At 43.1% G+C, this 71,868-nt stretch overlaps 1 protein-coding gene, 1 long non-coding RNA gene and 1 other non-coding gene across 3 annotated transcripts; 1 reads left to right on the forward strand and 2 right to left on the reverse strand.

Moving 5' to 3' along the window:
* Positions 1-5,086: 5,086 nt before the first annotated feature.
* Positions 5,087-8,892, reverse strand: LOC102119753 (uncharacterized). The gene is made up of 2 exons (XR_283412.5): positions 8,766-8,892; positions 5,087-6,621 (listed from the first exon to the last, which is right to left on the reverse strand). It is a non-coding gene; the product is annotated as an uncharacterized lncRNA (long non-coding RNA).
* A 19,363-nt stretch (positions 8,893-28,255) lies between these two features.
* Positions 28,256-28,395, reverse strand: LOC141408395 (U4 spliceosomal RNA). The gene has a single exon (XR_012422753.1). It is a non-coding gene; the product is annotated as a U4 spliceosomal RNA (small nuclear RNA).
* Positions 28,396-34,196: 5,801 nt separating this feature from the next.
* Positions 34,197-49,203, forward strand: LOC102126150 (small ribosomal subunit protein eS12-like). The gene is made up of 2 exons (XM_045368646.3): positions 34,197-34,283; positions 48,723-49,203. The coding sequence occupies exons 1-2, from the start codon at positions 34,197-34,199 to the stop codon at positions 49,110-49,112; spliced, it is 477 nt and encodes a 158-aa protein (XP_045224581.2). The 3' UTR covers positions 49,113-49,203.
* Positions 49,204-71,868: the final 22,665 nt, after the last annotated feature.

Here is a 71,868-nt window from a genome sequence, read left to right on the forward strand (position 1 = left end):
TGGATCGTTAAGTTTCCCTACCAGCCTCACAGCTTTTTTGTTTGAATTCTTTTGATACTGACACATTTCATTTGCATGTCAAACTTGGAAGAATGTTTTTAACTTCTCCGAAAATAAAAAGCTATTTTCCATTTTTTTTTTTTCCAAACATGCGAACACATAGCTCTCTTTGATGGTTTTTTGTGTCTGTCCTTTTGACTGAGTTATGGATATATATATATGAATGTCCATATAAAAGTTACTTTCTTCCCAACTCTGTTATAAGAAAATCATAGTCTAGGACTATAATGAGTGACTACTGACCCTCGGCCTCAGTGATAGGAAGAGAATGGGGAGTAGTAAGGGGTATGGTGGTACGGAAAACTATTCAGCTGCAGAGGACTCATTCCTTGCTGGAATGTGATTTCATTATAGACCTTCTGAATTCTTAAACCTAAAGAAGGTGTAATGTACAAATAGAGAAGTGGACCTATTTTAAGTATGTGGCTTGATAAATTTTTCATGAATAGATCATAGATCAAGGAACAGAACAGCATCAGGACCCATAAGGCCCCTCACACTTCTTTCCAATTGAGACCTTTCAGCTTTTTGAAGAAAAAAGTATTTGGATTCATATGGGAACTCTCAATTTCTAAGTTTTGTCAAGTAATTCAAAACATTAAAAAAATCCCTTGGGCCAAACAAAACACATCTTTGGCTAGAGTCAGCTCAGAAGACTACAGCCTGAAACCTCTGGTTTCCATGCTTTTCTTACTGTCTGGCAGCTCACACTTCTCTGCTCCTCCATCTAGAAGGGTGGGCAACCATGTTTGTATGTTGTGATACCAACCATGGTTGACTGGGGTCTTTCTCTGGGATTCTGGAAATGGGACACTGGAATTCTCTTTATCCTGGTGATGTTGCCGAAAGTGGCTCTAGGCCTAGAGAAGGCCCTATTCCACCATTCATGAGGAGCAGAGAAAGCCGATGCCCACAGCGAGAAGGAAGCAGAAGTACAGAGAGAGAGAGTGGGAGAAACTGCTTGGTTCCCCAGTGGTTTTCCAGTTTTCTAGTTCTTGGTTCTAGCCCGTCCTGAGGCCGGTATAGATAAGGGCTGAGGAGCTAATTAGGCTGGTAGGCTTCTTCAAGAATTCAAGAGGAACAGTCAGGTGGGTGAATCACAGTAAGTGATGCTGGTGACAGCCAAGGACTGGCAGCCAAGTGGTCAGGGGTCTCCATGTGAGAGGCCTCTTCACTCAGAGTCACATCCTAGGCCAGTGGGCTGGGATCAGGGGTAGAAGGCCCAGCAGGCAAGTAAAAGATGTATATTCCCTCAGGTGAGCTTGTAACTGAGTTCTAGGTTAAGAAATGTAGGAGACGGAATGATTATTCCAATTCTCTGCTCCTTCCCTGCAACAGAATTATATACCCATGCCCTTTGCCATATGGCTTTGCATACACCCTACTAAAGGAGGTAGAGCCTATATTCCCATCCTGTGAGCTTGGCCAGTTACCTTGCTTTGGCTAATGGGAATATGGATGGACGTGACGAGCCAGTTCTGAATTGAGGCCTTAAGAATCATGGAAAGCTTCCACTAGCCCCTTTTTGTGCTGCTTCCATATGTAATGAGAAGAGCCTATCCCAGGTAGCTGCTGGTTCCAGGAGAGAGAGATGGAACTGATCTGTACCCAGCTCACCACCTGAGTCACAGCCCTTCTATCTAACCCACAGATTGTGAGTGAGGAAGATGTTTGTTTTTATAACCACTAAGATTATGGGATGATTTGTTACATAGTATTATCACAGCAATGGCTGACTTATATAGAGAAGAATTGGGTCCTAGGCAAAATTAGGGACAGAAGAGCCTGATTGTATCAGAATGGGCCCAGGGGAGGGGAGAGGTGAGCTGAGGCTCAGAGGCAACTTGGTGCGGGAATGTGGGTTCTTAGAGGTCATTCCAGAGGGCACCAGATCCGTGTATGATTGGAAAAGGGAAATGAGAGTGGTCTGGGGGAAATACCTGTCACCTCATTGATCATCTGGCTGGAAGGAAAATCAGGAGGAACACAGGAGCCAAGTAGTTGTAACTGAGCTGGTGACATTATTCTAAGCCGTTGTGTCTGCTCAAACTTTACATACTCCCCAGCTCGGTTAGCATTGACTCAGGAGCTGTGAGCATTGGTGGATCTAGTTGTGAGGATCCTGGGAAGGTAGCAGCAGGAAACATAAAAGAGAGCAGCAGCACCGCAGCTCTCAAATGCTCACAAGTGTGAGTGCGTGTGTGTGGCTATCTAATGGTTCTTCTTTTATAAATCTGATGGTTGCTTTCCACCCACCTGCTTGCTGTTTTCATTGACATCTCAACCTGGAGTGGGTTTGAGGCTGGGAGGCTGAAACATATTCTGACCACATTCACCCACTTTCTGAGAACTTGTAGGCTCAGATGAAGCCTGTGAAACTACAGACTGATAAGACAACTAGACGATCAGGGCACAATGGGGTGGCCAGTGATACTTGTTGCCACAGCAGAGGATCCTGGGCAGTAGTAGCACAGACAGGGTGTTTCTGATTTTCCTTCTTGAAATTCCTCTTCCCAGGGGCTTCCAAGCTCAGGAAGCTCTTGTCATCTCCTAATCGAGGCAGACGAAGATGAGAGTTCTGTAGGGAGGCGTTTCCACTTAATCAAGGCCAGTCATACCCAAGCTCTAGGATTAGACAGAGATCTGCAGATCTGTGCAGTTGCTTGGGCAGCCTGTTTTCTGTCTCTGCTACCTTGTTATCTGGCCCTTCTCTGAATTCCTGTAGCTTTTCCAGGACTTAAACAATGAGATTAACAGCTATCATTTTTTGAATGCCTACCATATGCTAGGCTCTCTAGTGGATCTTTTACAAGTATTATTGATAATAACAGCAAAGATAACTAATATTTACTAAGCATTTGCTAGGTGCCAGGCACTATGCCAAGCCCTATACTTGTATTAACTCACTGCAAATCCTCACAACGCGGCAACATGGGTGTCATTATTTTTATACACAAATAATAAACGGTGGAGCTCACTCCACCATTTGGATCTAGATCGGTCTGACTCCAGAGCTTTTGTTTTTTCATTGGCGATGCTCTCTTGCTTGATATTGCTCTCCAGCTATGCCGGGACACTGTGCAGTTGTGCACCATAGACTGGGACAGATGCAGAAGGCTGGGATATGGAGTTAGACCAGGAGGATGAACACAGGATGGTAGAAGTCCAGTGAGTCATTCATGAAGGGGACAGGGATAAGGTTCAATAAGAAGTATGGTGAGGCCCTAAAAGGCAAGAGGAGCAGGGGTACAGACAACCCAGAAGCCATCAGATGTCCTGGCAGGCAGTCCAGGGGCAGGACAGCAGATCCTGGAGGAGACAGCTGGCCACAGCATAACTTGTAGTTGTGGCTCTGCCCTTTACTAACTTTTGGGCAAATTACTTACCTGCCCTGAACTTTAGTTTCTTCATTTGTAAAATGGGCATAAAGAAACCTTCTTCATAGGGTTGAAATAACTGAATGAGATAGCAAATATAAAGCACCAGTGGCAGTGCCTAGTATTAAGGATGTGCTCCATACCTAGACTGCTACATTTCTAAGATAGGGGCTCAGGCACAGAGGCAGGGAGAACCTAGGCTATCATAACTCAGAGTCAAATAAAGTGCCCCAGGAGCAGCATTCTAACTAACCTGCTGACTGGGATTAGTATTTGTTTGAGAGACTGGAATGGGGTTAACTGACCTCGTTTCCATACAGAGGAGGGTGGCTGAACTGAGTGAACAAGCAGGTACTGCTTTTTTTTTTTTTTTCCATAGATGGGTGTTGAAATCCCAGCCCCATACAGCAGACAGGCTCTTGTTCAGGACTTTGGACTTCCAGTCTGATGTCCTTTCAATGATACTGTGCTGCTGGTAAATAGACACTTGACATAAAATATGTTCAAGCATGTCAATGGCACATGCATTGTAATGGTTTTGAAACATGTCTGCAAATTCCTTGATGTTCCTCCCACTAAGGGGTAGCGTTGAATTCCTCTCCCCTTGAACATGGACCAGCCTCAGTGACTTGCTTCTAAGGAAGAGAATGTGGCGAAAGTAATGCTGTGTGTCTGCTAAGGCTGTTTAGTGAAGGGAGATACAGCTTCCTCCTGGCTCTGTCTCCCGGGATGCTTGCCTTTGAAACCAGTTACTATGTTAGGAGGAAGCTCAGGCTACATAGAGAGTCCACATGAAATTTTGGACCAGCAGCCCCACCTAAGGTCTCAGCTAACAGTCAGCATCGATTGTCAGACAAATGAGTGCTTGAGAGTTCAGATCATCCTTGAAGTTGTCCCAGCTGATACCAAGTGGAGCAGGGATGAGCTGTTCTCAACAAGCCCTGCCCAAATTGCTGATTCATGAGCAAAATAAATGTTGTTGTTTGCAGCCAATAAATTGTGGATGGTTTGTTTTGTAGCAATAAGTAAATGGATCATGCACATGCATAGTAGAGCACAGAGGAGAAGCAGCAGGATCCAGTTCTGAGACCTTGTGCTCCAGAGTTGCGCAGTTGATTACACATTTTCAGCTCTGCTGTGTGCTTGCTGGGAAGGTTATATACCCTCTCGAGACTGTTTTGTCCTCTGTAAAATGGTAAGATGGTAAGATTGATTGTATGGGTGTTGTATTAGCTTGCTAAGGCTGCCATAACAAGATACTATGGACTGGATGACTTAAACAACAGAAATTAATTTTCTCATGGTTCTGGAGGCAGGAAGTCCAGTTTCTTCGGAGGCCTCTCTCCTCGGCTTGCAGATGGCTGCTTTCTCGCTGTGTCCTTGCTTCCCAGCATGTGCCTAACAATGTTCACATTTCCTCTTCTATAAGGACACCAATCCTATTGGATTAGGGCCCACGCTAATTAGGATTCACTTTAACTTAATTACCTATTTTAAGGGTGTGTCTCCAAACATAGTCATTCAGAGGTACTGGGGATTAGGACTTCAACATATGAGTCTTGTTGAGTGGTGGGGAGTGGGTAGATACAGTTCAGCTCATGACGATTGTTACCAGGATTAAATGAGGTAAAACAAACATAAAGAATAGGTTACGGGTGGACACATCAGGAGCGTTTAATAAATAATGGCCATTATTATTATATATGTGACGTCAACCTGATTAATTATACCTGATACATGCAGAAAGGGGAACACCACTATGTATGTCCCAGGGGAAGCTGTATATTCCTCTCACTTGGATGATAAGAGAAGACAAGCTCTCTACTAAGCGCACTATGTCCCTCCAGCTCCTAACCTGGGCCCCCTGCTTAGTGATGGTGGCAAGAGAGGGGCTAAGGAGTCCCCTCTGGAGGGAGGAAGCAGCATTATTTCTTGACCCTCAGAGACAGCTGCTTCCTTTGGGGACCCTTGGAAGGGGCTCTTTGTTTAAGCCTGGAAGATCCCAGGGTGGTAGCAGGTAAGGAAAGACCTGGGACAGTGTACAAACCAGAAGTGACTCTGTCTGCAATTGCCTGGGTGCTCCAGAACTGACCCTTGGAGTCATCCCCACTGGAGACAATTTGGAAAAGGTATTTTCGAGAGAAAGTCTCCATGCAGAAATCCTTTCTGCCAAGTCCTTTGTTTTCCTAATGTTGCCGCAGTGTCTGGAGCTGACTTTTTAAAATGGCATTTTCCTGGAAAGGATTTTTTGGTCTTTTTTGGAAATGTCTCATGTAAAACAAGATCACCAGTGGGCCGTTGAGTCTAGTCTCCCCGGGCGAGCTTGGGAAATGGCAAGTGGGCGGGGGGGATGTCTGGGTGGGAAAAATAACAAAAAACAAAGTTGGAGGGAAAGCGGGACGTGACAAAGGGGTCAGCATTCTGTGTTAGGAATAGGCTCAGAGCTCAGGATTCATTCCAGTGGGTAAGGCATCGTGGCAGGGAGGGAGGGAGGGGAAGGGGCCCTTGACAGCAGGACTGTGGGAACGTCCCCTGAGAGCCTCCATTCACCTCAGAAATAGACCTATCCCAGGGCCTGCCACCTCCTTCACTCCTTTGTGTGACATAGGTGAGAAGGCAAGAATGATACAATAGGGGCCATGTCTCTTCCGTCAGACTGGATTTCCTTCCTGAAGAGAGGAGCTGTAGGCGGCATTCATTCCACGGCTCTAAGAGGGTTGACTTGTATCTTCCCATCAGACTGGGGGGTCCCCAAGTACAGGGACCCTGTCCCTCCTTGACCTAAGGAATCCCTAGAGCCGGGAACCTCCTTCCCTTCCTTCTCTCTGTCTCTGTGAACTCACTGTGTGGGAGGAGCTTGGTTTGTGACCTGCCTGACCCAGTGAGCTACTCACAGTTGCATCTCCACCCTTAGAAGCACAGGCAAGATATGTTGACTGAAAGTCATTGCCGTGAGCAGCTTGTCACTACCTCTCTCCAGGCCTAGGGCCAGGGCCATTTCAGTGGCCAAGTGGAATTTCTGTGGCAGGAAGACTCTTGGAAGCTCTTTGCAGAGCTGGCTTTCATCCTCTAGGCTTCTCTTCTGTCCATTCCTTGCTCTTCTGTCCACTCCTCAGCCTGCTTGTGCCTCTCAGTCCCGGCCGGCCTCAGGTCTCCTGGGTTTTTGGTGACCGTGGGCCTCAGACTGGAATGAGGACAAAGAGCAGAGGAATGGGTAGATAAGAATTACTGAATCTCTGAATTAAAAGCTACTCTAGGGGTGGTTTTCTCCATTTTTTTTTTTTTTTGTCTGGAAAGTAAATTCATACAGTGGACACTTAAGAATAGCTGTTCTGTGCCAGGCTCTGCTTCAGACACCAGGTACATAGTGGTAGACAAAGCAGTCATGGTTCCTGCCCTCAGGGGGCTAAGTGTCTGATATTTGAATATTTGGACAATAGTTTCATTGAGTAGCCATACAGATTGTGCTTAGAAAACCATGTTTTTGGAGTTCTCCCTCCCTCCTAAGGCAACCCATTTCAATTTTGGACAGCTCTGAAAGTTATAGGTGTCCCTCCACAGATTGAGTCAAAGTCCTTCCCCTTCATAACTTCCACTCCCTTGTCTCTGCCTACTTTCACATCTACCCAGGGCAATAAGCCTGTTCCCTCCCCTCTGAAAATCCCTCACCATGGTGGTAAACCTGTTAGTTTTTCTTTTGTTTTATTTTTGGCTATCTTATTACGTATATTCATGTTTAGGGTTGTTTTAGTTTTCTGGAGAATTCTTCTTTTTATCATTTTGTAATTGTTTTCTTTACTTTTTCTGACTTTAATATTGCTTCACCACTTGACTTCAAAGTTGTGGGTTCCTACCACCCTCCCATTTCAATAATTGGCTGGAAAGGTTCGATAATTGGCTGGAAAGGTTCACAGACCTTTGGAAGATGCTTTACTTACTATCACTTTTTTTGGATAATGATCACTTGGTATATTTTTTCTGATCTCATTTCAATAATTCTGTGTTACTACATTTTAAGTGTGTTTACTAGAAAAACCAAAAGGCTGAATTTCTTATTTGATCTTAGTGTTTCTTTTAAGAAGTAATTTTAATTCTTTACATTTGCTACATTGATTGTTAGAACACAGTTATGACTGGTATATATTGCTATCTTAATGTTTTTGTTTTAAACTCTTAGCTTCTTTCGATTCTTTTTTCTTTCTGTTAGTATATTAACAATTTTCTATTTTTCTCTCTTATTGTTTTAACAGTTACATTTGAATTCTCTCCTTTGAGTGGTTATCCTTAAATTTTTAACATTCTGTGAATGCTACCAATTTTAAACTGTTTTTACTTACAACACTTCTGACACCCAATGGGTGGTTTTTTTTTTCCCCCTGCTCACAACTGTTTCCAACTTTCTGGGCACCAGCTGGGTGTCCTACAATTCAGTTCAATTCTGACACTTACTGACTGAAGTTAGTGTCAGACTCGACAGGTTTACGGGCTCAGTCTCACAAGCCTCCCTTCACTTCAGGTGCCTATTACAAATTGGGTGCCCAAGATACTACCGCTTCTGTCTGACTTGGCTACAAAGTTGTGGGTTCCCACCACCTTCCCATTTCAGGTTCAATAATCATCTGGAAGGGCTCACAGAACTCTGGAAGATACTTTGCTGACTGTTAGTTTTTTTTTTTTTTTTTTTTTTGTAAAGGAGCAGATGAATGGCCAGATGAAGAGGCACACAGGACAATGGCCAGCAGAGTCCCAAACACAAGACTTCTGTTCATATGAAGTCAGGGTCTGCCATCTTCCCAGCACATGGATGTGTTTGCCAACTCTGAAACTCGCTGAACCCCTTCGTGTAGTTTTTAATGAGAGTTTCATGATGTAGACAGGATTAATGAAATCATTGGCCATTGGTGGTTGAACTCAACCTTCAGCCCCTCTCCCTTCCCTGGAGGCTGTGGGTGGAATAGGGCTGAAAGTTTCAAACCTCTAATCCTGCCTAGGTCTTTCAGTTGACCAAGACTCCTGAATCCGTCCACATACTGTCAACTACCAGTCCTCTTATTAACATACAAAAGATACTCACCACTCCATAGATGCTAAGGGTTTTAGGAGGTGTGTGCCAGGAACCAGGGACAAAGATCAAATACTGATTTTTATTATATCACACTGCAATTTAGGTTTATACTTGGCTGTACATCATAGAAAACAGTGGATTAAACATCTAGGGGTTTATTTTTAAACGAGAAGACTGGAGTAAAAAGTTCAGAGCTAATACACATCTTTAAGGATATCATTAAGCACCCAGGGTTTTTAAATTTAATTATCCTTTTCTCTTACCCTTAGTATGTGACTTTGTCTTGTCTTCATGGTCGCAGGGTGTCTGTTGTTCCTCCAAGCATTTCGTCCTTATTTTAGGTAGGAAGAAGAGAAACGGGTGACGGGTAAAGGGCAAAGCATTCTTTCTGGAAATCAACCAGCAGGCTTCTGTTTATATTTCATTGGCCAGAACTGCAATACATTGCTACCTCAGCCTCAAGGGAATCTGGGAAGGTGTGTATTTTTAGCTGGGCACAGTGCTGCCCTGTGAAAAATCAAGATTCTATTAAAGAGAGACTATATACTGTGTGAGTTGCTATAAGTATACATAATTCATGCATATGACTAACAATTTTACAATTAATTAGACTCTGTATATCCTTAGGATGCTCTTATTCTAATTACTCCATCCTAAATTTTATGTTACTAGTATTTAGCATTTTAGGTCCACTTTTGTCTTGTTTGTTTTGTTTTATGAGATTGGGTCTTGTTCTGTTGCCCAGGCTGGAGTTCAGTGGCACGATCATAGTTCACTGTAGCCTCGAATTCCTACAGGCACACACCACCACACCTGGCTAATTTTGTTATTTTATTTTATTTTTTTATTTTTGTAGTGACAGCGTATTTTATGTTGCCAGGGCTGTTCTCCAGCTTCTGGCCTCAAGCAATCCTCTTCCTTTGGCCTCCCGAAGTGCTGGGATTACAGGCATGAGCCACCGTGCCCAGCCCCACTTTGTCTTTAAATGTCATAAAAATCAGACAATAGTATTGTTACCGCTATTTTACAGTCAATTCTTGTTTAGATTTACCCACATGTTCATCCATTTCTTCACTTACCATTGATTCTTCCACTCTACTCCTTCTTCTCAGCTCAATTTTCTTCTAGAAGTGATAAATTATCTTGTATTTTTCTGAAGATGTGATTAAAAAAAAAATCCCCACTCTTGAATGATAGTTGATCTTGGCTGGGCATTCTACAATGATAGCTTTTTTTTTTTTTTTTCCTCTAGCACAGAAAAATCATTCTATTGGGTCTCTGTTTGCTGATGCCAAGTCTGCTATTTTTTTCTTATGAATGATCTCTCTTTAATTCCTGATGCTGTCTTGGCTCACTGCAAGCTTTGCCTCTTAGGTTCACGCCATTCTCTTGCCTCAGCCTCCTGAGTAGCTGGGACTACAGGCACCCACCACCATGCCTGGCTAATTTTTTGTATTTTTAGTAGAAACAGAGTTTCACCGTGTTAGCCAGGATGCTCTTGATCTCCTTACCTCGTGATCCACCTGCCTCAGCCTCCCAGAGTGCTGGGATTACAGACGTGAGCCACTGCGCCTGGCCTCCTGATGCTTTTATAATTTTTCTCTCTCAGTCATGTTCTCAAGTTTCACTAAAATGAGCCTCGGTGTAATTTTCTACTTAGGTATCTTGCTCAGAATTCCAAGAGCTTCTTCAGTTGAAGCTCTACGCCTTTTGTCAATGTAAGGATTCTAGCCATTACCTCTGAATATTTCTTCTCCTTTCTTCTCTCCAATTTCTCCCTCTAGCACTCATATTAGATGTAAGTTGGACCTTCACATTCTATCCCTTATGTCCTGTACTTGCTCTGCATATTTTTCCTCTTTTAATTGTTTAATGTTACATTCTGGAAAATTTTCCTCTCCTTTAGTTTTGTCTAATCTGCTATTTAATGAATCATTTGACTGTATGTTTTATTTACAGAAGCTCTAGAAGTTACTTTTTCAGGTTTATCTTTTTTAAGAAACAATATTCTATTTGTACTTTATGGTTTCTGTTCTTTATTTCAGATTATTTTATTTTAAATTCTTGAGGTGATAATCTTCCTATTCATCTTCTAGTCTTTTTTATGGTGGTTCATTTCCTCAGGTGGGTTGTAATTTTTTGTTGTGAATTCATCTTTAGCTGCTTTTCCCCTTGGGATAGAGAGGATCTTCTGTAGAAAAGTTTTCTATTCTTCTAGAATTTCTCCATGTGCCCCAGGGAGACTGTTGAGGACAAATTCTTACATTAAGAATATAAGAAGAATTTTTTGATTTGGGATTCAAATACTAGGTTGTGACGGCTAATTTTATGCATCAACTTGGCTAACCCATGGTACCCAGTTTTTGGTGAAACACCTAGCTTGGTGGTGCTGTGAAGATAATTTTTAAAAGATGTGATTAACATTTAAATCAGTGGGCATTGAGTAGAGCAGATTACCACCCATAATGTGGATGAGCCTCATCCAGTCACTTGAAGGCCTGAAAAGGAAAAGAAGGAATTCTGTTTCTAGGCTGCCTTTGACTTGAGCTATGACATTGTCTCTTCCCTGGGTCTGTAATTTGATGGCTTCTCCTGAAGATTGTGGATATGCCAGCCCTGATAATTGCATGAGCTAATTCCTTAAAATCAATCTCTTTCCCCATCTCTCTATCCCCCATCCCTCCCTCCCCTCATCTCTTTGTCCTATTGGTTCTATTTCTCTGGAGAACCCTGACCAATATGCCAGGTAAGCAGTGTAAATTTGTAGAGCACACTTGTGTTTGGTATGGATTTGAAGTTTTGTGGGCTATCAAAACTCTAGCCTCTAGACATTAGGACCTATATTTGGATAAATATAATCTTGGACCATCAAGACATCAGCTGAGGTTTTCTACTCTGACTAGGAGTTTTCTTTTTAATTTCTGGCACCTAGAAATTTTACTTTATTTATTTATTTGTTTGTTTATTTATTTATTTATTTAGAGACAGAGTCTTGCTCTGTTGCTCAGGCTGGAGTGCAGTGGCATGATCTTGGTTCACTGCAACCTCCACCTCCTGGGTTCAAGTGATTCTTGTGCCTTAGCCTCCTGAGTAGCTGGGATTACAGATGCACTCCACCATGCCTGGCTAATTTTTTTTGTGTTTTTAGTAGAGATGGAGTTTCACCATGTTGGCCAGGCTGGTCTTGAACTCCTGGCCTCAAGTGATCCACCTGCCTTGGCCTCCCAGAGTGCTGGAATTACAGGTGTGAGCCACCACACCTAGCCAATTTTACTTTATTTTTATGAGCTTAGCTATGTTTACAAAATTGTTTTTTTTTTTTCTTTCTTTCTTTTTTCTTTTGCTATGTATTACCAATATTTTAATGGGTTAGTAGAGGGAGTGGAAGTCCATGTTAGCTCAGTGTGTAATGCTTCTGGAAACTGAAAATCTGACTGGGTTTTAGATTGTTGAAAACAGCTTTCATGTTCCTCCCTAAGACTTCTCTAACCAGTTGCCCTTCACATGATGAGGTGCGTTATCTCCATTGGACTTTTCTTCTGCTGTCCAGTTTGTTCATGTGCTTCCTGAAGAGTGGGACCCCAGCCAAAGCTGCGTTCCTCACTTATGGTTAGACTAAGAGGTCAGAACCCACTGTCACTCTACATTCTGGATTCCACACTCTTCCCCACGAGGTCTTAGGTTCCAAGAAGTCTTTGGGCTAAAACATCACAGTGTTGGCAAAGAATCAGCTTCCAAAACCCGTAGTGGGTGGAAAAAGAGTAAGAACTGTCAAAAGAAGCTGGGAAGTGTGAAAGGGTAACTAGCATTTAGAGAAGTTAAGGTAAATGAGATGTGGCCCAGCCTGTGGAGCCCTGCAGGGACATTCCTAGCCCTTTCTCAGGACAAATCATTTCATGGCAGAAAGCTGCAAGAGACAGTCTCAGTGATTTTTTAAAAAAATTATTATTTAGGTTATTATTTGCATTTGGTCTACTTTTTTTCAGGCTTAGATTTTTTTTTTTTTTCAGGATTTTGTGCAAGCACCTTAAATCTCTGTTTAGAAACCTTGCTGTGTTCTGTTTGGTGTGTTTTGTTCTGATAAGCCTGGATTTTATAACTGCCAGGTCTTTTGTAGAATGGCTGGAAGCAGGGACCTGTAGCCTGATGAAGATAGTTGCTAAGGAATAATTCATTTAGTGTAGATTAAGAATCACACCAGTTATCATCTCAAAAGGGAAGGACAGAGGGAGATGGAGAGGTGGGGAAGGAGAGAGAGAGAGAGAGAGAGTTATCAGGTAGAGAAAACCTGCCATGTGACCTTTCCAAATCCCTTAACCTCTCTGAGTCTCAATTTCTCTGTCTGTAAATAGAAAGCATTTGACATTGACTCCCCTGCCTCAAATGATCTGAGCTCTGATTTCTCTGGTAGCAAAAAAAAAAAAAGACAGTGATGTAGGGTTGTGCTGCTGGGAAGAAAATATGCTGCCTGCCTGTCCGCCTGCCTGCCCGCCATCCGTCCCTCCCTCCCTCCCTAGTTCCTTCCTTCCTTCCTTTCTCTCTTTCTCTTTCTTCCCTCCCTCCCTCTCCCTTTCCTTCCTCCTTACCTCCCTTTTTCCCTCTTTCTTTCCTCCTTCCCTTCCCTTCCTTTCTCTTCCCATCCTTTCTCTTTTTCTTTCTCTCCTTCTCACTCTCTTTCTCTCTTTCTTTCTTTCTTTCAACAGATTCTTGCTCTGTCACCCAGGCTGGAGTGCAGTGGCATGATCTTGGCTCACTGCAACCTCCACCTTCCGGGTTCAAGCAATTCTCCTGCCTCAGCCTCCTGAGTAGCTGGGATTACAGGTACCTGCTGCCACATCCAGCTAATTTTTGTATTTTGAGTAGAGCCAGAGTTTTACCATGTTAGCCAGACTGTTCTCGAACACCTGACCTCAGGTGATCGACCTGCCTCGGCCTCCCAAAGTGCTGAGATTATAGGTGTGAGCCACCGTCCCCAGCCGCATATGTTGCTCATGTTGTAGCTCCATGTCTTAGAATGGCAGTTTTAAATTCTCGAACTAATAGTAATAGCAGAATTTTCTCTAGCGCTCACAGTGGGCCCGACACTGTCCTAAGCACTATATCAGCCTGTCTCATTTAATCCTCACAATATCCGCATGAGCTAGGTACTGCTATTATCTTCATGCTGGAGGTAAGAAAACAAAGACACAGAAAAGTTAAGTCACTTGTCCAAGGTCCCACAACTAGAATGTGACGGAACTGGATTCAAACACGAATCATGGGACTCTAGAGTTCGTGCTGTTAGCCCATAGATGTAAGAGCTGAGAGGCAGGCAGCTTGGGGGAATTCAGAAAAGCCATGAAGATACTTTTTTGTTTGTTTGTTTCTCAGATGGAGTCTTACTCTGTCACATGCCACCACAACTGGCTAATTTTTTGTATCTTAGCAGAGACTGGACTCCACCATGTTGCCCAGGCTGGTCTTAAACTCTTGACTCAGGTAATCTGCTCGTGTGGGCCTCCCAAAGTGCTAGGATTACAGGTGTGAGCCACCACACCTAGGCCCATGAAGATACTTTAAAAGCCCTGGAAAAAGAAAGAATAAAGGGGAGATAGCACAGAATGGGGGATTTGACTTAGTCTCGATGGGAAGGCATCTCAAGAAAGTATGTATTGAGGTGAGCTCTGGGGGAGAAGAAGGTGTTAACTAGGCATGGCAAGGAAGAGCCTGGCAGGCAGAGGGGTTGGATATGCTGAGGGTACACAGTGAAGTCAGGAACTGGAAGGTGTCTATGCACTTGGGGTTCAGAGAATGGGGGAGTGGGGCAAAATAAGACTGGGCAGGTGGGCAGGGGCCTGCCCATTCAGGGCTTTCTGTGCCTCTGTGTGTCTCAGGGTTTCTCAACCTTACCACAATTGGCATTTGGGGCTGAGTTAGTCTTTGCTGTGGGGACCACCCTGTGCAGTGTAGGATGTTTAGCAACATCCCTGGCCTCTACCCAGTAGGCACAATAGTATTCTGGCTCTGAGTTGTGACAACCAACAATGTCTCCAGTTATTGCCAAGTGTCCCCCAAGGGGAAAAATTGTCCCTGGTAGTATATCACTGAGCAAGATATTTCACTCTCTTGGTATCCTTTCTCACGAGATGTCTACACAAGGGACCCTGAGTCACAGGGTGACTTTCTAGACATAGGTATTGACTTGGGTCTCCTTTGGCCAGGTTGCACCCCAGCCCGTCCAGGTAGGTACAACCTCTTGAATTCCCTCCTTGGAACCTGCCACGCTCAAGCAGAGGTATTATCGTTGTCAGGGTGGACAATGCTGAAATTAGTGCACTGAACTAGGAAATGAAGACCAGAAAAATACATCAGGTTCAGAGCAAAAACAAAGGGTTTCTTTACAACCAGGCCATCTAATGTTTCGGCACAATACGATACTTTCCCAACTTGCCCAGTCCTCTTTCTCCTGAAACCAACGTCAATGTGTAGTGCTTAACAAAGCAGGCCTTTTACAGAGAAAATGACCTTAAATCACAAAGAATAGAAACAAGATACTTGGCATAAATGGTAATAATAACCAGATTCCTGTGAAGGGCTAAAATATTGCTACTTTAGTCAGTGATTGTTGTGGGAATTTGTACTTTTCAAACTCAATATCGAGTCCTTCTGGAACTTTTTGTCAAGTGCTTTCTGCTGCTGCCAAGTAACCCAGGGAAAAGGAGAAAGTTGTTTTGTCTACTGTGTTTCTTCTATCACCGGAAAAATCAAGTTCTAGGTGGGTTGTTTTTTTTCTTTGTCTTTTTTTTTTTTTTTAATGGCATGAGTTGATGCAAATGCTATAGTCTGCCCAACCCGAGATGTCCTTAAAGGATGATGTTTATCTAGGAGCTATCCTGGGCCTTCTGTTTTTTTTTTTGTTGTTGTAGAAATTCTGACTTCCCTTGCCTTCAACGTGTAGGACTTCCAAGCAGGGCACAATTTGACTAAAACATCGTAAAGCCAAAAAGATTGTCCACAAAGAAAACTGTGCACTAGCCTTATTCACATTTCCTGGCCTGTTCCCCTGATTACTCGCACCTCTGACCTGAGATCATGACCTCTTCCAGACGAGCTGGGTCCTGCCTGGAGGCCACCCCCGCAGAGGAAACCCTGCTCAGAAAAGCCACTTTGTCTCTTAGCCTGGAGATCATTTGGGGCAGACTGTGGCTCTGGGCAGGGAGCCAGAGCACTCTGTCCAGGTCATAACTAACTTCTAGTTATCTGTCTCTCCTGTTAAATGATTATCCCTTTTTCACAGTTGAAAAAGGAGGCAACTCAAAATTAGAGTTGAACTTAACGCAAAAAGTCTGTGGTGTCAACAACAACCATCATGATACTAGTGAATATTAAGTAGTTATTGTCAGCCCTGTTAGGTGGTCTGTATACATTGCCTCATTTAATTATTACATTACCTCTATGAGGTAAGTACTACCATAATGCTCATTTTACAGATGAGAAAACTGGGGCTTAGGGAAGTTAAATAATTTGCTCAAGGTCACACAATTTTAAAGTGGTGGAGCCAGGGCATTCAAAGCTGAAGTATTCCTTGTGCCCTCTACTCTTTGTTGCCTCTCTTGACCCTTTTAGAGACTTTACAAAAATATTTGGAGGAGGCTCATGGTGTTTCTATAGAATTCCACCTTTGGACATATGGAAGTCTTGATAACAAATCTTAAGTATTTCTGAAAAAGTTGATCTCATGTATGGCTTTTGGGCTGTGCTGGGTTGGGCATATTCTCTGCCCCTTATTTAAATTATGTTGATATTCATCCAGACGCCGTGGCTCACACCTGTAATCCCAGCACTTTGGGAGGCTGAGGTGGGTGGATCACCTGAGTTAAGGAGTTTGAGACCAGCCTGGCCAACATGGTGAGACCCTGTCTCTACTAAAAAATAAAAATAAAAACATCAGCTGGGCATGGTGGTGTGTGCCTGTAATTCTAGATACTTGGGAGGCTGAGGCATGAGAATCACTTGAAACTGGAAGGTGGAGGTTTCAGCGAGCTGAGATCGCACCACTGCACTCCAGCATGGGCAACAGAGCAAGACTCCTTCTCAAAAAAACAAACAAAAAAACAAAAAAAACCCCAAAAAATCCAAAGAAAGCTTTATAGTTATAAATATCAGTTTCATTGATCAAGTTTATCATCGTCTTTGTGGGTACTATTTATAAAGATAATATGGATTTTTACCTCTTGGCATCATGGAAAACCGAGGTGATATCACTGGGCTTTGGTTTCTTTTTTTGTAAATGAAGGATTTGGGCAGCTTGATCTCTACGGTCTCTTGCCTTTACACTCCAGTGTGCACGCGGACATATGTACCTGTGAAGCCCACTTAAAGACCTGGCATCCCCTTCGTGAGGCATCAGTCATGGCCCACTGGCTCCCAAAATGTAGAATTCAGGTTCCAGGTGGCCAGTCAGCATGTCTGAGGATTTGTAAGCCCAGTCATCTAAGCAGCTGGACTCTTTGCCCAGGAGGCTGCTGTCCACGTACAGCCTCCAGCCCTCATTATAGCTCAGGATCTATAGATCCTGTTTATAAACAGTGACAGGTATAAACTAAACTAGTTTGCCTTCAAGGAGCTCCTGCCCTTCTTAGGGAGGGCACTTGAACCAGTCTTTTCACTCTGTAGGTTAAAGAAGAAACTGAACCCAGTCCCCATCTTCCATGGGCCACAGAAAGATCAGGTCGTAGAGCTACCACTCCAGGCATGAATTTCCTGGGGACAAACTTGCCATGGAAAAGGCCCAAGAGAGGAAGCACGTGAAGCCCAGAGTAAAGGAAAGAGGGAAGGATGATGGTTAATCCTGTTTAATGGTTAATTCTGGGTATCCTGGTTAATCCTGGGAGCCTCAGAAGATGACCCATCCCAGAAGGTTGCCTCCCCACAAGGTCTGTTGGTACTGATCTCATGTGCGGGTAAAGAAGGACCCAGGGGAGGAAGAATGGGCTTAGCTGAGCACATTCACACGTATGAGAGAAAACTTTGCCACAGTGTAGGAAGGACCGAGTGGGTGTGGGAAGCCAAGTTGGTCATTGTCCCAAAAATCCTGATGCATAAGAAGTAAAGAGGAGAGAAAAAAGTAAGTCATCTAAAATTGATGGAGGTCAAAATTATGGCATCCCAATTGGAGGCAAATTGTGATAGACTTAAAAAGGTTGGAAAGTATTTGTTGTGTGGTGTAAAGCAGGGGTTAGCTTGCAAAGTATAGCCCGTGGGCCAGATATGGCCCGCTGGCCTGTTTCTATAAATGCAGTTTATTGGAACATCCATCTATTCATTTATGTATTACCTATGGCCGCTTTTGTGTTGCAATGGCAGAGTTGAGGAGTTGCAACAGAAACCATCTGGCATACAAAGCCTGAAATATTTACTATCTGGCCCTTTACAGAAAAGAGGAAAGGACACATTGTTCCAAGTCCTGGATGCACAACTTTGGATGCATACTAGTTTTTGTAACCCACCTTTCAACATCTGAATTTCTCATCTGTAAAATGGGGCACTATGTTACGTGTGCCTGCTAACCACTTAACTCACTGAGGAGTTAAGACACTGAATGAAACGAGTGTGAAAACGTACATTAAGATCTAACAAGTTATGCAAATGCAAAGTGTTATTAGGGCTGTTTTGTAAGTATTTGGCAAAAGAGAGAAGACAGAGAAAGTTGGTTTTTTTCCTCCAACGGGGCTAAAGAGAAAATAAACAAGAAAGGTTGCCAAAGGGCATGTGTACCCTTTTATTTGTGTCAGTGAATGTATAGTTTCCAGTCAATGGAAGCTTGGTTATTAAAATTAAAGAGGAAGAAATAAAATTCACAGTCACTTTGAAAGGACTGAAGAGATTCGTTAACAGTGAGGTACAGTCACAGTGGGTACAGGTACAGGTCTGAGGTGTGCTGACCCACCTGGGAGCAACAAAGTGGGACTGAGGGAAGGGAAGAATGAGAAGACAAATCAGGAAATATCGCCTGGGATATGCTTATATGAGCAATTATTCACTGTTTGGAATTCAATTTAGCTGGACATCCTGTATTTTTATTTGCTAAATGTTGCAACCTTCCCACACCGTGAGTGGTTTTGGTAGGGCAGCCAATCACAGGACTCTGCTCCCTGATCACGGGGCTTGTTGATGTTCAGTCCTGAAATTCTGAATCTTAAGGAGAGAGAAATGAGGAGAGAAGGCAGTTGGAGCTGATCATTTGATGACAATGTTCCAGAAGATCTTCAGAGCTGTCCAGTTCTGTCTTTTCCAGGACTGTAGTTCAGGCTTGCTTTTAATTCTCCAAACTATGCCATTCGTTTCCAATCTATCCCTTTCTGTTCCTTAAACTAGTCAGGGTTAGTTTCTGTTGCTTGCCGTCAAAGAACCCTAACCCAATATCTCGAGACACCCAAAACAGTATCCAATAAACTGTGGGGATGGGTAAAGGGGTGGACAGAGAGGGGAGGAGATTAACTAGGGAAGGCTTTTTTTGAGTGTAGATCTGGACATAGGCAGAAGAGGGGTTGGGGGAGTGGTGAGAGTATTTTCAGAATCTGGCGAGTTATTTATATCTGCTATAACAAGAAGAAATAGGGAGCCACTAAAGGCTCTTGAGTAGGGGAAGGACTTGATAAAAATGACATTCAATTTAAAAAAATATTTCCAAAGTTGGCCTTTAAGTGTCTCGGAGGGGAAAATGGTGGCAGGGAAGCTGGCTGGGGGGCTGGCTCCATGGTCCAAATGATAGTCCAGGAGTCTAGTGTGTAGGAGTGAGGCACTAAGGATGAAGAGGAAGAGAAAAATGGCAAGAATCAGCTCAGAAGGAGACTGTGGGATTTTAATGACTTTCTGGTCATGGGGAATATCCAAGAGCAGGGAGGGAAGAGCTCCAATTGGGTCATGAGCTGCAGTAACTCAGCCGTAGGGGCTCCATGACCATAGGCTTCCCAGGACCTGTGGCTGCAGGGTGGGCCCATGGTGGGGGCAGTCTGAAAGGAGCAGCTCTTGGAGGCCCTTGGGCCCATGATCCTCGTTGGCTGCGTCTCCACTCTGGGGGAGGGCTGTGGTGAGTACAGGCTGCAGCCGAAAGTGACAGGGATGATTAAAGGGATGGAAAATCAGGCCCATGAAGAGAGGTTAAAGGACTGTAGCTATTTAGCCTGGGGAAGAGAGGCAGTCATGTAACAGCTCCCTTCAAGTCCATGCGGGGTGACTGGTAGACGCGTGCTAGGCAGCTGCCCAGCGCAGCTGCCCGGCACAGCTGCATACAGGGGGAGAGAGCACCCCTGGAGCAAGCACCTCTGCAGCGAGGGAAAGGCATGCTCTCAGGGGAGGAGGGAGGCAGAGGCATAATTCTAAAGGCTCTTTTGTGGTTTCTGAAGGCCCCTCTCCCCTCCCCTTTGTTTTTTGCATCTGTCATTATGCTGTGCAAACCACAGCCAGGCCTCTTGACAGCACCAATATCTGCTTTCCTGAACACTCGGAAGGTAATGTGGCTATAAAATTGACAAGTTAGATAAATACCAGTACAAAGGGGAGACTGTGTGTAGCTTTGTGCAGCCTTCTGACTGGTCTCCCAACCCGACCCGGATAAATCCTCTGTCTGCCTCCCTCCGGTCACCCCCAGCCTTGTCCATTCCATCTGGGCTCCTTCTGACGGACTCCCCAGGAGCTCACATTTGCTCGGCCTCTTTGTCTAACTTGTCACTTTGACAACGTGAAAGGTCTTTTATTTCTTCCCAGGTCAAATATGTTTCATTTCATTAAAAAAAAAAAATTTTTTTTTTTAAGCTTTTTTTTTTTTTTGGCCGGGCCACACTCTTGCTGTCCTGGCTGTGCTGCCACAATTTTCCCGGAGGAGGCCCCAAAGCCCACACTCCTCAGATCGCTGCTAGGGCAACTGAGGGCCTACTCCTGTGGTGACTGTGTTGCCCCGATCCTCAGTGGAGGCCATGTGGGCAGCATGGTCATGGAAGGAAGGCAGCTTATGAACTCTACATTCGGACACTTCAGAAATGGAGCTGGGCGGGGTGGGTTGGGGGATGGGAGGAGGAGGGATGGGGCAGGAACATTAGTCAGGATTCACCACCAAAGTGTTGGAATCTGGCTGTCCAAAAGCCCAGAGCTAAAACTTACTTGGTTTTAGTCCTGTTGTTAATGAATGGAGGGTGTCAGCAAACCTCACTCAGTGTTAGCCCAGTCTCCTGAGGGGGTGAGGAGAACCTGGAAGCCAAATCCCCACCAAGAAGTTCTGTCAGGAAGCAGGGAACTTAGACCTCACCAGATGCCTGTGGAGTGACAAGAGATCACATTCACCACCGACAGCCTCCAGCTTATATCCTAGCAGCGATCGAGGAGGTGTGGGCAAGAGATCTTTGGGGCCTCCTCTGGGAGAGACTGTGGCTTGCTGGACCCATTTTTATGTGCTGTGGCCAAAGCAGCCGACATGGATGGGGAAGGGGTATGGCAGAGGAGCAGGCACAGAGTCCGCTCATCCAGGGATTCCCAGATGAGCTGAGCCTCTCCCTAAACAGGAGTAAATGCTCTGTCCCCTTCTGCCAGGGATGTGGGGATACCCTAGGGGTAGGCCTGGCTCGTACTTCCCCTGTGAGTCCACAGCATGCAGCACGGGGCTGAGCACCCAGCGAGCAGATGGCTCTGAGGCTGGCAGTTCAAGCAGTGGGGCCTCAGAAACAGGCAGAACTGCCCGCCATTCTCCAGCTGCTACTGCCCTCCTCCGCATCTGCCAAGTGGGCATGACTGGCACCCACCTCTAGAGCTGTTGTGAACATTGAGGAGCACCACACATGACCTGGGTTTGGCATGCTTGGCATGGAGTGAGACCCGATAATGTGAGCTACCATTGTATTAATAATTTATTTTCAGTATGACTTCTTGAATGGAATGGATGAAGCAAAGGACAAGACTCAGCAGGAAGGGCTGGGCTTCTGAAACCTGATCATTTCTCATTTTAATGCTGCTCCCTCACTGTGGTCAGCCTGAGTGGGATCGGCTGGCCCAGCCTTTGTTTTACTTTTGTTGCCATCTCTCTTTGTGGTGGTTCTTTCTCTTCCTCCTCTACCTCCTCCTCTGCCTCGTAAGCAAAGGGTAAGGCACGGTTCTGAATCTTTGGTTCTGTAAAGAGGCTTGCCCATCTCTGTGCTCGATTCCACTGGAAAAATAAGAACAATTCCTATTATTTTCGGTTCCCAGACCTTGAATGTGTCAGGCTTCAGGTTCACTTCCTACATCTCTCCACGTCGCCTGGATCTGCAAGTAATTTAACCTTGTTTTCATAGAGCGCAAAGACGTTCCGCTTGTTTACACTGGAGACAAATTTTCCTCAATTGACGCAATCCTATTGATTAAATAATGACCTTCTTCCTCATTTAAAGGTAATTTCGGTTGGTATCATGACGTGGAGGAAGAAAATGAATGCCTTTTCTGTCTTGCTGTCTGAAAGGCAGGCAGTGAGGGCCGACTCCCAGAGCTCTGGACAGGACCCTCTCATTTTTCTCACCTGTTCTGGAGCTTCATCAGGCGTTGGAGTGGGGCTGGTGCTGGGACCCCTTGAGGAGGTTGGCTAAATAGGAACAGCCTTGATTAGGGAAATTAAAGAGCCAGCATTTACTTTGTAATAGATGTCAAGGCTGCGACAGAGTAGGTGCTACTTTGTTTTAAAACTTGATTTGCTTTCAAGACTTGTACGTAAATTATTTTTCAAGGTCACATCACACGATATAGTCCGGGCATGTCATCTGAGCCAAGAATTTAAAATCAAAGGGAAAGGCAATGTGCCTATCAGGAAGAATTTCAGGGAACAGCCCACACAGGAAAGACACAAAGATGGGAGCCTGGGGGTGGCCAGAGAGTTGTTGGGTACTCATGGGTAAGTCCTTTAACTTCATCTGGGTCTAGATTCCTCACTGGTAAACAGGGGTGACTGGATCAGATAACTTCTTTTTTTTTTTTTTTGAGACGGAGTTTTGCTCTTTTTGCCCAGGCTGGAGTGCAATGGCACGATCTCAGCTCACCGCAACCTCCGCCGCCCGGATTCAAGCCATTCTCCTGCCTCAGCCTCTCAAGTAGCTGGGATTACAGGCATGCGACACCACGCCTGGCTAATTTTTGTATTTTTAGTAGAGACGGGGTTTCTCCATGTTGGTCAGGCTGGTCTTGAACTCCCGACCTCAGGTGATCCACCCGCCTTGGCCTCCCAAAGTGCTGGGATTACAGGTGTGGGCCACCGCGCCCGGCCTGGATCAGATAACTTCTGAGGTACCTTCTTGGTTCCATGTTCTGTGATATGATGGAATCTGGAGACCTGGTTGTTATTTGCTTCCATTCCAGATCCGTGTGTCTATTTCAATAAGGATTTCAATAAGGATAAAACCAGTGGATGACATTTGGAAGGATGGGACCTCTGTTCCATCGCCTTTCTGTGAGGTCAGGTCAGTGCATTCTGCGTTAGCAATGCCATTTAGGCACTAGGTATTCCCCTGTGTTCTGTAGGAGGATGCATATTTTGTAATGATCTAAAAAATTATCCTGATGCAAATACAGAGCGGCATAAATATCATGGCTGGACAGGAGCTAGATATTAATAAAAGAAAATGAGAGCTGACATTTTAAAGGTTTTTGCTCTATTAAAGGCACATCTAGGCATTCCTTCATTTTCTCTTTACCAGAGGTTGGCAAACATTTTCTATAAAGAGCCAGACAGTAAATATTTTAGGCTTTGTGGGCTATAACATCTTGGTTACAACAATTCAACTTTGCTGTAGTAGTAGAAAAGCAGTCACAGGTAACATGTAAACAAATGTGTGTGGCTATATTCCAATTAAACTTTATGGCCCTGACATTTGAATGTTATATCCTTTTCTGTGTCACAAAATATTTTCTTGATTTTTTTCAATCATTTAAAATGTAAAAACCATTCTTAGCTCATAGGTCTTCACAAAAATAGATGGTGAACCAGATTTGGCCCCATAACCACAGATTGCTGACCTCTTTTCTTTATTGCAGTCCTTTATGGGAGGAACTATTTTACCGTTGAGAAAAATCAAGGCTTAAAGGGGTTAAATAACTTGCCTAGGTTTACCAGTTAGAAGCAATAGAGCTGGGAGGTAATCTAAAAGGCCAGGTTCAGGCTGGGCATGTGGCTCATGCCTGTAATACCAGCACTTTGGGAGTCCAAGGCGGGAGGATTACTTGAGGCCAGGAGTTCGAGACCAGCCTGGGCAACATAGTGAGACTCTGTTTTTATATATTTAAAAAAAAAAAAAAAGCAAGCATGGTGGTGCATATCTGTAATCCCATCTACTTGGGAGGCTGAGGTGGGAGGATCACTTGAGCCTAGGATTTTGGGGCTGCAGTGAGCCGTGATCATGCCCTTGCCCCCTCCAGCTTGGGTGACAGAGCAAGAACCTGTCTCAAAAATAAAAGAAAAGCCAGATTCAAGAGCTTAAACACCTACCCTTTAGGGATATCCAGCTAGAGTAGTAGAATGTGAAGGATTTTGCTCCCTCTGACACTGATGAATAGTTACAAAATCTCCTTTTTCATCATTCTTACTTTTTCATGATGGTTCACATTCCAAACATTAGAGCAAGACTGGTGTCTCACAAGGCTGGGATACCTAACTGGCTGAGAAATTACATGGGGCAATAGCTCGAAAGGTGACTGAGCAGGAGAGAGAAGTGAGATGAAGGAAACGAAGAGTTAGTTCCGTGAGTACCGGGATCCAGGGAGAGGCTTGGCCACCCTTGTTTGGCCTGGGGGCTGGCCCAGCTTCTGCATCCCAAGGAGGAGACGCCACGCCTCCACTGCCTCCCATTCATGTTCTTGAAGATGATGCATCTTGGAAAGTTCTCTAATGCTTGCTTTTTTTTTTTTTTAATTTTTATTTTTTAAGACGAAGTCTCACTCTGTAGCCCAGGCTGGAATGCAGTAGCACAATCTCAGCTCACTGCAACCTCCACCTTCTGGGTTCAAATGATTCTCCTACCTCAGCCTTCTGAGTAGCTGGGACTTCAGGCATCCACCATCATACCTGGCTAATTTTTGTATTTTCAGTAGAGACAGGGTGTCACCATGTTGGTCAGGCTGGTCTCGAACTCCTGACCTCAGGTGATTTGTCCGCCTTGGCCTCCCAAAGTGCTGGGATTACAGGTGTGAGCCACCATGCTCGGCCCCCTTAATGCTTTTTAATGTTTCAAGAATGGCCAGACTGTCTCCAGAGCTACACTGTCACCTTCCAGGGGTGGCCTGTGTCTTCTCCTGTCCTCTGCACACTTGGTACACGAGGCCAGGTGAGTGAGGCCTTTCAATTCTAAAACAGGGTGCTTCAGGAAGTCGTGAGCTGCCTAATTCTGGAAGTGTGTGGTGATGCTGCTGTCAGCAGATGCTGGTGTAGAGGACCACTGCGGGTGGGAGGTGAGAGTGGAGGAAGGTTTGAAGATCCTCTCCATCCATGTAATAAACATTTGCTGGGCACCTAATGCATGTTGGATCCAAAGTCAGAAGCCCCCACATATATGATTTCTTTTGATTTTCACAAGTAGCGTCTGAGAGAGGCATGTGATCCCAGTGGCTAGATGGAGAAACTGAGGCTCAGAAGAGCTTGTCTTTTTTTTTTTTTTTTTTTTTTTTTAAGAGATGCAAGCAGCAGGGGCCAGAGTCAGTGTAGTCTGCTTTCTGCCTTCCACCACAGGCCACTCTAACGGGCTGTGCGGAGAAATGGGCTCCAGTTCTTGCTGTGACCTTTGCTAGGTGTGCGGCTTAAACAACTTATCTGACCTCTCTGAGTATGTTTCTTCATCTGTTTAAGGGTTGACTTTTGGAGATTTGTCATGAAACAAAAAGAGATATTATATAAAGGTGTCTGCAACAGTGGCAGGCACGGCACAGGTTATAGTTGCTTTCTTCCTATAGTTGCTATAGTTTGCTTGAAGCAGAAGCTTCAAGATGATTTGGTTTTGTGAAGTTGACTGAGTCATCAATCTTACTCAGTTTGGGATCTTTAGGGCCTAGCAGAGAGCCGGGCGTGGAGCAGACACTTAATAAATATTTGTTCAATGAATGGATACACAAGGCTTATATCTACTGATGCCAACCATCTGGATACTCAAATGCTTCAACATGATGGGTTCTTGACTTTTCATCTAAATATTGGATGTCATCTTAAAATATAAGCAGCTAAAATGATCTGAAACATAAATATGAACACAGGTCTCGCTGGTGCAGATTTCTTGGGGGGGAATGTATAAATCAGTGAAAGTCTGTATAGGGCTGTAGGGCTGTATTTAACGAAAGTGATCTGTTATTTTCAAATAACTCCAGCTATGTCACCAGGTTTATTTACCATCTATCCACCCATTGGTGTAATCAGTCACCAGTGGCCTAGAGGGGCTCTTTGGGCCTCCTTTAATAAATAAGGAAGAAAGATTATCTGGAGCATGTTGGTTATTTGTAGATAAATAGAAGCAGCTCAGCTGCTTATGGGAGCTTGGAAACAGTTCGTGCTCAAGTGTTTTGGACATTCCTCCAATATTCTGCATACACTGTTTCTGTGCCTTGTCTCTGAAGAATCTTTATGCTAATTTACAGTCTCATTCTTTTCTGCTAAGGGAATGGGAATGCAGAGAGCTTCTGTCTATTGCCTCTGAATGTCTGCAGTGCATGTGAAGAGGAAGAGCCAACACAGGCTAGATTCCCTAGGGAGAATCTCATTCTTGATATTGAAAACAACTTACTGGACTTATAGGAGTAAAAATCCTATGAACTGGATGAGGCTGTGCCATTATTCTTGGGATGAAAGATGGATGGAAGGACTCCTTTTATAGAAATTATGTTTGATGACTCAGGAACATTGTGATACCTTCAGGTCTACTGAAATGTACATGGCTATTTATCTCTATACTAAAATGACTCCAGATTTCCATGCTTCTGGGATTCCTATTTGTGCTTTTGTTGCTGTCCTGTGTCTCTCAGCTAACCATCCCTTTTTTGATTCCCAGTATGCCTATCACTAGCAGTTCAGTATCTTTTTTTCTAATTTGTTGCCTGCTTCCAATATTCCAGGGACTAAAAAAAAAGTAGTGATAATAACAACAACAAAAATTCAGAAGGGTAAGTCTGTTAGAGCTGTTGGTGAAGCAAGGATGAAAAGAATCCAAATGAGTCTGAAAGGCCTTTCTGTGACTGCTTGGCATGAACTTTGGAACCCGGACGTTGTGAGGTCTACAGTGGCTGTGTGGGGGTCTTTTTCACTTCGCTGTCCTTGACCATCAGCTGGAGAGGTGATTTCAGGATTGGTGAGACACGACCGCACATATGTCTTACCATGGCAACCTCAAGGCGTTGCTCTGAGGCCAGGAAGTGGTTTCATTTCTCAGGGGAGCAGACTGGGGGGGGAAACAGAAAAGTATGAGGATGGCTCTCCATGAGGCATGGCCCTTAGGATCATGCTAAATGAAATGACATGTTGGTGTGTTTATCTGCAAACAGCCACATTGACTATTCACCTATTACAATTTTGAAGCTTATTAAAACAAAAAATACGGAGTCTCGCTCTGTTGCCCAGGCTGGAGTGTAGTGGCATGATCTCAGCTCACTACGACCTCTGCCTCCTGGGTTCAAGCGATTCTCGGAACTCTGGATGTGGTGGCGCATGCTGGGACTACAGGCATGTGCCACCATGCCCAGCTAGATTTTGTATTTCTAATAGAGACAGAGTTTCACCATGTTGGCCAGGCTGGTCTTGAACTGCTGAGCTCAAGTGATCTGCCCACCTCAGCCTTCCAGAGTGCTGGGATTAAAGGCATGAGCCACTGAGCCTGGCCTGAAGCTGATTTTTTAATAGTTGGATCAGAGCTACTTATTTCTTGATCTCTTTCAGAGACCTTCTGGAAAATTCTGGTGTCAGAGAAGGAGCACTCAGGAATCAGGAGTCAAGAGTTGCAAACTAGGCTCGGTGCCGTGGCTCAAGTCTATATTTCCAGTACCTCAGGAGGCCAAGACGAGAAGATCCCTTGGGGCCAGGGCCAGGAGTTCAATACCAGCCTGGGCAACATAGTGAGACTATGTCTCTTAAAAAAAAAAAAAAAGCTAGGCATGTGCCTATAGTCCTAGCTACTTGGGAGGCTGAGGTGGGAGGATCACTTGAGCACAGGAGTTACAGGTTACAGTGAGCTATGATTGCATTACTGCATTCTGGCCTGAGTGACAGAGTAAGACCCGTTCCCAAAAACCAAGAAGAAAAGAGTTGCAGACTAGATCTTGTTCTGTGAGGTTGCTTAACCTCTCTGAATTTCAGTTATAAAATGTGAGGGCATTGGTTAAACCTGCCCTTTGCTAGGATCTGTCTAATAACACCCTATATATCTTTGCTTTTCTGTGAGCTCTGCAGAGCTGACCATCTCCAAGACTGGGGGAAAGTGGTTGTATAAGGGTGGTGACTTCTTGTAGGGAATGGCTGGGGAGCAGGGCTGTCCCCAGAGAGGTGATAGGCATTTGTACAGTTTTTTCAGCATCACAGACACAGGATTGACTTACACTAACGACCACCTACACCCTCCCTTGGCATGAGCCTGGGATTTTGGAGGACCTGGATGGGTGGCAGGGGGCACCAGCTCTTCACATCCATCCTTGGTTTCCCTTGGATCTCTCTCCATCAGTGTCTTTATCCATCTCAGCCTCCCCAAGTTGGAGCCACGGGCAGGCCTGTCCCGTTCTGGAGCCAGTTCTGACCAAGGCAGGAAATGGATGTGGAGCCTCCGCCTGCCACTGGAGGGAGGGGGGGCTGGAATTAGGTCTCATGTTTTCAATCAGCAACAATCGTGCCTCGGTTAAACCTCAGAGGCGACAGTGGTAGCACCACTCAAAGCCGACATTAAGTCGTTTCCTCAGATGTGGGATCCAGAGGCTTAGGCACGACTCACAGGCTCCTGGGTGCCTTTCTCCTGCGCTCAAGTCTCCTTTCCTCAAATCCGAATGAGGATTGGGTGTGTCAGAGGCAGCCTGGCTGCCTGGGCAGCTCCTGAGTCCCAGAATTTCCTATTCCTCCTTACCTCCAGTGGCATCCACAGCAATTCCTAAGTCCATAATCTGACCATGGTATTGTCTGGCATCCCAGACCCTTCCTTGAGGCTCAGTTGGAGGCTGGGTGCCCGTGGGACACTGTAGCCTTCCTTCTGACTGCTGGGGATAAATAGCTCAGGGTCCTACCCCAAGCCTGGACTATGCTGACATCTCTTCTTATCTCAGGGGTCATCTGTCAGTTAAGAACTACCCCGGGGAGTGGCCTCCAAAGACGGAACCATTAGCTCAGAGTTGCAACATACTTGGTTCCATAAGCCTGCCTCTTTTATGGCCCTAGGAAAGCAAGAGCAGATCAATACACACTTTTTGAAAGAATCTCAGAGTTTGTGGCAGAACCATCCTGAGATGTGATTAGGACTTGGGACACACAGGTCTTCCCAAACTCTTCTTGGAGGACATTGTTTGACCTGAACTGTAACTAACACTTGCTAAGCCAGAATCTTGGAAAAGGTAATATGAGGAAGGTTGTAGTGATAGGAGCTTTTGGTGTTTGAAGAGCAGAACTGAAAACGGAGAAGCCAGGGAGGGTAGAGAATTGGTCAGGGTGTCTGCCTAGAGGCAAGTAGACGCTGATCCTAGACAACAGGTGCTAGGCCTCAGACAGCGGGGGAACAGTGTGTGCTGGGACTGGCCCTAAGAGCATGCAGCACCCAGGCTCAGGTTTGGTGTCCCCAAGCACAGCCCTGAACCACTGCTGGCGGCAGGGCGTTCCTTCACCTCCAGGCTTCACCGTGGCTCTGCTCTGAGTTTGCTATTTGACGAGGAGAGCCAGGAAGAGGAGTTCCCTCCCTTCCTCTGCCTGTGCCAACCCCATCAGCAGCCTGTGGTCAGAGGGGCCCTCCTACCCCCATTTCCATGGGTGCCCATGGGAGCAGCACTGGAGGGCAAATCCGGGAGGCATCTCCCTCCCCAACCGGCGCCTCCATCATCCCCAGAGCTGCCTGGCCAGGCTTTCTTGCTCACTTTCAGGAAAAGGATCACAGGGAAAGGAACCTCCAGAACCCAAGAAGAGAGACCTCAATGCCATAAGAAAGAATCTGGCACGGGGGTGGGGTGGGGTAGGGGAGGGAATGAAGCCCACCTGAGCTGCTGAAAATCTTCCTCCCTTTGAGTCTTCCCCAGCCCTAAGGCTGTTGGTGGAGCATTAGCGACCCCTGCTGGCCACCACATCTGAGATTTCCTCTGCCCTCCCGACCTCCACCGCTTTCCCCTCTGCTTTTAAGCCTCCCCTTCTTGCCAGGTTGAGGATTCTCTTCTCCCCAGAGACCCCACTCCCGCTTCCCTACTAGCCTTGCCTGTCTGCCCACAGTTTTCTTCTATCCTTTTCTTTTACATATTCCATTCCCTTTTTCTTCTGGCAGAACTCAGCTTCTGTCTTTTGGAGCCTCCCTGCAGAAAACCATCCTGTAGGGAAGAGATGGATAAAGCAGTGAAAAGGCACCTGGTAAAGCATAACACACGGGAATGTCCAGGAGCTCGTCTGGGCTGGAACAATCGATCCCTTTAAATGTGCTATCTGTCCCTTATATTTCTTCCATTTCACTCCAAGCCTAAACAACTACAGTTTATTATTTTATTATTATTGTTTTGAGATGGAGTCTCACTGTTTCATCCAGGCTGGAGTGCAGTGGTGTGATCTTGGATCACTGCAGCACCCACCTTCTGAGTTCAAGCAGTTCTCCCTGCCCCGGCCTCCTGAGTAGCTGGGATTACAGGTGCCCACTACCACGCCCAGCTAATTTTTGTATTTTTAGTAGAGATAGGGTTTTGCCATATTGGCCTGGCTGGTCTCGAACTCCTGACCTTAGGTGATCCGCCTGCCTTGGCCTCCCAAAGTGGTGGGATTACCACCGTGCCTGGCCAAATTATGGTTTACTGAATGCCTGTTCTGTGCCTGTCTCTGTGTAGGGGACATACTTTGTGCCTCACTTTGCTCCTGTCCGGAGGCACCAGTCTCATGTTCAGGCAGGAGAGGAATGGTTGTGGGGTGATGTGGGTGCAGTTGGATGTCCAGCTTGCCCTGCCCCGACCTCTCTATAACTCATGCTGGTCATAGTGATCAGGCTTTCTTCAGTCTCAGGGCACAAGATTCTCAAGCTTGGCTATCTCATTCCATAAAATAGATAAGAAGTAGCTGCCCAAGTGGAGTTCCCTCTCTTAGGCCTTTGTCAGTCTTGCTCTAGCCTTGGCCTCTTCAGTGTCCTCGCGTCTCATGGCTTGCCATCCAGATGCAGGGCACGCATGATGAGGGGTATAGGTAGGGGATACACCCATCTCAGGAGGCCAGGACTGGAGTTACCCGCCCACCCCAAAAGGGCCCCACGTAGGGGCTAACGGCCATGGTTAAGCCAGAGGATTTTTATTTTTCTTAAAAGGGAAAAAGCTGAGACACCCTAATAAAAATGAGGCTTAATGAGAGCAGAAAGCTCTCGGCCTGAGCTCCAGTTCTAACGTAGATAGGCACTCACTTCCTGGCCCAGGCCTTAATTTCCCCACTATATGGGAGCTAGGATACCCCGCAAAGGTCCTTTTTTTTTTCTCTGAAGTTCTGTGGTTCTATTTTTCTTGCTTTTGTATGGCCAGGCAAACTGGGATGCAGCTTTGATCTACCTTGCACCAGCTACCTCCCACTCACTCACGTGGATTCTAGGCTTTCATTTTTGCTGGAGTAATATTTTTCTAATGTTTATTTTTCAAAGTTCTGCATCTGTGGTGACCATCTCCCATTTGGAAAGCTAACTACTTACAGATGTGTGTGGCACAGCATTCTCCCAGGCAATGAAACCACTGGGGTTTGGCTATCATTTCAAAAGTAAGAGGAGGGAAGGAAAGATGTATGTCTCTGATGTAGGTGGCAAAACTTCTTGACCTTCTGTAAAATGCCCAAATGTGATTTTCTTTCAGAAATTGAAGAGTGGAGAATTTAAGGCTTGAGAGCCCAAGTGTTAAAAGCTCACATGGAAATGGTCATTTGTGGGATGTTTATGGTCATTTGTGGAATGTTTGCAGAGGGAAGGCATTAGTTGCGCAGCTGGGGCTGAGTGAACTCCTACACTGCACATAGAATACAGAGCTTAGCCCTCATCATCTCCATCCCCATGGTCAGCTGTGACCAGTCAAGGCAGCAATTTCTCTTGCTTTCCAGGATCTAGGTAAAGTGCATCCCAGCCTTGAGCAGAACCAGCAGATCCTTCTGACTCTAGGGTACCGTGAAGACTCACTGGTTTTCTACGCTGTGTCATCCACCTGACCTTGACTTTCATTTTTGGTTTCTGCCCTTCCTAGGAACTTGCACACGTCCTCCTCAAGACCTCCATCCGCAGGCATCACCCTTGCTCCTCTCCTCTCCTCCCACACAACAGAAAATCGTTCCAGGACTAAAAAGACATTTTGTGATATCCCAGTGAACTCTCACACAAAGCTCATTTTTTGTTTTCTTATTCTTTGGCCACTCCCAGCTTCCGCCTCCTCAACAGTTCTCAAATACAGGCTCAACTCGAGAAAAGGAGCCATAGCCAACTCTTTGTGTGCATGTTGATGGTGTGTATGTGTATGTGCAGAGTGTGATTTGTCTATGTGGAGTGTGCACATGCGCTGGTATTTGTGGCTGGGAGGAACCAACAGGACAAGAGCTCCTTTCCCCAGATGGGGCTTGCCCTGGGTCAGACATCTTTCTCGCCTGGATCTGGAACAGCTTCCTTTTAGCTATTGTTCCATTTCTCTCTCGCAGTTGATTTCTCTTGTCTTTGTTTCTTTCTACCGGAAGATTCCTGCACTGTCTGTCCTGTGAGAATAACTAAGGATAAATAAAAATTTGAGCAGCAGAGGAACTCAGACCGTCTCTTGAGTCTAGTGCATCTGACTGCTTTAAATGTGAGAAGACTGAGGACCATTCTGTGCAATGCATTTGAACAGAAAGTTCATGCTTGTTCCACATCAGTAGGTTTAAACATTGTGTTAATGTTTTGTATTTCTGTTAAGATTTTTTGAAAGAGACACTCAAAAAGTGGGGGAGCATATGTACTATTCATTATAGGCAGATGAATGAGGATTTAGAATGTGGAGATTTGGAAGACAAAACTCAAGCAAGACACAATTTGTTTTTAAGGGAGAAAAATTAGAAGGCAAAAAGTTAATGTCACTTATTCAAAATTGTGTAGAATAAATATGGGCGAAATAAATTGAGTGTGTGGTAAATTTATGAATAATGATAGTGTTTCATCTTGGAATGTGATAACTATTTAAAAAAGATGGTATGCAATAATAGCAATTCAGTAGGTGATAAGGTTTGGCTGTGTCCCCACCCAAATCTCAACTTGAATTGTGTCTCCCAGAATTCCCATGTGTTGTGGGAGGGAGCCAGGGGGAGGTAATTGAATCATGGGGCTGGCCTTTCCCCTGCTATTCTCATTATAGTGAATAAGTCTCACCAGATCTGATGGGTTTATCAAGGGTTTCCACTTTTGCATTTTCCTCGTTTTCTCTTGCGACTGCCATGTAAGAAGTGCCTTTTGCCTCTCGCCATGATTCTGAGGCCTCCCCAGCCATGTGGAACTATAAGTCCAATTAAACCTCTTTTTGTTCTGAGTTTTGCATATGTCTTTATCAGCAGCATGAAAACTTACTAATACAATAGGAAACATTGATAAGTTGTACTCTTAAATCTTCTTTTACATATGTAACAAAGAGAAACAATTTTTCAAAGAAATGGCATGGAAATTTATCAACCATGTCCATCATTTAAAAGAGGCATGTCTAGACTAAGTGGGAGGAAGAAGGGAAGAAGGAGATAGATGAAGGACAAAGGCCACTGATGGAAAATGATAGCATGTGGATTAGGGTTCCCTTTCAGTAACTAGGCGAATATGGGGAAAACTTTGTTGCATGTTAGCATATCAGAGAATATGTCTTTATCTAGTATTCTTTCATCTCAAAATATCAAACAAAAGATCCATTTTAGGCTCTAAATCTGGGACAAAGAAGGAAATGGATAATTGTTTTCTAAGTGATCACAATCTTTCCTTATTGTGCAAGACTTATTTCTTATTGTGAAGACTTTGAAGGGCTCCTCTGGTTGAAACCACTGCAATCTTGATTGGGGAAACTGGTTAGACATAGCCTAAATTTTAATGTGCCCCATGTCTCTCAAAGATAATAGGACCCACGGTTTACACAAACGCATAGCGTCTCTTTCTTCTGGTTACCATCTATTTTCTAGTTTACTTGGGCTTGGTCCACATGATGCCAAACAACTGGTTTGACTGACTTTTGTGGCACTAAATGGAAGAGACTGACCTATTTGACGTCCCGTGGAGACAAATCCCAGCACTGGGGCCCAGGGCTTGCTGAGAGAACAAGGCTCCCTTTTCTTGAAGGCACATTTGAGTGTTACTGTACGTTTGAGGTATTTTGATATTGTAGACCTGTAAGCGTATGTTCTCAGTGGCTTCAGAGTAGGTCTGGAAAAAACAACAACCAGCCAAAGTAAACCTAGACTGGAGGTGCTAGAAACTGAGATTTAGTGACAGGTCCCAGGAGGCACACAGCTCTGAAGAAAAAGACATGTAGGTGCTGTAGGCTGTTAGACGATGCTGGTGTGGTCAATGCCAGCCCCTGGGTTGTGGGAAGCTGCTGCCCAGGGCAGGGGCCATGAGAAAAACCAGGTACCAGGCAAGGTGAGTGGCCGGCAGTCTCAGCCAGCTGGAGTGCCAGTCTATAGGGGCATCCAGACATTGGTAGACCACATCAGGAATATATTGCCAGTTGACTTATACATGTAAATATGACTTTTTTTTTTTTTTTGCATGACATGTTTATAGGCCACTCCAGTAACTCTGAGTCCAGCTGCTGCTATTTGCTTGATGCTAGGTTTTGCAGTTGCTACAATTCTGAGACAAGTTGGCCCAATATATATGCTAGTTACAAATGATATACTTTATTATGCAAAATTAAGACCTTTTATTATGCTCCCCACTTTCCCCAGTAAATTGGTTTGGAAAATTACGTATGATAGATATCATATCCTAAGCCTAAAGAAAGAAGTAAAACGTTTTATTGTGAAATAAGGTCGTTTCTAAATATGTAACTAAATGTTAAACAAATAATGAAAGGAGACTGGGCATGGTGGCTTACGCCTGTAATCCTAGCACTTTGGGAGGCCCGGAAATGGGAGGATTGCCTCAGTCCAGGAGTTCGAGATCAGCCTGGGCAGCATAGTGAGACCTTGTATTTACAAAAGAGAAACGAAATTAGCCAGGCATGGTGGTGTGCGCCTGTAGTTCCAGTTACTTAGGAGGCTGAAGTGGGAGGATTGCTTGAGCCTGGGAGGTCAAGGCTGCAGTGAGCTGAGAATGTGCCATTGCACTCCAGCCTGGGTGACAGAAAGAGACCCTGTCTCACAAAAGAAAAAAAAAAAAAAAAGAGTAGCTATGGAGTATTGGTAGAGCCCAGGTAGTTGTTTTTGTTTTTGTTTTTTGAGATGGATTCTTGCTCACTCTGTCACCCAGGCTGGAGTGCAATGCCACAATCTCGGCTCACTGCAACCTCCACCTCCCAGGTTCAAGCGATTCTCTGGCCTCAGTCTACTGAGTAGCTGGGAGTACAGGCACACACCACCAAGCCCAGCTAATTTTTGCATTTTTAGTGGGGACGGGATTTCACAATGTTGGCCAGAATGGTCTCAATCTCTTGACCTCGTGATCCGCCCGCCTTGGCCTCCCAAAGTGCTGGGATTACAGGCATGAGCTATCGCGCCTGGCGGAGCCCAGGTAGTTTATGTATGTCATTGTTTATATGACTCACAACAATGCTATGTGGTAGGTAGGTATTCCCATTTTACAGAGGAGAAAGTTAAGGTTGAGAAACGATACAGAACCTGACTTCAGGTCACACAGCTTGTGTCAGGGTTGGAATTCCAACCCAGGCAGTGGAGCAACAGAGTTCCATGTTTTAAGCTCTCTGCTCCGCTGATTCTGAATATTAAAACAACAACACAACATGGGATGAAGAGTCTTCAAATCATTAGCCTACCTGGTTGTCAGTCTGCATGTGTTGCTTGGTCTAGCTTCATTTGGCCAAAATGCCAGAGCAGAACCTTGGTGCAGTGACAGCATCTTAATTGATATGAAAGGGTGAATATTCTTGAGGTAAATAGGGCAGAGAGTCTCAGGCTGCAGATTGGGATGGGTAGGTAGGGTTTTCAAGTGGATCCATAGAGCCTCTGACTCCCAGGAGGGGCGTCTTGAAAAATGCTATGTTAGGGCATGGAGAGATGAAGCCTAGGAAGGGGCTCTCTTGGGCAAGATAAGAAAGTGCCTTTCTCGTCAAGGAGGTGAGGCCAGGGGCTAGGACAGGAGGGCTCTAGAAGACCCACTTGTGATGAGCATGCAGAAAATACCACTCAGGTGTGTGGCGCTTTGCAACCCTAGACTTTTGCTCTCTAACACCATTCAGGCTCCAGCAAATGCTTCTCTATTTGTCCTGAGTGGTATGTCCTAGAAAGGAAAGGTGTCTGTGTTGCCATGTGAAGTATGTTTGTGGGCTGTGTTGCTACGGATATCAGAGGACACTAATCCAAATTCAGGGAGGATTTCAGTGCCAGAAACACAGGTAGGGAAAAGAAAACTACCAATAAACTTTTGAAAACATTCATCTCAGGTAATATAAATGCTATAGATTCTTACTAAATATTTTCTAGGAGTGCTAAGTGTCCCTTTTCCTACTTTTCTCCAACTTCAAATTCCTGGTGCTGGAGTTATTCAGGAATCTGTGTGATATTTGCAACAACTGCATCTAAGGGTTGAGAAATATTTGCAACACCAAACAACTGATGTTACTCTTAACTTGTGTCTATGTACATCTCCATATAACATGTGTGAGGCATAGCATCCATTCTTTACTTCAGAAGGCAACCAACCAGTTAGACTTTGGATGCTAGAATTGCAATGCTGTATTGCAATTTAAAATTAAAGGATGTGCCTGTAATTCCAGGACTTTGGGAGGCCAAGGCAGGCAGATTGCTTGAGATCAGGAGTCAAGACCAGCCTTGCCAACATGGTGAAACCCTGTCTTTACTAAAAAAAAAATACAAAAATTAGCCAGCCAGGCATGGTGGCAGGTGGCTGTAATCCCACCTGCTGGGGAGGCTGAAGAAGGAGAATTGCTTGAACCTGGGAGGCGGAGGTTGCAGTGAGCTGAGATCATGCCACTGCCCTCCAGCCTGGGTGACAGAGTGAGACTCCATCTCAAAAAAAAAAAAAAAAAAAAAAAGGATGTTTTATTTTTATAAAAACATTAAATATGACCTAATTAAATTTTCAGGAAATTAAATTGTCACGATTATTTAAAATGTATATTCATTAATTATAATTTATATCTGACTTTTAATTTTAGTAGATAATTTTAAATATTGAAAGACTGTTAAAATAAATTAAAAATATATTGTGATATAGTTTGGCTGTGTCCCCACCCAAATCTCATCTTGAATTCCCATGTGTTGTGAAAGGGACCCTGTGGGAGGTAACTGAATCATGGAGGCAAGTCTTTCCCGTGCTGTTCTCATGATAGTGAATAAGTCTCATGAGATCTGATGGTTTTATAAAGAGGAGTTCCCTTGCACAAGCTCTCTCTTTCTGCCTGCTGCCATCCGTAAGACGTGACTTGCTCCTCTTTGCCTTCCACCATGATTGTGAGGCCTCCCCAGCCACGTGGAACTGTAAGTCCATTAAACATACTTTTCTTCCCAGTCTTGGGTATGTCTTTAACAGCAGTGTGAAAATGGACTAATACATATATGTGAAATGTTTATGCATTTGATGAAATATATTTATATTGAACAAATTTGAATCGCATTTTATTTTAATCTTCTTTATTATTGAGAATGGATATAAGTCAAGATTGGGGTAAAAAGATAAAATAGGGTGAAGTTCAGAAGCTGAAAAGAAACAAAATCAGTGAGGTAATCTGCTTAACACTGGATAAATAATAAAAGTGAGTAGGCGTTTGTTGGACTAGCCCACAAAAAATTTTTACACAAGACCTTACAAATTGTTTACTTAATGTAGATCTAATTAGTGATCAAAACAATGAGAATGTAAAAGGGAATTATTCATATCAAATTCACAATTCAGAAGCCACAGATGGATGCAACTTGTGCCTGCCTAGGAGACATAAAGGAAGCTACATTCATGAAATTAGCCCAATGAGAGGAGAAAGATGAAACTGAAACCTTGGGGCTTTACTGTACCTGTGGGACACTGATTCAGGAAAATGGCCTTCTTTATTTATTTATTTTTTTTGAGATGGAGTCTCACTCAATTACCCAGGCTGGAGTGTAGAGGTGCAACCTCAACTCACTGCAACCTCCGCCTCCCAGGTTCAAGCGATTCTCCAGCCTCAGCCTCCTGAGTAGCTGGGATTACAGGCATGTGCCACCATGCCCAGCTAATTTTTGCATTTTTAGTAGAGACGAGATTTCACCATGTTGGCCAGACTGGTCTCGAACTCCTAGCCTCAAGTGATCCTCCTGCCTCAGCCTCCCAAAGTGCTGGGATTACAGGCACGAGCCACCACACCCAGCCAAAATGGCCTCTTTATGGCAGGGGACTGTGTCCTCAAAACACAGTCCCATCCAAGTGAATGGTTACAATTTTTGGATGAACATGGCAAAACATCCAATATTCCATTTTACACCAAAATTCTTCTGGCTGGGAAAGACATCATAGAAACTGGCTTTTATATGCTAAGTTCAAATACAAAATATTTTGTGAATTCTATACCAATTATCACCAATCTTGAAGATTAGCTTTGGTTAAATAATGTATTATGGCCAGATGAGGAAAGCCCTGTGCACATACAAAAAGTACACAATCAATTGTTTGAGAAAAAAAAGTTAATAAGCAGCAGACAATGAGTAGTAGTCAGCAAAGACAAGTAAACACCAATAAAGAACATCTGCCATAATATTCCTAAAAGAAACATGTTATTTAGCCAAACAAAATGATGCTTTTTATAGCCTTAATAATACACTTCTTATGGAAAACAGTGAAGTTTTCTGGGTTTTGTATGAATGATTTAAAAATTTGCTGCTAGGGTGATCAAACATAAAAGAGATTAAAAACACACAAATGATCTCTATTGAGGATTGAGAATTAAAAGAGATTATTAAATTAAAGGATAATAAAATGATAAAAATATTTAACATTTAAAAAAGCAAATATGACTCAGTTGAACTAGCTTGCAGAGGTCAAAAGTCAAGTTGAGTGACTCACTTTTTTTGTGTGTTTGTGTTCAGGCTGGAGTTCAGTGGCGCTATCTCAGCTCACTGCAGCCTCCACCTCCCAGGTTCAAGAAATTCTCCTGCCTCAGTCTCTCGAGTAGGTGGGATTACAGGCGTGTGCCACCATGCCCAGCTAATGTTTTTGTAGTTTAGTAGAGATGGGGTTTCATCATGTTGTTCGGGCTGGTCTCCAACTCCTGGCCTCAAGTGATCCTCCTGCCTCAGGGTCCCAAAGTACTGGGATTACAGGCGTGAGCCACTATGCCCAGCCTGAATGACTGACATTTATGATACTCACTGTTAAACTATCTGGAGAGGAAAACAAGGAACTTGAAATTAATCAGTATTTTATTGGTTTTACACTTCTGAAAAATAGAGATTTTGTCTTAACTAAAGACACAGCTTTAAATTTTAGCCATTGATTTAAAAGATTGTGGGTAAGCCTGTGATAATGATGTTAATATAGTTGTTAAAGAAAAAGGTATGCAATCCAGAATTATGGTTGAAATTATAGAAACATCCTTTGAACTGTAGTATGAATTTTAACAAGGAAATGTTGGCTTTACCTGTGCTGATAGCAGTGGTATTCCTTGGAACAATTCAAATATTATTTACATTGTTTTCTATATCTCTGTAAAGGTGGAACATATTGATGAAACACATACCAAATCTGACCTCATAACACGCTTGGATACACAGTGAAAATTCTAATGAAACACTATCAAAGCAATTAGATTTTATTAGGCAAGATATGAAATCCATTAATAGAGCTAAACAAAACCATAGAAAATCCTCAAAGAACAAATCTCAGTCCTTGGCAGAATGTGAAATTAATTTTAAATCTCATCATTCAGTTGTTTGTTATGAACCACAGCTTGCTGTAAACAATGTTAGCTGAAAAATAAAAAAACAAAACCATGATCTCTTTAAGTTTTATTTCACTTTAAAATGGATTCTACAAATATATCTAAAGATTTAAAGAAAATTGTTATTCTAAATAAAAAAGATGCATGATAAATATGTAACAAAAGTAAAATTCCAGCAAAATACAAGGCAATTTGAACAATGAAACAAAAACATTTGCATGACTATGAAGGAGAAGGTTCACACATCTGCAATCTGGAAACTGACTTCTACAGACTGTTTTGTGGCCATTCTAGATTAAGGTATTGTATTGATTGAAGAGAAATCTAAACAAACCAATATATTGGTATTTTTTTTATTTGTAAGAATCCAGTCCAGAAAAAGTTAAAAAAACTTATGGATTAGAGTATCAATGTAGATATTGTTTTAAAAGAAGCTAAAAATAACTATATAAGTGATATGGTTTGGCTATGTCCCCACCCAAATCTCATCCTGAATTGTAATCCCCACATGTTGGGGGAGGGACATGTGAGAGGTGATTGGATCATGGGGGCGGTTTCCCCCATGCTGTTCTCATGATAGTGAGTGAGTTCTCATGATACCTGATGGTTTTATAAGTGGCAATTTCGCCCGTGCTTTCTGTCTGTCTCCTGCTGCCTTGTGAAGAAGGTGCCTGCTTCCCCTTCCACCATAATTGTAAGTTTCCTGAGGCCTCCCCAGCCATGCAGAACTGTGAGTCAGTTAAAACTCTTTCCTTTATAAATTACCCAGTCTGGGATAATATCTTTACAGCAGTGTGAAAACAGACTAGTACAATAAGCAATAGTAATTTCTACAATGGAATTAAAATATTTGGCTGTATTTCCAGTGATAACACTAATTAACCATAGATGACCTCATTACAATGTTTGAAATTGGTTTGAAAATTGTGGTTCATTTCCAATCTAAGTATCATTTTAATAAATTTATTGACAATTCCAATGGCTACTAGCTTAGCAGTGTTTCCCTTAAATGAAATTGCCAGTTCGGCATGACTGTGAACAATTTTGATTATAGCAACATTATTAGTGATTCACTGAAATGAAGAGCAAGAAATATACTTTTTTTTATTTTTTATTTTTTATTTTTAGAGACGGAGTCTTGCTCTATCGCCCAGGCTGGCGTGCAGTGGCCGGATCTCAGCTCACTGCAAGCTCCGCCTCCCGGGTTTACGCCATTCTCCTGCCTCAGCCTCCCGAGTAGCTGGGACTACAGGTGCCCGCCACCACGCCCAGCTAGTTTTTTGTATATTTTTTAGTAGAGATGGGGTTTCACCGTGTTAGCCAGGATGGTCTCGATCTCCTGAACTCGTGATCCACCCATCTCGGCCTCCCAAAGTGCTGGGATTACAGGCTTGAGCCACTAAGCCTGGCCAAAATATGCATATTTATGGAATAAATTATACTAACTAATTACAGTTGACCCTTGAGAAACACAGGTTTGAACTGTGTGGGTCCACTTATATATGAATTTTCTTCCACTTCTGCCACCCCTCAGATAGCAAAACCAATCCCTCCTCTTCCTCTGCCATCTCATTGTGAAAATGACAAGCGTGAAGACTCTTATGATGATCCACTCCACTTAAGGAATAGTAAATGTTTTCTCTTCTTTATGACTTGGATAAGATTTTCTTTTCTCTAGGTTACTGTATTGTAAGAATGCAGTATATAATACATATAACACACAAAATGTGTGTTAACTGTTTATGTTGTCTGTAAGGCTCCCAGTCAATAGTAGATTATTAGTAAAGTTTGGGGGAGTCAAAAGTTTTGGATTTTCAACTGTGTAGGGTGGGGAGGTGGTACCCCTAACCGCCTTGTTGTTCAAGGGCCAAGTGTAATTATAGTACACCTTTATTGTATTACCCACATAAATAGTGCATCAAGGTATGCAAACAGACATGTGCAATCAGTTCTCTTTGATATTTTGCCAACTTTTAGTCATGTAAAAGCTTAGTTTTGTACACATTTTTCAATCTTGGTGTTACAAAAGTTGTATTTGTCAGGAAGGAGGAAAGGGCATACTGTATTTAACAATTTTTAGCTCAATCTATAACTTTTAAATATTTAGATATATGATATTTTAGGCTTAAATGCTGGGCTGACATCCAGGTGAATGTGCATTCAGCTTTGAGGAAAAAATTTGGGAGCCCACATTTGGAGGGAAGATTAGTAAACAAATTTGAGGTTGAATTAAGAATTCTTCCACATCTGAAGATAGTGCAAACCCAAAGCCCCTTCTGTTTAGATGGCAGTTCTCAACCTTGGTTACCCATTAGAATCACCCAGGAGGCTTTAAAGATGCTGATGCCCAGGCTCCCCACTCTGTAGAACTTTTGATTTAGTGGTCTATGTTGAGGCCTGAGCATCAGCACTTCAAAAACTTCCCAGGGTTGGGCCAAGTGCAGTGGTGTTTATAACTAGTTGATCACAACCAGCTATAGACTTCTTGGTTTCTTCTCTATCTCCTTTGCTTCACTTGACTAGCCTTAAAAAACAACAAAAAAATCTTCCCAGGTGATTCTAATGTGCAGTCAGCACTGAAACTAGTTATCAGTAACTTGGATAGCAAACAGCATCCTGACAGGGTTAAAAGAGTTTGAAGCCAGGTCATGCCATGGCTAGATTGTGGTTACATTATGTCAGGTCTGGGTCAAACTAAGGTTGCCAAGATTGAAAGAGACTGTCATTACAAAGAAAGAGCATGTAGACCTTGGTTTCATCCATTCAATTGACATTTAATGCACTTCTACAGTGTTTCCTGAACTGAGGATACAGAAAGGAATAAAGTATTAATTCCAAAAATGGGGAACAGATGTATAAACAAAATCAACAAAGTATTATAAACATTATGGTAAAAGTGTATAGGGCACAGTAGAGGCACAATTCCATATAGGAAGGAGGATAGGTAGAGGCAGCCTAAGTTGAGTCTTCAAAAACGTGAGGTTATCAGGGGGCTTTCAGGGCTGAAGACCAGGAGTTTATAGGGAGACTTCTTGAATTGGGCAGGACAGGAAACCCAGGTTTATATGAGAGCAAGAGGAGGCCCTTGGGAACAGACGCAGTAGAGAGAGGCAGGAACGTGGGAAAGTGTGTTAGTCTGTTTTCACGCTGCTAATGAAGACATACCTAAGACTGGGTAATTTATAAAGGAAAGAGATTTAATGAACTCACAGTTTCACATGGCTTGGAAGGTCTCACAATCATGATGGAAGGTGAAGGAAGAGCAAGGCACATCTTACATGGCAGCAGGCAAGAAGAACATGTGTAGGGGAACTGCCCTTTATAAAACCAGCAGATCTTGTGAGACTTATTCACTATCACGAGAACAGCATGGGAAAGACCCAGCCCCATGATTCAATTCCCTCCTACCAGGTCCCTCCCATGACACGTGGGAATTATGGGAGAATCTTCAAACTGGGTTTACAGCAGCACTTTTCAGAAGTTTTGATGGCATGGGAAGGGACTGTATTTCCAGATCCTTAATTTCCATAGGTATTTTTCCTAAAATTTCCCTGCCCCAAAGCAGATGCTGGAGCCATCCTCTCAGCAGCTTCAAGCTGTTTGTCCTCCTGTGATTATCCTCTGTGCTTTGCACAGGTCAGCAGTGCTCCTCTCCATTCAGGATCTTCCTGTAATCTGCTACTCTGCGGTGCTACCTCAGAGGCACCAAATGAAAAGGTGAGAAATATCAGTTTCAGGGACCTCCTTTACTGTTAATCAAAGAACCCAAGCCTGCTTTCTGGTTTTGTATCTTACACATGTTTCCTATTGTTGATTCCTAATCCTACTTAGAGTTAACATTTATCCCTTGCTAACCCCTCCACTCTGGCAACTAAGCAAAATGTGAAAGGCATAACGACATAGTTTCATTAATCCTCCCTTTTTGTTGTCCTACGTGTTACATCTACATCATTGAGAATGCCACCAGATGACATAATTTTTGTTTTCAACATTCATACTTAGTATAAAGAACTTAAGAGTAAAAAAAGTGCCTTCCATGATATATTGCTTTAGCACCACAGTAACCCTGTATTTTTGTTAGATGGCCCCAGAGGCTATAATTCCCATGGGCACAGGAAAATGATGCCCAGCCAAGAGAAATTAAGAGATTTGTCCTAGTCTCCTGCTTGTGAGTGCTGGAACTGGGTTTTATACCCAGATATTTAAAGTCAGATTTCAAAATCCAATATTCTTTTCTACATACTAAACGACTTCTCTTGTAGTGGGCATGTGAGTTTGGTTTAGGAGGCAGCACAGAAAGGACATGTTATTCTACTGAGTCTTGAAGGGAAAGAATCAGAATCCCCAAGTGTACTTGTAGGAAGTAAGGAGGGAGAACCACAAGGATGGGAGAACCGGTGTGATGACTGGAATCTGCGGGAATAACAAAAGGGCTTCCCAGGGAGGGGGCCTGGCTTGGGTCAGGGGACTCCCAGGTCGAAATAGGAAAACATCTGCACGTCCCCAGCCCCAGATCTGCTGTCAGACACTGCCCTTACTTTATGCCTCTTGGTGGTAGTGGAGGCTGACAGGTGAGGGTCCTAGGGAAGCTTCTTTGACTGTCAACAGCAGCTCTTCATCAAGGGTCCTCAATATGCAAAATGGCCTGACTTTATTTTTCTGGGCCATTCTAGAAGAAAACCCTGTCTTGGCAATGGGAAGGGGAAGGGAGGTTCTATAGGGGAGGAGGGCCTTGCCCGGTAGGAGTCTGAGCTGCAGGCTGAGCTGAGGGGCAGCAGAGAGCTGATGGGAGGACGACTGCAATGGAATGAATGTCTGCTGCAGCTGAATGAATGTTCCACATGTTTTGGGACATTTTCTAGTTCCCACATGTTGGCTCAGAAAATTTGGGGTGAGATGGATAAAAGCTGCAGGTATAGTAAATGGCCCAAGTGTGAATCCCTGATCCATCACTTACTGTCTTGGGGTCTTAGGCAAGTTGATTGACGTCTCTAGGCCCCATTGCCTCATCTGTAAAATGGGGATGATGGGACTCACCTGGTGGGCTTCCTGTGACACTTGGCACAGGCACCTTCATCTTAGATTTTTCTAGACTGGCCGCTGCTGGAGGGCCAGGATGGCATCACCAGTGACTTGCATACTCCCAGACTTACTGTAAGTGCTGCTTGACTGGCTGCTGACTACACATGACTATAGGGAATCAGTAGGTGTTTGTGGATTCTTGAGTCAGACAGGCCTGAGTTCAAATCCTAGCTTCACTACTTATTAATTGTGTGAGTCCGTTTCCTCCCACCTCCCTTACCTTGTCTGTAAAGTGGAGACAACTGGAGAGCATGCCTTATAGGTAGCTGTGAAAATTAAAAGAGGAAATACATAAAAAATCATCAAGAAATCCCAGAGGCTATTACTGCAGATAGGCGTGAGGGAAAGCAAGAAATGAGGCATCAGGCAGCCTGCAACCAAGTTCCTAATCTGATAAATCACCAGCCCTCTCATCTTGGACAAGTCACCTCCACTTCATCTTTCTGAGCCTTGTTATCTGTCACATAGAGATGTTGAAGCTCGGTTGCCTCAGGACCATTGTATAGTATGGGAAAGTTTGACATGAAGCATTAACCAAATGAGGGAATTATTATAGTCTGACCCCGATGGCCTCAACCACCTCAGTCCTCTGTGGGATGTCAGAATCCTCAGGAAGGGACCCCAAGAGTTCAGTCAAATTCCTTTCCTTTCCTGAAAATTTCTTTCCACTGGAGTTTGCTGCCCTCTGGTGGGTGTTATTGCCAAATTACCCAAACTTTTCCTGGAAAAGATTAAGCATCTTGGCTTTGCTGGCTGGAGGCTATAGCATATCTGGGAGATGAACTATGAATAGGGGCGTTGGCCTATCTTCTAGCCCTCCCGGGGAGTAGTTCTTGGAGTGAGGCCTCTACTCGGCATCACCTGGGTGTTTGATAGAAATGCACACTCTCGGCCCTACAGCTGACCTATGAAGCAGAAACCCTAGGGGTGGGGCCCAGCAGTCTGTGCTTTAATGTGACCTCCAGGCTCTTGCGTGCAGAGGTTTGAGAACCACTGTTCTAGGGACACTAGGACCTCAGAATTGGAAGGGAGGGGCTGGAGAAGAGCTGGGAAGGGTGGTAACTTTGATTGTGTGCAGCCACATAGCTATCTGGGTTGTCAAAAATATTAAAACTGCACATTTAAAAGAATGGTAGAACTGACTGGGTGCTTTGGCTCACGCCTATACTCCCAGGAATTTAGGAGGCCAAGGCGGGAGGATCACTTGAATAGCAGAGTTCAAGAACAGCCTGAGCAGCATAGCAAGACCCTGTCTCAACACAAAAACTAAAGAAAAATTAGCTAGGCAGGGTGGTGGCCACCTGTAATCCTAGCAGCTCAGGAGGCTGAGGTAGGAGAATCACTAGAGCCCAGGAGTTTGAGGATACAGTCAGCTATGATCGTGCCACTGCACTCCAGCCTGTGTGAAAGAGCGAGACGCTATCTCAAGAGAGAGAGAGAGAGAGAAAGGCAGAGTAAATACACAAATATCCTTCACTAGATTTACCAGTTGTCACCAGTTTGCCACATTTCATTAATCTCCTGTTTTCTATACTTCTTTTATGCTGATCCATTTGAAAGAAAGCTGTAGAAATCATAGCACTTCACTCTCACATATTTAGCAGCATTTTGTAAAAGTAAGAAACTTCTATACGGCCACAGCATTATCATTACAACTAAGAAAATTAATAATTTTATAATTAATTTGCATTCTATATTCAAATTTCTACAATTGGCTCCAAAATATTTTTTACATTTGCATGTGTGTTTTAAATCTGAGATCTAATTCAAATTTGTGCATTGTATTATGTCTCATATTATGTCTTAAGTACCTTTTAATCTAAAGCAGCCCACTGTCCATGACTTTTCTTTCTTTCTTTTTTTTGTTTGAGACAGGCTGTCACTCTGTCACCCAGGCTGGAGTACAGTGGTGTGATCTTGGCTCACTGCAACCTCTGCCTCCTGGGTTCAAGTGATTCTTCTGCTTCAGCCTCCCTAGTAGTTGGGATTACAAGCACCTGCCACGACGCCTGGCTAATTTTTGTATTTTCGGTAGAGATGGGGTTTCATCATGTTGGCCAGGCTGGTCTCCAACTCCTGACCTCAGGTGATCTGCCCGCCTCAGCCTCCCAAAGTGCTGGGATTACAGGAGTGAGCCACTGCATCTGGTCAACTGTTCTTTTTTCTTTTCTTTCTTTCTTTCTTTTTTTTTAAATGATACTTTTTTAAAGAATTCAGGCCTGTTGTGTTATAGAATGTCCCACAACTGGATTTGTCACATTGCATTCTCATGGTTGGATTCAGGTTAGACATTTTTGTCAAGAATGCTTCATTGGTGATGTTGTATGCTTCCTGTTGTATCAGGAGGTCAGGTTATGTTGCTGTGCATCTGAATCACCTGGGGAACTTTTTTCAGACACAGGTTCTTGGGCTACGCACCTGGAGTTTCAGTTTCCTTGGTCTGGGATGTGCTCAGCACATTCACATTATTTGAAAGCGTCACAGGGATTCTGTGGTGTGGCCAGGGTTGGATCCCATGAGAGGAAAACCTTCCAGTCTCTCTGTCTTTCACGAATTTATCTTTTAATGCCTCCATCTCAAAGCAACAACAATTGGAGCAGTGCTACCATGTCTCTCTGCCCCTTGCTTACCCGCCAAAACCTTCCTCCACCCACCTCCTCCCACCTCCAGTGAGATCCTGAGAAATAGTTCACTCTAGGCCAGTTGCCCCTGGGGCTGAGCTGGAGCTTCAGCTCACCATGGGGTAAGACGTATGATGGGGCAGGTGTCAAGGAACCTGGAAGGAGCTCCTCCTGGGGATGGAAGGTGGAGCTGGTACGAACTACCCATTGGAGTGAGAAGGAGGGAGCTAAGGCAATCTGAGCTTCTGAACTTTATTCCCACAGCTGGGAGTGACAGTTCTGGAAAGATGAGTCTGACTTTGAAAATAGGAATTTGAAGATAAGCAGTATTCCCTCTTTATATTGTAACACATCAGTTAGTGGCAATTTCTACTATCCCAACATTTGTGTTTCTCCCCCCCCCCCCCCCACCACACACAGCCATCCTGTACACTGAAGTTACGAAATGTATTGATTTATAATCTCTACCTCAATGGAGAAGATAATAGAAGTATAAGTGAGCCTTAGAGATGTGATATCAGCATGGATGGAAAAGAGGAAAGAGGAATTGTAGTTTTGGCCTCCTTTGAGTGGGTGACTAGAAGTAGGGTGCAAAAATAAAAAAAAATGGCTGTCAGACAGCATGGGAATCTGATCAAAGCAGGGAGACTTGCAGGAACAGCCACTGTGGGGATAGGCACAAGTGGATTTTGAGGGAGAGAAGTGCTGAGTGGAATGGCAGAGGAGTAGCTGCAAGGGGTAAAGACAGAAGCAGCTGTGGAAATGCCCCCAAACTCAGCAAATTTGATAGTGTCTTTTAGGGCTAAAGGTCAAGCTGATGAACCCAGGGTCAAAACATGGAGGTAGAAACAAAATGCCAATAATTGCACTGGGCTAGATCAGGCAGAATTTGATGGCTGGCTGTGCTCAGTCCTGCCTGGTGTTCCTGAGCTGGGAGCAGAAAGCAGCTCACCAGCCTGGACTGGTTTGAGGTAGCCTCATCAGGCTAAGCAAGGAGCATGAGCCCCTGTGATGCAGAGACTGGGGAGGAGGAGGGAGATGTGATCCTTTGAGCATTCCTGTAGCTCCTACCTCCTCACGTCTGCTCCCTCCTGCTTCACATCCAAGACTGACTGCACAGCACTCCTGACCTGCACAGATGCCTTAGGAAATGTCTGAGCTCAACGACAATCAATATGCTCTTTCCCTGCCACCGCTGAGTCGTGCGGAGGCGGAGGCTTTGGTGCATTCAAGATTGGGCTTCACCCATAACCCACCACCACGGCCGAGAAAGGCATTTCTGTTGGAGGTGTAATGGATGTTAATACTGCTTTACAAGAGGTGCTGAAGACCGCCCTCGTCCACCATGGCCTAGCATGCGGAATTTGCAAAGCTGCCAAAACCTTGGACAAGCGCCAAGCCCATCTTTGTGTGCTTGCATCCAACTGTGATGGGCCTATGTATGTCAAGTTGGTGGGGGCCCTTTGTGCTGAACACCAAATCAACCTAATTAAGGGTGATGACAACAAGAAACTAGGGGAATGGGCAGGCCTCTGTAAAACTGACAGAGGGGGGAAACCCCGTAAAGTGGTTAGTAGCAGTTGTGTAGTAGTTAAGGACTATGGCAAAGAGTCTCAGGCCAAGGATGTCATTGAAGAGTACTTCAAATACAAGAAATGAAGAAATAAATCTTTGACTCACACGTGCACACAAAGAATCTTTAGAATATGCGACCTTGTCATGTATTCACAAATATGTGCTCACATATACACACACAGCACACATGTAAAAACACATGAACGCTGACCTAGGCAGGACTTGGGCCCGGCAAGTCTAGTCCCTGCTGCATAGCCTTGGGCAAGTCACGTCATCTCTCTGAGCTACAGCTGTCTTTTCTGAGAGAGAGTAAAGTGAGATGATTCCTGAGATCGGAGAATGTAAGAGCTGGAAGAAAAGTCAGGCATCATCATCTTCCATCCCTTCATTTTACAGATGTACAATTAGAGATTAGAAGGGGTTCAGAAGCCATGCTTTCTACCCTTTCCTTGGACCACTGGGGAAACTGAGGCCCACATAGGGAAAGAAAGTGACTATTCTGGGGTACTTTAATCCATGGACTTTATCCCAGGGAGCCAGGAGACTATCTCAGAAATATCTCTTTAGTCTCAACTCCTTTCAAGCTTCCAAAGCTAGACTGGAGAGGAAGAAGATGGTGGGTAAGCAGTGAACGAAGGAGAACAATGAGGTGAGCAAACCAACCATGATCATTTCTGTGGTGGGACGGCAGAAGGCGTGAGGCTATGAGAGAATGCTGGGCATGCTGTTTCAATCACTGTCTTTCCTACAAGCCCACACCAGAGAAACTCCGTGGGCACGTGTGTGGGGCACGGAGGCAGTGTTATTTCTGGGTAGCAAGGAGTGTACTTGTGAGGTTGTGCGAGTGGCTGACACGGCCATGTTTCAAAGTGCTTGAGGGTGCAGTTTCAACCTTTTAAAACAGTTCTGTGAAACTTCAAAAGAATTGAGTCTACATTTTGCATTTTTGGTGAGTTCTCAATCTTAGCCATCTGGCTCAAACAAGAAGGCTTTAACTGCCAGGCACGGTGGCTCATGCCCGTAATCCCACTTTGGGAGGCTGAGGTGGGTGAATCACCTGAGGTCAGGAATTCAAGACCAGCCTTGCCAATGAGGTGAAACCCTATCTCTACAAAAATATAAAAATTAGCCAGGTGTGGTGGCAGGCGCCTGTAATCCCAGCTACTTAGGGCTGAGGTGGGAGAATTGCTTGAACCCAGGAGGCAGAGGTTGCAGTGAGCCGAGATTGCGCCACTGTACTCCAGCCAGGGATATAGAGTGAGACTCCATCTCAACAACAACAACAATAACAAAAGCTTTAATTTAGAGCTCCCCAGAGTTTGGTTTTGGTTTTAGTGTGTGGAGTTTTAGTGTATTTCATGGAGTGGGGAAAAAATGGTTGGAAAACACCAGAGTTAATCAAGGCAGGCAGACTTCTTTACTAAGTATAAGTCTTAGGGCCACACAGCTTTGTGAGTCTACAGGTGAGGCTGTGCTGTGCAGCATCCCTCAGATGGCTGGATCATGGATGCTTTCCCTTGGGGCAAAGCATCTCAGGAGGCTGGAGTTATGGACCACCCTTGAGGAAACACTATGTAAGCCACAGGCAATTTTTAAGCCATAAAGAATAATATTTTCTTATTTTTAGTATAAAAAATTTTGTACCCATGCAATTGATTTTAAGCAACATTCAACTATATTGAAGGATGATAATTTTAAGTGAATTTAAAGACTCAATTTGATAATTTTTCAATGATTTATAACATTTGTCATGAGAAGTATAGGATTCACTCCTTCCATTTATATTTATATTTTATTTTATTTTTGAGACAGAGTCTCACTCTGTTACCCAGGCTGGAGTGCAGTGGCACTATCTCAGCTCACTGCAACCTCTGCCTCCCCGGTTCAAGTGATTCTTCTGCCTCAGCCTCCTGAGTAGCTGGGATTACAGGCAAGAGCCACCATTCCCAGCTAATTTTTGTATTTTTTAGTAGAGATGGGGTTTTACCATGTTGGCCAGGCTGGTTTTGAACTCCTGACCTCAGGTGATCCACCCCAGCCTCCCAAAGTGCTGAGATTACAGGTGTGAGCCACCGCTCCCAGCCTCCTTCCACTTTTCATTCTTCTGATTTGGCAGTTAATTCTTGATGTCTTCTATTTTTTTTAACCTGGAAATTTAACATGTATATTTAGCTTACTTTCTCAAGTTACTATCTTTACTCTTCTCCTGACCAACTGAATGACTTGAGCATGCTTAACCTCTAACCACTCCCCACTGACTTATATGCCATTGTTGCCTGGTATTTTAGTTCTGTCTTATGTCTGGAAGCCCCCAAAGTAGACATTACAACCGTGGTTTTATATATCAACATTCCTATAGATTTGTTCACATTTTAACCACTTTGCTTTCTCTCTTTCATTCTTTCGTACATCTCAGACTTTAGAGTTCTCTTACTGAAGTTCTGTTTATAACAAACTCGGTTTTGCTTTGTTTACAAATTTCTTTATATCACTTTTTATTCTTAAAGGGTAGTTTTATTTGGTACTAAATGTAGGTAGTGATTACCATCTCTAAAGCTCAATTCCCTCATCTATTAAAAGTGGAGAGTAAATATCTTCTTTAGTGATTTCATGAAGGGGTTCTTGGGAGGATCACACGGCATAATGACTAAAAGGTTTCAGTGAACGAAGCTCAGGTGTTGACGCTGTCTTCCGTGCCCTGAGAAAACCTTGGGAGTTGTGTAAGACAGTGCTTGCTTTCAGTAAACATGCTCTTTGCCAAAATGTCCTAACACACTGTTGCTCAACCTTGTTTTCATTATTGATTATTGTCCCTGTAAGGAGCCTTTTTAGATTTTTTTCCCTAACTGCCCCCTCCTCTCAGGAAAATTTAATACCACAGGTAAACTGCAAATTCATGATGCACTGTATGTATATCTGTGCTTTATACCTAAAAGGAGTAAAGACTTTCTTCTTTTTTTTTTTTAATTGGCCACTAAGAACCAGCTTTTGCTCTCTTGAGGGCAATATCACCCTTGTTGAGAACGTGTGTTCTAGTGGCATTAGAACATTGGCAGCATTTTCAAACTGCAGTGTTCCCTAAGCATTAAAGGATCAGGTGCCAGGTGCGGTGGCTCAGGTGGGTACAGTGGCTCATGCCTGTAATCTCAGCACTTTGGGAGGCCGAGGCAGGTGGATCGCTTGAGCTCAGGAGTTCAAGATCAGCCTGGGCAACATGGAGAAACACCATCTCTACAAAAAATACAAAAATTAGCTGGGTGTGGTGGCTGATCACTGTAGTCCCAGCTACTTGGAAGGCTGAGGTCGGAGGATCCCTTCAGCCCAGGACTTTGATGCCACAGTGAGCCATGATCGTGCCACTGCACTCCAGCCTAGGTGACAGAGTGAGACCCTGTCTCAAACAAAACAAAACAGGATCAGGCTTTGGAATTGGGTAGACCTGGAATTAAATCCCTGCAGTCACATCAGGTAGAGCTACTTCACCTCTCCAACCCTGTTTTGGATCTCAAACGTGGTGACAGTATTTAAAAAGGCATTTAGTACAGTGCCCAGAACATAGTAAGTATTCAATAAATGTTAGTTATTAACAAACATTTCCCAAAGAAGGTACTCCTTAACATTTTTCTTTTCTTATGGAATAACATATTTTAACATTTAGTCATTATAAAAATAAGTTATTTAAGTCCACCCCCTCACCAATTCCCCACACCGTAAGGGACATGGAGCTGGCACAGTGAGGAGGAGGACTGCCTGAGGGGCTGGAAGGCAGCCCTGTGGCAGCGGAACAGAGAGAGGTCCTGGCAGGTTGACTCTCAGAGTGGCTATGCAGAGGCCACCACTAGGGTCAGCTACCTCTAACCACACTGAACGACATTTCTCTAAAGGTCTTAAAGAAGAATGAGAACTTGCTAAAAGAGGGGCCCGCTGGAGTTCCTCCCAAGGAGAAACAGATTGGAAGTGTAGAAAGCTTTCAACCAGAATTCAGCTTGTGAACATTTGACCACTTTTCGGAGACCTCTGACATATCTGATTAGGTTCAAAAGAAGTTGTTACTTAGAGTTCAGTTTGGCGCTTGGATTGAACAATGACCACCAACAAAAACGTCCAAGTGTTTGCCTATGTGTTAAGGACCTTCTTTGGTGCCGGGTGTGGTGACTCACACCTGTAATTCCAGCAGTTTGGGAGGCTGAGGCGGGCAGATTGCTTGAGCTTAGGAGTTCAAGACCAGCCTGGCCAACATGGTGAAGCCTTGTCTCTACTGAAAGTACAAAAATTAGCTGGGTTTGGTGGCACGTGCCTGTAGTCCCAACTACTTGGCAGGCCGAGGTGGTAGAATCGCTTGATCCTGAGAGGTGGAGGTTACAGTGAGCTGAGATCACCTCACTGCACTCCAGCCTGGGTGACAGAAAAAAAAAGAAAAAGAAAAAGATCTTCTTTGGCAGAATATTGTTTTCTTTCAGCATGAAAATAGAATGCCAAGGCTATGCCAATGTGTGGTTTAGATGAAGTATATGTTTTGGTCCAAAATGTTTCATGAGTCCAAGGTTAACTTTGTGCTGGTGAACCTGGCCCAGTCATAAGAATGTTCTAATTTATAAATGTGTATTTCTATGTAAGTTAAGATACTTTTAAACCTTAGGAAAGAGAGGCTAGCCATTTAGGAATTAGACCAGGCTGTATATAACAGCCTAAAATGACAGTGACTTATACACATAAGGGTTTGATTTTCTCACATCAAAGAAGTCCACATGTAGGCAGTTCAAGGTCTCTGTATGTCAAGACTCAGCGTCCTTTTACATTTCTGCCCTAACATCCTAGTTTGTGACTGCCATCTTTGGTGAAGGTCTTCTCATTCCCAGAAAATACGAGGCGGGAAGGGGCAAAGGGAAAAGGGGGCCAGGCCTCCCTTTACTGTGCTTCCCCGTTTTTTCTTGCATCTCATTGGCCAGTAAACTAGCTGGGAAGAAGTTGGGAAGTGTAGTCTTATTCCGAAAGGCAATGTTCCTCTCTAAAAGTCAGGGTTCTGTTATTACCAAGGAAGAAAGACTGCTCAACAGTATGTGTGTATATATGTGTATATATATATGTATGTGTGTATATATATGTGTGTATATATGTGTGTATATATGTATATATATGTGTGTGTGTGTATATATATATATATAGAGAGAGAGAGAGAGTATTAAGTTACATGATCATAAGGTCCCACAATAGGGTGTCTGCAAGCTTGAGGAGCAAGGAGAGCCAGTCCAAGTCTCAAACCTGAAGAACTGGGAGTCCAATGTTTGAGGGCAGGAATCCTCCAGCATGAGAGAAAGATGTAGGCTGGGAGGCTGGGCCAGTCTCTCCTCTTCATGTTTTTCTGCCTGCTTTATATTCACTGGCAGCTAGTTAGATTGTGCCCACGAGATTAAGGGTGGGTCTGCCTTCCCCAGCCCACTGACTCAAATGTTCATCTCCTTTGGTAGCACCCTCACAGACACACCCAGGATCAGTACTTTGCATCCTTCAATCCAGTCAAGTTGACACTTAGTGTTAACCATCACAGGTTGTGTGTAAATCACTGAAATTAGCCTAGAGTCATTTTGCGAGGGCCTTCTGCCCAAAGATGGGTGGATTCCCTGGGAGTTCGGTCAGCAACACACCAGATTCTTCTGTCTGCTTCTGAAGGCTGACTTGACTTCTGGAGGCTTCTTCCTGGAGCAGGCCTAGTTGGATGAGATAAGAGTACTCTTTGAGATCTCACAGAGTAGGATTACTTGGGTTATAAAATCTAATCATGGACTTAAAATATGTAAATAGGAGCTTTCAGATTCCAAGTTCAACAAGCATTGTTCACAGTTAGTGGTTGCTTTTGTGATATTTTGGGAAGAACATGGGCATACAATTTAGCTCTACCACTTGCTACGTGACCAGCTGCCAGTTCCTGAACCCTCCTGTGTCTCAGTTTCCTCACTGATTGTTGAGAGGAGTAAATGACATCATTTGTGTGTGGGTTTGTGTGTGTTTGTGTATGCAATACAGGTTTCAATGTAGTTGTGATAATATCGAACTGATTCCTTTGAATCTTATTTTCTTTATTCAATGCCACATCATACTCATTTTCCATGTTATTACACATGTTTACAATGTCAATATTCATTTAACCATTTTCCTGTTTTTGAATATTGAAGTTGGATATTTGCTTCCAGACTTTTTTGATGCAAAAATCTTTGAAATTATTCATTTAACTAGATTTTCAGAAATTAAATTGCTGGGTTAAGCAGATTTGGATATGTGTTGCCAAATTAGTTTTCCAAAAGGCTTTAACTAATTTATTCTACCAACAGCAACAGAGAACAGAGCACATTTTTGTCATTCTTAAGCATGTCATAAGCCATATTCATACTCCAGCCTGGGAAACAGGAGCGAAACTTCCTCTTAAAAAAAAAAAGAAATGCATATTATAATTTGTAACATGACAATTTTATAGGTGAAAAATAGAATCCTGGTTTTAAGTTTTGTATGTTTTTTTGTGACTAGTGAGATTGCATTTTATTCAAGTGTATTTGCCAGTTTGAGTTCCATTTTTGTAAGTTGTTTGTTTGTCTGGTATGGCTCTAGTGCATTAATCTGTTGAGTATTAGAATACAGAACATCTTCAACATTCAGTTTGGTGTCCTGATTGTGAACATGACTGCATCTGTGTTATATGTGTGTGATTGTATTCAACTGGGAATATGTGCTTTTTGCCTAATGTACAAAATGCTGGGTGCACCAGAGATGTGTCTGGAATTCATGTGATGAGACCTTTACCTATTTCTCCTTCCAGAGAATCTTTAGTTGTAGCTGGAGAAAAGCCGAGTGAATTCCTTTTGGAGCTGGGTAGAAAGGGCATGGAGTGAAGGGTCATGAAGTCAGCACATTCCCTTGTGGATTTGTGCCTGTAATATGCTGATTTCTACCCTGATTTTCTTCCTCTCATTTTGCCTGAAGTGACACTGTCCCTAGACCAGTCCCTGGCCAGCCTGCATCATTTCTTTTGGGGTTATCTGAGGATCTGAGGTCCATGTGTTTCACAAGTACCCACAGGATGTGCCCACCATTCCCCTGCAATTCAATTCCAAGTCTGTGTTCCGAAGTAGAGGTTTCAGCCCTGGGGAGACACTTGTGGGTGTTGGGGGTGAGGGGTGGGCCTGGGGAAGGACTGAGTCATGAAGGTCACTAGGACCTCAAGGAAGAGAATGAGTTTCACCAGCTTTACCTCTTCAGAAGGGATCTTAGCCGCGCAGATTCTTGGAGGTAATTATGAGGCTTTTAAAGTTCCAGAGATGTCTTTAGCTCTGAGCAATGTTCTGAGGAGTAAAGTCATCATCAGCCCATTTTGGCCCTATGTGGACATCTTCTTTCCCACTCTTTCCTCTTGGGAGGAGGGACTCCAGTTTCACAGCTTGCCAGGGCCTTGGGCTTGTAGTATGGGAAGAATATGGAGCCAGGTGGAACTCTTGACCATAAGGATTTCATGTTCTGGTGACTTGAGTCTTTAGGCCCAGAGACTGTTCAGAATCTAAGCAGCTACAAAATTGGGACTTGGGGACTCAACAAAACTTGGCTTTAAACATTAGAATTAACAACAAGAGAATGGTTAAATGGGTTCAGGTATAAAAGACTGTGCAGTAGTTAAAAAGAAATAGGGATATAGACATAAAAAGATCTTTGAGATGTACTGTTAATTGAAGAAAACAAGTAGTAGAATACATTTAAAAATACAATCATGTTTATGCAAAAGAACAACAAAAAAATCCTAGCTTTCCCCCCAACATGTACACAAATGAAACCATACCCAGGAGGTGAGGAAGATGCCATACTCAATGGATGATAGTGGCTGCCTCTGGGCAGTGTGTGTGAGGGTCAACCAGACTTTGTACTTTGTTTTGTTCACATTTTAAAAGATAATGTAATTACGTCTTTCTGCTGTAATCAGAAATAAAACACAGAACAACTGGCTTGAAAATCTGGGATCCAAATCCTTCTGCTTATCTGAGACCCAGGTGGTCACTGGCTCAGTCCTGATGCAGAGCAATGGCACTGACATTGAAATTGCACTCAAAGAAACCGAGCTGCAGCTCACCATGGACATGCTGTAGTATTCCAACAAACCAGGAAGTGCTCTGAGCTTCACAGGGTTGCGGTGTTAAATGAGATAATATATGAATGTGCTTGCAAAAGTTAAAGTGGGAGACAAATGTAAGGTAGAAATACTATACTGTGTCATTACATTCTTGTCCTAGCTCCCAAAATGAAAGTGGGATAAGAATGCAAGCACCACAACCCGATGAAGTAGATACTATTATGATCCTCTCCATTCCATAGTTAGGAGTTAACTTTTAGTTAATTTTCTATCGGTCATTGGGCTGTTCAGCTGCAGTCATAGCTTGAACCCAGGCTCCCTTCTGTTCTCAACTGCCACGGCATGTTGAAGCACTTGGACACATTTGCAGCCATGTAAATATATTTACCGTTTGCTTCTTGTAGCAGTTTCGACAAAGTTGAGATTTAAACCTACAAGAACAAATATATGAAACTGATTCTAAACACTGTTGAGTATTTATGATGTGTTTGTGCTAGGCATTGTAGGAATAACAAATGGCCAACATTTTCTGATCATCTGCTGTGTGCAAGACTCTCTTCTAAGCGCTTTACATGTATTAGTGCACACAACTTTATGCAAGAGGTATACACAACTTTATACAAGAGGTACTACTGTGCTCATTTTACAATTGAGAAAAACGCTGCACAGAGAGTTTAAATATCTTACTCAAAGCAAAGACGTTGGAGATATGGTCCCTACCCTGAGTCCAATATGAGTGAAATAAATAAAACAATGGCGCAGTGCTGCAATGCGGCTATTTACAAAGTTCTAAAGGCGCTTAGAGAGGACCATCCCTGCAGGGGAAAGTGAAAAACTTTGTGTGAGATCCTGAAAGGCAGAGGTTCGAGCAGTGGGGCCACATGTGCAAGGCCCTGGGCTGAATGAGAAACTGATCTCACGTTCTGGGTCAGAACCGAGCTCCATCGGACCGCAGCGCAAGCCAAAGAAATGCAGTGGCTGCTGTCCTAGGCTGGCCCTTCCGCATAACTCGGGGGCATCTGGCAAGGGGCTCCGTGTGGGCCCCCAGCTCCGGCCACACAGAGCCCCGCTCCCCTTGGGCCGCGGGATTGGTAAGCAGCAAACTGAGCTGAAGCGGCCAGGAACCCCCTTAGAGGGCAGAGTGAGGACTGGTGGGAAAGAAAAGCCTAAAGGGACTATAGCAATTGGCTGCTGCCTTTTCCACCGTGGAAGGGTCGGGCTGACACTCCCATCGTTGGGGCTTATTCAGGTAAAGATGATGTCTGGAGCCCCCTCTTGCTTCAGAGACCTCCCGCCCTGCGCGTGTCACTACCTCCCCAGAAACCAGATTGCCCTTAAGAGACTTAGCCAATCATCATCCACGGCCATTACCGTGGAGAGCCCAGCGCTGTCAGTGAGTTTCTGATTGGCTGTTGCTGGATGGGGGGGGCGGGCCCGGAGAGGAGCCCCGCAGCCTTGTGAAGGAGCCCTGCTTCCCATCGTTCTCTCCAACTCAGGACGGATGGTGCCCCCAAGTGGTCTGTAGGGGTAATGCCTCGCGCTGTTGCCCCGCAGAAGGCAGGCTTGGCTTGCCAGGCTCCTGGAGAGGAAAGCCTTTTAACCTAAATGAAGTAGAAAGAGAAAGACCTAAACTTGAATAGGAATCAGTCGTGCTGAATATTTATTTCTCAGAGAGCTCTCAGCCAGAATGCCTGTCGTCGGTTCCAGCTCCACACTAACTCAGTTTCCTTTTTTTCTTGGGCCTCATCTGTCAGATGGGGACAATGATAACACCTATCTCCAAGGGTTGCCATGAGGTTTCAATGAAATTAATATGTTTAAGGTTCACACAGTGCCAGGCACACAGTAGGTGCACGATAAGCAATAACTGGTGGGGATCAGTACACTGGTTAAGAATGAGCATTCTGGATCAGGTGTCAGGACTCACGCCTATAATCTCAGCATTTTGTGAGGCTGAGACAGGAGGATAACTTGAGTCCAAGAGTTTGAGACCAGCCTGGGCAACATAGCGTGACTTTCTCTCTGCGAAAAATAAAACAAAATTAGCTAGATGTGTGATGTGTGGAGGCTGAGGTGGGAGGATCACTTGAGACTGGGAGGTCAAGGTTGCAGTGAGATGAGATTGTACCACTGCACTACAGCCTAGGAGATAGAGTGAGACCTTGACTAAAAAAAAAAAAAAAAAAAAAAAAAAAAAAAAAAAAAAAAGCGTTCTGCTGTTTGAAAGAACGGCTGTTGAGTCCCAGCCCTGCTTAGCACTAGCATGGTGGGATTACATAGCCTCCCTGTTTCAGTTTCCTCATCTGGAAATGAGACTAACAATAACACCTACTTCATGGAATTGTGGTTTAATTGTGATAATACTGATAAAATACCCAATACAAAGCAATCAATAAATGTTGGCTCCTATTATTCATATCATTTAACTATTATGATTATTATTTCCCTTCTTCCTCCCCCAGACAAGAGGCCATTCATCCTGAGTTGGCCCTTCTGAAAGAGGAATAGTGGCTTGCTTTGTCTGGAGTTAGTCTGTAAACCTATGACATTCACATGTATGAAGATAGGACTTGGAAAATCTGTATATCACACTCTTGTCCACAATGTGCATTATTCTTTTAGGCACTGTTTTCTTAAGCCCCACTGGTACCCAACAAAAGCATAACATTGTAATTATTAACTTTTTGGTGCAGAATTAGTTTATTAGTTTATTGAGTATCTTTTAAGTTGACTCTAGTGTTGAACAGTATTCTGAGGGCAGTGTACATAGAAGGACATGTACTGATGAAGATAGGGGTTTCAGGGGTTTGAAATCAAAGGACATAAGTCAGCATATACTCTAGGGTGAGCCTGGGTTGGGACCAATGATGGTGAGGTGTGTGGTGGTGTTTGGGTGATTGGCTGGAAGCAGGGAAGTCTGGAGTCTGAGTCATGGGAAGATTACTGGACTAAGACTTGGAGATTTGAATTCTGGCTATAACTAAATCACTCTCTGGCTGTATGATCTTGGACAGTCACTTATATTTTCTGAGAACTGATTTCTTGGAAGTAAAATGAAAACAGAATATGATTCTTTTGTGTAGTGCATTATAAGCACTCTATAACTGCTAGTTATTATTCATAGTGTTATGAATAATTCCTCCTCAAAAGTATGTTGCAAGAATCATGGAAAAATATAATCTGTTAAATTTTTATATTTCAAGAGTGATGAGTGCCTAAGATCACCAAATTAACAGTTTGGGAGCTTGGCAAGGGTTAGTCTACCTTTCCTTGCTTTTCCATTTTGTAGTTCTTATCTCCTCTTCTGTCCTTAGTTAAAAGTCTATCCTTCAAGTCACACAAGTGACCCAGTTCAATAAGGACCTTCATAGTTCTTTGGATGCCTTCCTACTCCACCATACATTTGACCACCTTCCATCATTTGCCCCACATACTTCCTTCCCTTCTGGCCTATAAGAGAGGACTCTAGCCAGAGCTTAGGGCCTGCATACAGTGGTCTCAGGTATATTGGCAGCCCCAGGATTCCTGGGTTCTTCTTCGGGTGAATGACCTTGTAATTGAAGCCCAAAGTTTAAGGGTGGTACTGCTAAGCACATATTGTGGAGGTAGGTGGGTAGGACAGCTGACACCCTCTCCAATTAATCCTTCAGCTACAACTTTTGGTGTGGTTACTATAGCCTGGTGACTTTGGAGGCCACATTCTTTCATTCTGAAGATATATGTAGAGTTATTTCTCAGTTAAAAATGAAGAGAGGCATACTTTTTAGTGGGAAAATATGGGGCTTTTGTGTTGGGCAGATTTAAATTTGAATCTGGTCCTTTACTATGTAATCTCAGAACTAGTTGCTTATTTCCACAGTTTGCTTATCTATAAAATGGGGACAATTGGAATACCACTCAGCAGTAAAAAGGAGTGAACTTTTGATAAATGCAATAACATAGATGAATCTTAAAATAATCATGTTGGGTATAAGATGCAAGACAAAAGGATTACACACAGAGATTTTATAAAGTTCTAGAAAATGCAGACCAATCTGTAGTGTCAGAAGGCAGGTCAATGGTTGCCTGGGGATGAGCAAGTGGAGGGGCAGGAGGAAGGATTACAAAGGGAGATGGGAAAACTTTTGGAGCTGAGAGTTATGTTCATTACCTTGATTGCAATATGGCTTCCCAGGTATATACATATATCTAAACTTATTAAATTGCACATTTTAAATATGTGCAGTTTATGATATATCAGTCGTTCAATAAACCTGTTAAAATGGGGTAATAAAATCTATTCATAAATAGTTGGTGATATTTTAATGAAGAAAACATGTTAAAGTGCCAGAAATACAGCAGGTGATCAGTAATGGGCACTGTCTTCTTCCCCATTTTCATACCTTAAAAAAGAACACTAGGGAATTAACTTTGGTATCATAGTTATATGACAAAGCCTATAAATGGCACTAATACCTTAAGCAATATGGAATACACATTTTCCTGTCTTTCTTGGTCTCATAGGTACAGTATCATAAAGATTAAATGATGCAATCACATAAGGAACTTTAAAGAGTTCTGGGCATATAGTAAGCACTCATTAAATGTTTTTTGTTGCATTTACTACTATTGTTATGATGGGTTTGATGGAAGGCATGGAGTGAATAATCAGTAAATATTGGTTACCCATAATTGTACTTATTTTCATTATTAAAGTGGATAAGGAGGAAAGATTTGTGAAAAGATCAAGGAAGTTGACTTTCAAAAGAGTTTGCTTTTCTTGAGATTTGATAGGGCTTGGATTTTTATGTTTGGTTGGTGCTAAATTGTGACAGAAAACATCTGGAAGAAAGTTGGTCAATGTCTTCTACAGGAATATAGCAACTCATTATGATTGTTAATATAGATGGTATTAAAGGTAGCAGGTGCATTTATAATGATCAGTGAATTTAAATGGGATTAAATGGTTTCCAGCCGTAAACAAAGTGGTACCAACATTTGGTAGACATTATCTTAGCATCAGACATAAGAATATCCTGAGGCACTCCTTAAAATGCAGATTTGTGGGACCTACCCTCAAAGTTTCTGATTCAATGGTTCTTGGATGGATCAGGAATCTGCAGTGTAATGCACACACTCAGTTGATTTTAATGCAGGTTATCTGTAGATCATACTTGGAGAAGCACTGGTCTAAGACATTTGGGACCTTGGACAGCTCCTTGTGACCTTGGACCTAGGTTTCAGGACCCGAGACAGAGCCCAGAATTTCCAACTCCATACCTTGGGGGAAATTTACTTTAATTCTCAAGGAAGCATGCTCATTTTCCTAGAAACAACACCACCACCACCAGCATTCCTTAAATCAATACTTTTGGAGACTGAAAGTTCTGATTTCTGATGGCCAATAAGGAGAAGGCACACATGGTGCACCCATAGGAGAAAATAGTCTAAACCCAGAGTGCTTAGCTTGGAAACTCTGATGTTGTGAGGGTGCATGTAGTTTTCAGAGGATCTGAGACCCTCCTGAAATTGTATGTAAATTTGTGAGGAAGCTTATGCACGTATATTTTCATGGATGGGGAAATTTTTCTCCACTTCAGAGTGGAAATATTCTGGATACACCAATGTACATGCTTTTAGGTACAACTTATGTACTTTGATGGACCTCTTAAGATATGTGTGGGTGACTAGAAAATTTTATTTAAATTCTTCCTTGTTACTCAAGCAACTAAGAAGTATATGTATCCCTTCAAATATGAACATATCAATGAAAACAAGCAAACGATCTCTGAAGGTGTCCAACTCTGACATTTCAAGCTATAATTTGAAAAACTCTCAAGTATTGTGATTGAAGTCTATTAAAGTTGGTACAGAATTGGATATATCTCACCTTGGCTAATCTAGAAACTTTATATTACTGAAAGAACTGTCTTATTATAAGCCACAGCTAATGTGAGAAATGAGGTTATTTGGATGACTAAGGAATTTTTTTCATATATTATTTGATCATTAAATGTTCTTATTTTTGACAGCCTTACCAAAAGACAAGGAAGTGATAATGGGGTATTGAATTAGGTAACATTTGCAGCAGGTCAAACTATTGCAAGGTGATAGCCATTCACAATATTTCACTTAGAATATGTTCTCAAAGGCAACCCGTTTAATAGCAAGCAAACCATCACATTCATCATCTGTGACCTGTCTGGTTGTAAACCATAGCTTAATATTCTAATATGTGAAATATATCTGTAAAGATAAATTTATTCTCTCAAAGGCATAGCTGATTTGAACTTCTGTCTTGAAAGTGTTGTTCTTTGACTATGAAGAAAATTCTCTTGAGTCAGTGCCCCAAAGACATGAACTATTCCAGTGATAGGAGGAAGCAGGGCTGTTAACATGCTCATTAACTCCACAAGAGACTACAGCTATACATTAGGAGGCAGATTGTCTCAACAACCCTGACATTTTTCTTCCTATGAGGAATAGTGAGATAGAAATTACTGGCTCAAGGCTCCAAGCAACTCAGATAGCTTTGTAAAATTATCTGTACTAATTTCAAAGCAAAGATAACCCAGAGAGTTTGTTTTCCTGGCTTCTATGACACCAGCTTCTCATGTTTCATTCCCCACTTCTAATCTCCTTGGATGCTCCCTTTCAGTCTCTTTACTGGACCCATCTTCCTTGCTTGACCTCCTAGGCACCTTTCTGGCTCTTATGTATGCCATCTCCCTGGTGGATTTCATTTAGTCCCATAATTTCAATACCATCTATATGCAGATGACTCACAAGTGTAAATCTCCATTGACCTTCCCTTGAGCCTGCAGGCTCATAAATCAAACTGTCTACTTAATGTCAGACTGCCTACCTGACTTGAATGTCAAACAGGCATCTGAAATGTAAAGTGCCCTACACAGAACTCTTTATCATCTGCTTTTTCCTCTCCCTAAACTGTCTCTGGTCTCTTACTTGGAAAATGGCACCATCTTCCAAGTTTCTTAAGATAAAAACCTGGGAGTCACTCTGTTCTTTTCCTTGCATTTAACATCCAGTTAATCTGTTTTGTCTTTAAAATATATCCCCAATATGTTAGCTTATTTCCATTTCTACAACTATCGCCTTCAGTTTGAATAATCAACTTCTCTCCTCTGGACTATTTTAATGGTCTTTTAATTATTCTCTCAGCTTCCGTTTCTGTCCCATTCCAATTCTTTCTCCAAAGAGCAGCCAAAATAAAGGATAAATGACATCATATCACCCTTCTTAACACTCACCAATGGCTTCTCATTGCATTTTGTACAAGATTTGGACTTCTTTATTCTTTTTTCTGTGGCCTTTAGAACCCTACATGATATGGTTTGGTCTATATCCCTGACTCTTCTCACACTCTCTCTTGCTGCTCTGCACCAGCCACATTGGCCTTTCAGTTACTGAAACAAGGCTGTTTCCTCTGTTCCTCTTAAAATGCTTTGAATGACCATGGATTACCAATAGGATGCTGCTGACATTTGCGGACCTCTTAGCCGACCCTCTCTTTAGATGCCATCATATAAATACTTTCTATACTGAGCTCAAGTCCTTTTCTGAAGCAAAACGGTATACCAGGGATGCACATAGATTGCTAATGCAGACTCCCCTTAAGGGAGTCTCTTCTAATGATTAGAATGGAAGCAAAATGAGGTTTTGTTATCCAGAAATTAAAATAACTTAAGAAGACAGGACTCAAATATACACGTGCTTTGTTCTATAACACATTTTCTTCACCTTATTTTAACTTTTGTAGTATTAAAGTAGTTTGGGCCTGGCAGTCATCTTACACATATTTAAATGACTTAATAAAATGACATGTTATATGGTTTAAGAGAGGTAAATGCTTTACAAATTTGGAGAGAGAAAGAAAACAAAGGGGATCTACTTCTTTTCCTAGGCACCTAATTTTGTGGCTGTTAGAATTTTGTTCCCAAGTCACAACCAGACTCTTATATATGTCTCCAACACTCTTTTCCAAGGTTGTCTCCTGAAGTTCTCTGCATGGACCCGACCAGCTCACTATTTCCAATCTTTTTATTACCTGGGTCATGCCATCCTCACAGCCTGGAGATTGTTCACTTAAAGGCTCAGCCTAAATTCTACCTCATTTTTGATTCCTTCCCATCAGAATGAAATGTTTCTTCCTCCCCTAGCATGTTTCTTTTACCTCTGCTTAGCATGTATTTCATTCTGTCTTGTGTTCCAGTGGGTTGAAGACATGGTTCTCTCTTCCCAGCCTGCAAGTCTCTGGAGAGCAGGGATGACTTTCTGTCCATCTCGGCATCTCTCACTATGCCTACCCTATGCTTTGCATCCAATGACGAATGTTTTCGTTCAACAAACAATTATGTGTCTATCATACTCCAGGCACTGGTCTAAGCCCTTTAATATAACTATATAGAGAAAGCTCTCTGCCTGTGACTAAAGTTTACATTACATTATTATTTTCAATTAAATAGATTTGCATTTTACTTCAATATTGCAAGACAGGTGGCTTCTCTTCTATTTTTTATATTTTAGATGCCGGACTTAAACAGATGGCTATATTTTTGATTATATGTCATCCCCAGATTTATTCATTTTTCTGCCCTGTTCTCACTGTTCAGAAATGGAGCCAATTTCTTTATACACATGAATACACAGAGACACTTCTAGTTCGGTGGGAGGGGACACGGGTGGGTGTCTAAATCTGTATTCACCCTCTGTCATTTCAGTTGAATTACTTTATCAGAGTCTGTTTAAAAACTTTTGTTAATTGAATAAATCTGTATTGAGCATCTTCTCTGCACAAAGCACTGTGACCAGTTCTCCTGTCATTTGTTTTTCACTCATAGGAGGCATTATTTCCCCTAAACAGACACTTCCAGTCTGGCTTTTAGAGCTGGTAGTGTCCGGAGAGGTGAGACTCCTGGTCATAAATGGTTTGTGTTGGGGTGAAACTAGAATTCAGGATGCTTGACTTTCAGTCCAGCACTCTTTTTAGCCTATCAGTGGTTTGTTTTATTATTTTATTGTGTACTTCTCATTATGCCTGGTAGTTTGAAATGCAATGATAGTTGCAAACTGCAACTGTCTGTGATTATTATCACTACTATTACAGGTCAACCTGAATTGAATAATAATATCTAAATGTCATTTTACAGTAAAAATCAAGTAATACTCTTCTTCTTTGTTGTCTTCTTCTTCTATTTTTAAGATGGGATTTTACTCTGTCACCCAGACTGGAGTGAAGTGGCCTGATCATAGCTCACTGTAGCCTCAAACTCCTGAGCTCAACTCCTGCCTTGGCCTCCCAAAGTGCTGGAATTACTGGCAGGAGCCACTGTGCCCAGCCTATACTCTTCTTACTATCAGCATTCACTCCTGAAACAAACCAGCATAAAACCAGCATAAAATAAACCAGCATAAAATCACCACTGAAGTGATTATTAATTTTTGCCAAATTCAGCCTTATATTGACTGTATTAACTTATTAATTATAACATTAATAGTTGCTAAAAAGGACAAGCCCTGAAAATCTCAGTGGTTTAACTCACAGGAGCTATTGCTCACACAGTGACAGTTTAGTGCAAGTGTTCAGTGAGAGGCCTTCCATGTGGTCATTCACAGATCCAGGCTCCATTCCGTTTTGTGGTTCTGCCATTTTTTAGGGCTTCAGAATCTTTTTATTTCACTGGTAGTTGGAAAACAGAGAAGGTAGAAAATGTGTAGGAAATTTCCATAGATCAGGTCTGGCACTGGAGTTGTTCCTGGTTCACAATCCATTGTCAGAAGTCTGTCCCATGGCTCTACCTAGAGGCAAGAGGAGCCATGCAGGGAATATGGCGTCTGGGTGAGGCACCCATTCTCTAGCAACAATTATGGACTGGAGCATGAATACTCAGCCTCTGCCACTATTTGGGTGAAATGGTAAAGCCAGTAAGGTCTGTCTTCTCATGCCTCCAGCTTCTTGTTTCTCTTCCCTTTGTCTCCATTTATGACCCTCCCCTCACTTCTTCCCTGGCCCTATTGGTACCCAGTCCTCTGCTCTTCATCAAAAACTGCTCTCAGAAAGGAAGCAATGGTTGCACCGAAGTCTAGTGACAGATGAGGCTCAACCCAAGGCTCTCTTCATTTTAACAGAAGAAAGCCTCTGAGAAGATATGAATTTCTGATGAGAGAATTCAAAGGCATGTGGAGTATTTTTGGGGAACAGGAAGCATGCAGTCCCTAAAATTAAACCACATGTTGGGTCTGGCTGTATCTTTCTACACAGCCCAAAACAACAGGACTCTTAAGTTAGGAGCAGATTTTTTACTGTCTGATATAATTTGGAAACTTTTCATAAAGAGAGGTTGTTATGGGCTGAATTGTGCTCTCCGGCTCTTATGTTGGAGCCTGAACTCCCAGTACCTCAGCACATGAGTGCATTTGGAAATAGAGCCTCTGGATGGATGACTAAGTTAAAATAAGGCCCATAGAGTGGCCCCAATCAAATATGACTGGTGTCTTTCTAAAAAGAGGAAATCTGGATGTACAGGGGAATATCAGTGGCACTTGTGCACAGAGACCATGTGAAGAGGCAGCAAGAAGGTGACCATTTGCAAGCCAAGGAGAGAGGCCTCAGAGGAAACCAAGCCTGCTGATACCTTGACCTTGGACTTCCAGCTTCCAGAACTGTGAGAAAATAAATTTTTGTTGTGTAAGCCATCCAATCTGTGGTATTCTGTTGTGGCACCCCTAGTGAACTAATACACAGGTTCTCCCATTTTGTATTTAGATCAATGCTTTAAAGTATGAAAGGGGGTTATAAGAAGGGATGGGAGAATGGAGTCTTGACTGTAAAATAATCAGAGATTAGTGAAGGAGCTTACCAATATCGAGTAAGTGGGCACTAACATCTCCTTGAGAAGCCAAGGATGTAATATGTTAGATGTCCTCTCAAATGGTGAATATACATTGTCAACTTTGAGTTGGCCTCTCCAAAAGGTGGTCAAATAAATTTGTGCTTGTTTCCATTTATGTTTTGTGGACTGATTTTTTCTTAATTTACATTTGAGAAATGGAAAATTTCTGTAAAATACTTTAACAATTGAAAATAAAAATTCTGATTAAATATTAGTTAAAATATTCTTGCCCTAAATGATACCCAACACTTAGCTATCGATACAGAACTGGATGATTAAGTTTTCAGTTTTCATTTGGTGGCATTGTGGTCAGCACAGTCAATTTGGAGCATTGGACTACCTATTTTTAAAATTTTTTTTTGCAAAAAATTGCTTCTGAAAGTCAGCAGTTTGGTGGCATTGTGGTCAGCACAGCCAATGTGGAGTCTTGGACTACCTATCTTTTTTTTTCTTCCAAAAAATTGCTTCTGAAACTTAGTAATTGCCAACATGCTTTTTTACTACCCAAAGCTAAGTTCAGGACTCCAAAGTGCCTTAGGGCACATCAATACCTAGTGGGTAAAATGTTTTTCCCTTCTTGCAGACACATCAGTGGCTCTGGGGCCTTTTCCAGGAAACAGGGTTGGAGAATCAAACCCAATCACAAATCCCTTGTGGGTGGACAGGAGAAAGCAGCAGGCTTCTGGCATCCAGAGATAAGAAACAGAAGCAACATGGTCCTGTCAAGTTGTTTCTACCATGCTGTGTTAGAATTCCTTTCTGTTTATCTTAAGAAGCAGTTATGAGCTGCTTAGTTTGAGATTTTCGGAAAGCAAATTGTCTTTGTGGCCAAAAAAAAAAAAAAAAAAAAAAAAAAAAAAAGATTAACCATCTGGCTAACTCAAAGACATCAATATTGAGAAAGGAGCCTGCACAGTGAGAGGGGGCAGTGTGGTACAGGAGAATGAGTCCTGAACCAGGACTTGGACAACAGATGCCTATGTGTCCTGGCTAAGTCCCTGAACCTTACGTTTTCCTCATCTGTTATAAGTGTGTCTTGGCTGGGCTGAGTGGGACTCTTGGTGAATAGAATGAGGAGACATTGCTATCTCTGTGTACCTATTTGTAACCATTAATTTACAAAGGGCCTAGGGAAAAAAGACTTCTTTGCTGTCCACAGTGGTGCCAGAGGTTAAAATATCTGTAGCCATGTCTGATGAACTGATGCGTGTGTGTGTGTGTGTGTGTGTGTGTGTCTGTGTCTGTGTCTGAAGTCCTATTTGAGGGAGGGTGATGGAGGTCACTGAGAGAGAACTTCAAAGAAGAGAAAAAGGACTTGGGCAAAGGGAACTTGATTTTAGAATGAGACAAGTGTTGGGATACAATGTGGCAGCAGAATCTTGAACTCATCTAGATCCAGCCATCCTAGGAGAGAAGAGTTTTGTTTGTGAATCTAAAGTGCCATACCAACAAACACATGCTGAGGACCCTTCTTCCCATGGCTGGAAATGAGACAGAAAGAACATTATCCTTCTCATTCTGAAAGGAGGTGTTGATCTTATTATGCAGGGCCAAATCACAACTCCATGGCACCATTGTGGGATGGGGACCATGGCATTGGCTATGATTACAGATTTAAGCCATGAGTACATGTATGCATCCTGGGGATTACAAAGAAAGAACTTGGAGAAGAAGGGTAATGTAAAAGACAAGACTTCTTTCTTGTCAGCAGAAAACAGAAGGCCTTGAGATTATGTAGATTGAAACATTCAGCTTCCATGAGGGAGGATATGGCTGGGGCATAATCTTTGAACTCAATTCTAGCTCTAATCTCCAATATTTTTCAACCTGAGAAAGGATTCAACAAAACATTCACAAATGTAGTAATAGTGATATATATAGTTTGTTGAGTTTGTTACCATGAATCTTCAAGATCGGTGGCAGTAAACCCAAATTAAGGTAAAGAATCTGGAAAGAAGCAAATTTGCCAAGAATACACGGTGAGCAAGTTGTCTGCAAATACATCTGATTTTAGAGTTTGTACACATTCCATTACACCTCAACATAATGACAGAAGACATTTTAGAATGGCTTTTTGACCATTTCTGATAGGATGCCCAGAGAAGATGCTGCTGTCATCAGAGAGCTGCCATGTCAGGGCCCTGAGGTTAGAACTGCAGTGATAACGAGGACCAGGACAAGAGACTGCAGCACCTTTACATCCGTGGAGGCTCTGTGGCTGGCTGCCCCATGGCTGGGACATGTAGAAAGTGCCCCAGCGGAGTCATCAAGACTGAGCCCAAAGTGAAATAGTGAGATGGAAGATATTAACAACAACCACAACCACAAAATAGGCTATTTATGCAGCATTGTTACTGGATATTGTCATGCTCAGGACTGAGCTAAAGGCTTTATAAACATATCTTTTAATCCTCTCACCTCCATGAGTTCACTGCTAGGATCCTTATGTTGCAACTGAGGCTCAGGGAGACTATGCAAGTTATTTGATGACAAAGCGCATGAGCGGCGGACAGAGCCAGGATTTGAGCCCAGGTGAATGGGACTCAAACCAGTGCATGTAGAACCACTAGCCCACATTACCTCTCTAGATTGACACTCTGTTTAGTGCCCTCTTCACCCCATTCTGAATCTACCTCCATCTCCCCTCTTCCTCTGCATGGGGGCCCTTTATTTCTCCCTCCTGAGGTCACTGGGGTCCAGTGCTCCCCCCAGCTCTTCTCCCCAGTTATTACCCGAGGAATGGCCCTGCTTCAATCATGTATGCTGTAAGGCTGCGGAGGTAAAAGTTGAGTTATTTCTCATATTGTTTAAAAATGATTCTGCTGTAATCACTCTTTATATTTACTTGTATCAAAATCTGTACCAGGAAAAAATGGGTGATTTTTCGTTAACCCCAAGAGGATCTGAATTGGTTTTTTGCTGGTTAATTTAATTATAACAAACTCAGTGAAGTGACTGTGTTAAACAGTAAAACAGTTAACCGTGGGTTAAACATTACAAAATCCAATTTCCTATAACAAATAAACAATGATTGGGGATTGCAATTTCCTACAACGGATAAGTAGGTGAATTTTATAGTCTCAAGGTTAAAGGCTGTATAATATTTAACCATTATAGTTAGAGAAAAATCCTACAAGAGACCTCTATGTACAAACTACTGAATTTTATGATGACAAGATACAGAAAAAATGTAAATCTGACAAAAAAAGCATTCTACCCTCTTACCTATCTAATGTTTGTATTCTTAGTGGGTTTAAGTTAACTGACTGATAAATATTTTCCAGTTCTTTTCTTATCTGTATAACAAGGTGTAATTATTAGCTTAGTGCAGAGTATTCTCAAAGCCTCATGTCAACAGGTCAGTTTCTTAATCTCTCAAGACTGCTCTGTGAAAAACTTGTGACTTCTGGTTATTAACTGTAATTTTAATTAAAAGTTAATTAAAAAATTTAGGGTTTCTACTTTTAATTTCCATAGCATGAATTTAAAAGTCATTTGCATTTGACTTGCCTCTAGTTGACAAATAATATCTTTGACCCTGACAAAAGAATTTTAAGAATTGCTCAAGGAACTCCTTGTTCCACTGTATTTTTTTCTGCAGTAGAACAAGGGGTGATTTTACGGTTTCTGAAATCGTGACATTCAGAGATCCTTTCTGAAGCTGGTCTAGCAGGTTAATGCAATATGGGCATTGTTTTCTCGAAGCTGAGGTTACAGCAAAAAGCATTCTCCTATACGTGAACAAAGAACGCTGGTTCATATAAGGGAGGGTGCCACACAGGGGTCACCATAAGGTTGCATAAGCCAGAAAATGAGCCAGAGGGGACTGCTGAGTCCC

This window comes from Macaca fascicularis, chromosome 13, assembly GCF_037993035.2.
Source record: "Macaca fascicularis isolate 582-1 chromosome 13, T2T-MFA8v1.1".
Classification (NCBI taxonomy): Eukaryota; Metazoa; Chordata; class Mammalia; order Primates; family Cercopithecidae; genus Macaca; species Macaca fascicularis.

What these genes read in the sequence shown, in the direction of transcription:
- LOC102126150 (XM_045368646.3), top strand. Translation starts at nt 34,197, where the DNA reads ATGCTGGTGTGGTCAATGCCAGCCCCTGGGTTGTGGGAAGCTGCTGCC. An exon ending in AAAACCAGGTACCAGGCAAG is followed by an intron (nt 34,284 to 48,722) that starts GTGAGTGGCCGG and finishes ACCACGGCCGAG; the next exon opens with AAAGGCATTTCTGTTGGAGG.